This window comes from Phyllobates terribilis, unplaced genomic scaffold (assembly GCF_046119375.1).
Source record: "Phyllobates terribilis strain yellow unplaced genomic scaffold, ASM4611937v1 Scaffold_8__6_contigs__length_399053987, whole genome shotgun sequence".
Classification (NCBI taxonomy): domain Eukaryota; kingdom Metazoa; phylum Chordata; class Amphibia; order Anura; family Dendrobatidae; genus Phyllobates; species Phyllobates terribilis.
This window is the reverse complement of record NW_027362768.1, coordinates 382311224-382383312: the sequence shown is the minus strand read 5'-3', so window position 1 is coordinate 382383312 and position 72089 is coordinate 382311224.

Here is a 72089-nt window from a genome sequence, read left to right as displayed (position 1 = left end):
GATGAGATAAAAATGGAAGTTTTTGGCAAGGCACATCAGCTCTATGTTCACAGACGGAAAAATGAAGCATATCAAGAAAAGAACACTGTCCCTACAGTGAAACATGGTGGAGGCTCTGTTATGTTCTGGGGCTGCTTTGCTACATGTGGCACAGGGTGTCTTGAATCTAACCCTAAGCCTAAGGTACAATGAAATCTCAAGACTATCAAGGGATTCTAGAGAAAAATGGGCTGTCCAGTGTCAGAAAGCTTGGTCTCAGTCGCAGGTCATGGGTCTTGCAACAGGATAATGACCCAAAACACCCAGCTAAAAACACCCAAGAATGGCTAAGAGGAAAACATTGGACTATTCTGAAGTGCCTTCTATGAGCCCTGACTTAAATCCTATGGAGCATCTTTGGAAAGAGCTGAAACATGTCGTCTGGAAAAGGCAACCTTCAACCACGAGACAACTGGAGCAGTTTGCTCATGAGGAGTCGCCGAAATACCTGTCGAGAGGTGCAGAAGTCTCATTGACAGTTACAGGAATCGTGCGATTGCAGTGATCGCCTCAAAAGGTTCAACAAAATATTAAGTTAAGAAGAAGAACCATCATTTCTGTCCAGGCCGATTTCATGAGGTTAATATTTTTTTTAATTCTGTGGAAGCAGAAAAGCAATGTCTGACCTTCATTTGTTCATTTTCATTGATTTTTAATTTATTATTACTTTTGTCAGATTCAAGTTATTTCTCTGACCATTGTGGGTTTTTCTTTCATTAAACGAGGGGTACCCACAATTTTGACCACGTGCGTAGAGGTCTCTTCTTTGGGGTCTCTGTATATATAGAGGTCTGTACTTTGGGGTCTCTGTATATATAGAGGTCTTTTCTTTGGGGTCTTTGTATATAGAGGTCTCTTCTTTGGAGTCTTTGTATACATAGGTCTCTTCTTTGGGGTCTTTGTATACAGAGGTCTCTTCTTTGGGGTCTTTATATATAGAGGTCTGTAGTTTGGGGTCTCTGTATTTATAGTGGATTGTGAAAATGTATGTAATTAATCTTTTTTGTCTAAGAAATTGTAACAGTTTCCAGATTTGTAGTAAAGTTTCACGTTGATCATATCGTTACACTTCTTCTAATAACTCGATAGGATGAAGGACGAGGGTGGGTGCATTTATTAATGCAAAATTAAACCACTGCTCTCATGAAACATTAATGCGGCTTCCAGACTAAGACGAGAGTCTGTGTATCCACTCCATGTAATATTTACAGTAAGCCGGACCCCGCTGGAGATTAAGCCCTTAATGGATTGGAAAGACTCCGCACAGTCATCAGGAGGACGGAGAGAACAGGTAAAGCGCTTACATCTCCGCGTGCCACGTGTATATTATCGGGGGGCTCTGCACCCCACTGGAGTCTGATATGAGAAGTGGGGAGGGGGTGTACACCAGACAGCACAGCAAAATGATATGGCGGTTTTACAATGTAACGATTTATCCCACCCAAGAGCCGAATGTTTCGCCGTCCTCCTCTTACCCCCTGAAGGGCAGAAAATCAATGCAATCTCCCTTTTCTGAGGAGCAACGAGGCCAATTGCAAGGACAAACATGAATGTAAGTGAGGAATTCTCTGTGGATCACAATTATATGAGAGGGAGTATTTAATAGGCCATGGTATATGAAGAATGGTATGAAAAAGTATGTGCCCCCTTCCAGCGTCTGACTGGCCCGCCGGGAAACCGGATGATCTCCCGGTGGACCCCGGGTCCTCGGTGGCCAGACATATTAGGGGCCCGCGGATAGGGTCTTTCTAACCACTGGCCTATGAAATGCTCCCGGCGCATAACTGTCTGCTATGCGCTGCTCACAGATGTCGTCATGCGGTGCATAGCATTGACGTTCAAAGGAAGCCGGTCAATCACAGGCCACGCGCGTCAGCCTTCAGCCTCTGATAGACCGGGGGGCATTGAACGTCACTGCTATGCACCGGGCGGTGATGTCAGTGCGCAGCGCATAGAAGCAATGTCAAGTGGCCTCCGGCCGTCGGGCTTCAAATGTCACTACTATGCGCTGGGTGCTGATGTCAGTGCGCAGCCCCTGATGGGTCGGCGCATCTGTTGAAGACCACGCCGATATCAAGCCGCAAGAGGACACCGCTGGGAGAGCGCGGTGAAGGTGAGAAGAAAGGGGGATGGGTGATAAATAGGAGCCCAGCATGGGTAGGGGGAATACATAGGGGCCCATGATGGGGGGGGGGTGATACATAGGGACCCAAGATGGGTCGGGGGGAAGCATAGGGGCCCATGATGGGGCGGTGATACATAGGGACCCAGGATGGGTGGGGAGATACATAGTGGTCCATCATGGGGAGATGTTACATTGGGGCCCATGATGAGGGGGTGATACATAGGGGCCCATGATGGGTAGAAGGAATACATATGGGCATATGATGGGTGGTGATACACAGGGGCCTATGATGGGGGGGTGATACACAGGGCCCCATGATGGGTGAGGGGGATACATAGGGGCCCAGGATGAGTGGGGGGATACATAGGAGCCCAAGATGGGTGGAGGGAATTCATAAGGGCCTGTGATGGGGGGGTGATACATAGAGGCCCAGGATGGGTGAGGGAGATACATACAAGCCCAGGATGGGTGGGGGGATACATGGGGGCCCATGATGGGGGGGTGATACATAGGGGCCTAGGATGGGTGAGGGGGATACATAGGGGCTCAGGATGAGTGGGGGGATGATACATAGGTGCCCAGGATGGGTGAGGGGAATACATATAGGCCCAGGATGGGTGGGGGGTACATGGGAGCCTAGGATGGGGATATTATTAAATAAAGGGGATCAGGATGGGTGACAATTACTGTATGGGGGCCAGAATGAGGAACATATATTATTAGTTTATGGTGGCAAATGGGGACATTATTACTGGTGAAATATAATTTACTTTGAGGATACTGTTATCCATGGGGGGAACAAAAGGGGGGTCCTGTCACTGTGCAGGGCGGCACTATGTCGCTTTTTTTTTTCATCTGGCATAGTGTAGAAGTAGGGGAAAAAGTGGGGAATGTGATCTAGAAGTGATCAGTTATTGATAACTGTGTGTTATTTTCAGCAGAGACGAATCCTGGCTGGAAGAAGTGATGACGGTCTGTACTGGATGAAGAAGAAAAGCGAAGATGAAGGACTTCACCTAGAGAGATCACTGCTGAGTCAGTGTATTACATGTACACTTACACTTTACACTATATAGTATATAAAGAGCTCCTGTGTATAATGTCACTGGTGATCACTGTATTACCTGTACACTATACACTATATACAGAGCTCCTGTGTATAATGTCACTGGTGATCAATGTATTACCTGTACACTGACACTATATACAGAGCTCCTGTGTATAATGTCACTGGTGATCACTGTATTACCTGTACACTATATACAGAGCTCCAGTGTATAATATCACTGGTGATCACTGTATTACCTCTACACTATACAATATATACAGAGCTCCTGTGTATAATGTCACTGGTGATCCCTGTATTACCTGTACACTGACACTATATACAGAGCTCCTGAGTATAATGTCACTGGTGATCACTGTATTACCTGTACACTATACACTATATACAGAGCTCCTGTGTATAATGTCACTGTTGATCCCTGAATTACCTGTACACTATACACTATATACAGAGCTCCTGTGTATAATGTCACTGGTGATCACTGTAATACCTGTACACTATATACAGAGCTCCAATGTATAATGTCACTGGTGATTACTGTATTACCTGTACACTATATACAGAGCTCCTGTGTATAATGTCACTGGTGATCACTGTATTACCTGTACATTGACACTATATGCAGAGCTCCTGTGTATAATGTCACTGGTGATCCCTGTATTACCTGTACACTGACACTATATACAGAGCTCCTGTGTATAATGTCACTGGTGATCACTGTATTACCTGTACACTATATACAGAGCTCCTGTGGATAATGTCACTGGTGATCCCTGTATTACCTGTACACTATACACTATATACAGAGCTCCTGTGTATAATGTCACTGGTGATCACTGTATTACCTCTACATTGACACTATATACAGAGCTCCTGTATAATATCACTGGTGATCACTGTATTACCTGTACACTATACACTATAAACAGAGCTCCTGTATAATATCACTGGTGATCACTATATTACCTGTACACTATATACAGAGCTCCTGTGTATAATGTCACTGGTGATCACTGTATTACATGTACACTATATACAGAGCTCCTGTGTATAATATCACTGGTGATCACTGTATTACCTGTACATTGACACTATATACAGAGCTCCTGTGTATACTGTCACCAGTGGTAATATTTGTTTTTTTAGTATTGTGGTTTTTAGTCATGATCCTTTTTGTAGTATTATTTGGTCACTATGTAATGGTAACATGTGGTCTGGTCATGGCGCGGCGGTATTTCTCTCTTGTATGTGGTATTATAGGTTTGGTATAGTGGATTGTGTTGTGTATGGAGGTCACTTGTTCTCTCGGATATCAATAAGGGGAAGATTCTTTATTTCCAATAGAGATTAATTACGTGGATGTATAACCCCTCCCTGTCCTGTGGCTATTACACAGTAGCCAATATGCACTTACAAAGGTTCTCCAGTGAAAACAAGTAATTGCCTATCCTAAGGCCACGTTCAAACATTCAGTATTCGGTCAGGATTTTACATCAGTTATTTGTAAGCCAAAACCAGGAGTGGGTGATAAATGCAGAACTGGTGACGAGTTTATACTTACACTTTTCCTCTGATTGTTCCACTCCTGATTTTGGCTTACAAATAAGTGATGTAAAATACTGAATGTGTGAACGTGGCCTAAGGATAAGTGATAACTTATTGATTGGTGGGGGTCTAACTGCTGGGACCCAATCGGCAGAATGTGGAGTTTTTATCCCCAGTAGATTGGAGCTCATGTGCGACTCGACCACTGATCCATTCATTCCCTCAGTGGTTGCGAGCGCCGTCTCTGTTTTACAGTTGACGCTCCACTATAACAGGGGTAACGGCTAACAGGTATTTGCATATAGCTGTAGGGTGGGACACCCCAGTCGGACCCTGCCTCCTTCCATATTTTCACATGCAACTTGCTCGGATTCAGACCTTTACAAAATGCAACATTGAACCTGATCAGTCACATGGCACACTATTCTGGAAAGATACTGTAACTACCATCCATATTGTCAGTATGTAAAAGTAACTGCCCCCCTCATACTCTTCCGAAACAATGACTGACACCAAACATTGTCTCCCAATCCTCCACTGAGTTGTCTCTGGCGATGCTCCCTGGTGGCTTTTCCTGAAACCTTCAGACACTGTGCACTCAGATCTTTGGTTCAGTAATGGTGGAAATGCCTGATTGCAAATAATAAAAGTGAATGACTTTAATGAATGATAAACTATGGATATCGATTTCACCCCTGTAGAGTCAATTGGGTGCACGACATGCATAAGTATGTATCTTGGCTTTATTGTCGTCCGTGGAAGGAGTTAATTCTTTGTTTCTTTTCTTTGTATCAGTTTCTTTGGAGAATTATAACTGGAGGAAAAAAATCAGATGAAATACAAGCGAAGAGGAAAAGCAAACAAGGAGTGTAAATGAAAGCTCTCGTGTGCTCGGCGGAGTGCGAGGAAAACGCTCCAAAGTTGTTTTCTTAATCCTGGTTTGGAGGGAGAAGGAATTTCACATCTCAGGTCGCGCAGAATAAACAGCTTAGTATTTCTCCATGATAAGTGATGTCTGGTTTATACTGTCAGATAAATGGCGCTGTGTATAAATACACCTGATGCGGCACGTGTCGCGGCGAGGTGCAACATTCCAGGAAAGGTGATGCCGACTCATCATCAGATCAGCAGAACGTGCAGAGGTGGCAGGAGATGGCGGCATCTCACCTGAATCTACAGATTCCTGTACTTAAGTTACGAGAGACATAAAAGTTCTTACGTCTTTCCATTTATAAGACAATATGATCAATAGAAAAAAATCTGCTGTGATCAAGAAATGCATCTGCCGGGTCAGTTACACAACTGGTATGGACAACAAAATGGTTACTTCTGCCACCAGAGAAGAAAAATTCGGAGGGTCTCCCCTCTCTTTACACAGAACTGGTCTCATATTAATCACAGGACAGATTGTCCTCGAAAAAGAGGGTCATCCAGCACCTCTCACTTTCTCATCAGTTGGTGAGAGGCACTACTGACATCCATCGGTTGGTAAGAGGCACTACTGACGTCCATCGGTTGGTAAGAGGCACTATTGACGTCCATTGGTTAGTGAGAGGCACTACTGACGTCCATCAGTTGGTGAGAGGCACTATTGACGTCCATTGGCTAGTGAGAGGCACTACTGACGTCCATCGGTTGGTGAGAGGCACTAGTGACATCCATCGGCTGGTGAGAGACACTACTGACGTCCATCTGTTGGTGAGAGGAACTACTGACGTCCATCGGTTGGTGAGGGGCACTACTGATGTCCATTGGCTGGTGAGAGGGACTACTGACGTCCATCGGCTGGTGAGAAGCACTACTGACGTCCATCGGCTGGTGAGAAGCACTACTGACGTCCATCGGCTGGTGAGAAGCACTACTGACGTCCATCGGCTGGTGAGAGGCACTACTGATGTCCATTGGCTGGTGAGAGGCACTACTGACGTCCATCGGTTGGTGAGAGACACTACTGATGTCCATTGGCTGGTGAGAGGCACTACTGACATCCACCGGTTTGTGAGAGGCACTACTGACGTCCATCGGCTAGTGAGAAGCACTACTGACGTCCATCGGTTGGTGAGAAGCACTACTGACGTCCATCGGCTGGTGAGAAGCACTACTGATGTCCATCAGCTAGTGAGAAGCACTACTGATGTCCATCAGTTGGTGAGAGGCACTACTGATGTCCATCGGATGGTAAGAGGCATTACTGACATCCATTGGTTGGTGAGAGGCACTACTGACGTCCATCAGTTGGTGAGAGGCACTACTGACGTCCATTGGATGGTGAGAGCCATTACTGACATCCATCGGTTGGTGAGAGGCACTACTAACGTCCATCGGTTGATGAGAGGCACTACTGATGTCCATCGGTTGGTGAGAGGCACTACTGACGTTCATCGGTTGATGAGAGGCATTACTGATGTCCATCGGTTGGTGTGAGGCACTACTAACGTCTATTGGCTGGTGAGAGGCACTACTGATGTCCATTGGTTGGTCATAGGTACTACTGACGTCCATTGGTTGGTGAGAGGCACTACTGACGTCCATCACTTGGTGAGAGGCACTACTGACGTCCATTGGATGGTGAGAGGCACTACTGACGTCCATTGGATGGTGAGAGCCATTACTGACGTCCATCGGTTGGTGAGAGGCACTACTGACATCCATCGGTAGGTGAGAGGCACTACTAACGTCCATCGGTTGATGAGAGGCACTACTGATGTCCATCGGTTGGTAAGAGGCACTACTGACGTCCATCGGTTGATGAGAGGCACTGCTGATGTCCATCGGTTGGTGAGAGGCACTACTAACGTCTATTGGCTGGTGAGAGGCACTACTGATGTCCATCGGTTGGTCATAGGCACCACTGATGTCCATCGGTTGGTGAGAGGCACTACTGATGTCCATCGGTTGGTGAGAGGCACTACTGACGTCCATCGGCTGGTGAGAAGCACTACTGACATCCATCGGCTGGTGAGAAGCACTACTGACGTCCATCGGCTGGTGAGAGGCACTACTGATGTCCATTGGCTGGTGAGAGGCACTACTGACGTCCATCGGTTGGTGAGAGACACTACTGATGTCCATTGGCTGGTGAGAGGCACTACTGACATCCACCGGTTTGTGAGAGGCACTACTGACGTCCATCGGCTGGTGATAAGCACTACTGACGTCCATCGGCTGGTGAGAAGCACTACTGACGTCCATCGGCTGGTGAGAAGCACTACTGATGTCCATCAGCTGGTGAGAAGCACTACTGATGTCCATCAGTTGGTGAGAGGCACTACTGATGTCCATTGGATGGTGAGAGCCATTACTGACATCCATCGGTTGGTGAGAGGCACTACTAACGTCCATCGGTTGATGAGAGGCACTACTGATGTTCAATGGATGGTGAGAGACACTACTGACGTCCATCGGTTGATGAGAGGCACTACTGATGTCCATCGGTTGGTGTGAGGCACTACTAACGTCTATAGGCTGGTGAGAGCCACTACTGATGTCCATTGGTTGGTCATAGGCACCACTGATGTCCATCGGTTGGTGACAGGCACTACTGATGTCCATCGGTTGGTGAGAGGCACTACTGATGTCCATCGGTTGGTTAGAGGCACTACTGACGTCCATTCACTGGTGAGAGGCGCTACTGACGTCCATCAGTTGGTGAGAGGCACTACTGATGTCCATCGGTTGGTTAGAGGCACTACTGACGTCCATTCACTGGTGAGAGGCGCTACTGACGTCCATCAGTTGGTGAGAGGCACTACTGATGTCCATCAGTTGGTGAGAGGCACTACTGACGTCCATCGGCTGGTGAGAAGCACTACTGACATCCATCAGTTGGTGAGAGGCACTACTGACGTCCATTGGATGGTGAGAGCCATTACTGATGTCCATCGGTTGTTGAGAGGCACTACTGACATCCATCGGTTGGTGAGAGGCACTACTAACGTCCATCGGTTGACGAGAGGCACTATTGACGTCCATCGGTTGGTGAGAGGCACGACTGACGTCCATAGGTTGATGAGAGGCACTACTGATGTCCATCGGTTGGTGAGAGGCACTACTAACGTCTATTGGCTGGTGAGAGGCACTACTGACATCCATTGGTTGGTGATAGGCACCACTGATGTCCATCGGTTGGTGAGAGGCACTACTGATGTCCATCCGTTGGTGAGAGGCACTACTGATGTCCATCGGTTGGTGAGAGGCGCTACTGACGTCCATCAGTTGGTGAGAGGCACTACTGATGTCCATCGGTTGGTTAGAGGCACTACTGACATCCATCAGTTGGTGAGAGGCACTACTGATGTCCATTGGATGGTGAGAGCCATTACTGACGTCCATCGGTTGGTGAGAGGCACTACTGACATCCATCGGTAGGTGAGAGGCATTACTGACATCCATCGGTTGGTGAGAGGCACTACTAATGTCCATCGGTTGATGAGAGGCACTACTGATGTCCATCGGTTGGTGAGAGGCACTACTGACGTCCATCGGTTGATGAGAGGCACTACTGATGTCCATCGGTTGGTGAGAGGCACTACTAACGTCTATTGGCTGGTGAGAGGCACTACTGATGTCCATCGGTTGGTCATAGGCACCACTGATGTCCATCGGTTGGTGACAGGCACTACTGATATCCAACGGTTGGTGAGAGACACTACTGATATCCATTGGTTGGTGAGAGGCACTACTGATGTCCATTGGTTGGTTAGAGGCACTACTGACGTCCATTGACTGGTGAGAGGCGCTACTGACGTCCATCAGTTGGTGAGAGGCACTACTGATGTCCATCGACTGGTGAGAGGCACTACTGACGTCCATCGGTTGGTTAGAGGCACTACTGACGTCCATTGACTGGTGAGAGGCGCTACTGACGTCCATCAGTTGGTGAGAGGCACTACTGATGTCCATCAATTGGTGAGAGGCACTACTGATGTCCATCGGCTGGTGAGAGGCACTACTGACGTCCATCAGTTGGTGAGAGGCACTACTGATGTCCATTGGATGGTGAGAGCCATTACTGATGTCCATCGTTTGTTGAGAGGCACTACTGACATCCATCGGTAGGTGAGAGGCATTACTGACATGCATCGGTTGGTGAGAGGCACTACTAACGTCCATCGATTGACGAGAGGCACTACTGACGTCCATCGGTTGATGAGAGGCACTACTAACGTCTATTGGCTGATGAGAGGCACTACTGACATCAATTGGCTGGTGATAGGCACTACTGATGTCCATCGGATGGTGAGAGGTATTACTGACATCCATTGGTTGGTGAGAGGCACTACTGATGTCCATCGGTTGGTGAGAGGCACTAATGATGTCCATCGGCTGGTGAGAGGCACTACTGACGTCCATCAGTTGGTGAGAGGCACTACTGACGTCCATTTGATGGTGAGAGCCATTACTGATGTCCATCGGTTGGTGAGAGGCACTACTGACATCCACCGGTAGGTGAAAGGCATTACTGACATCCATCGGTTGGTGAGAGGCACTACTAAGGTCCATCGGTTGACGAGAGGCATTACTGACGTCCATTGGTTGTGGAGAGGCACTACTGACGTCCATCGGTTGGTTAGAGGCACTACTGACGTCCATTGACTGGTGAGAGGCGCTACTGACGTCCATCAGTTGGTGAGAGGCACTACTGATGTCCATCGACTGGTGAGAGGCCCTACTGACGTCCATCGGTGGGTAAGAGGCACTACTGACGTCCATCAGTTGGTGAGAGGCACTACTGATGTCAATCGGCTGGTGAGAGGCACTACTGACATCCATCAGTTGGTGAGAGGCACTACTAACATCCATCGGTTGATGAGAGGCACTGCTGATGTCCATCGGATGGTGAGAGGCACTACTGATGTCCATCGGTTGATGAGAGGCACTACTGATGTCCATCGGTTGGTGTGAGGCACTACTAACGTCTATTGGCTGGTGAGAGGCACTACTGATGTCCATCGGTTGGTGAGAGGCACTACTGATGTCCATCGGTTGGTTAGAGGCACTACTGACGTCCATTGACTGGTGAGAGGCGCTACTGACGTCCATCAGTTGGTGAGAGGCACTACTGATGTCCATCAGTTGGTGAGAGGCACTACTGACGTCCATCGGCTGGTGAGAGGCACTACTGACATCCATGAGTTGGTTAGAGGCACTACTGACGTCCATTGGATGGTGAGAGCCATTACTGATGTCCATCGGTTGTTGAGAGGCACTACTGACATCCATAGGTAGGTGAGAGGCACTACTAACGTCCATCGGTTGACGAGAGGCACTACTGACGTCCATCGGTTGGTGAGAGGCACTACTGACGTCCATCGGTTGATAAGAGGCACTACTGATGTCCATCGGTTGGTGAGAGGCACTACTAACGTCTATTGGCTGGTGAGAGGCACTACTGACATCCATTCGTTGGTGATAGGCGCCACTGATGTCCATCGGTTGGTGAGAGGCACTACTGATGTCCATCGGTTGGTGAGAGGCACTACTGATGTCCATCGGTTGGTGAGAGGCGCTACTGACGTCCATCAGTTGGTGAGAGGCACTACTGATGTCCATCGGTTGGTGAGAGGCACTACTGACGTCCATCAGTTGGTGAGAGGCACTACTGACATCCATTGGATGGTGAGAGCCATTACTGACGTCCATCGGTTGGTGAGAGCCACTACTGACATCCTTCGGTAGGTAAGAGGCATTACTGACATCCATCGGTTGGTGAGAGGCACTACTAACGTCCATCGGTTGATGAGAGGCACTACTGATGTCCATCGGTTGGTGAGAGGCGCTACTGACGTCCATCAGTTGGTGAGAGGCACTACTGATGTCCATCGGTTGGTGAGAGGCACTACTGACGTCCATCAGTTGGTGAGAGGCACTACTGACATCCATTGGATGGTGAGAGCCATTACTGACGTCCATCGGTTGGTGAGAGCCACTACTGACATCCTTCGGTAGGTAAGAGGCATTACTGACATCCATCGGTTGGTGAGAGGCACTACTAACGTCCATCGGTTGATGAGAGGCACTACTGATGTCCATCGGTTGGTGAGAGGCACTACTGACGTCCATCGGTTGATGAGAGCCACTACTGATGTCCATCGGTTGGTGAGAGCCACTACTAACGTCTATTGGCTGGTGAGAGGCACTACTGATGTCCATCGGTTGGTGAGAGGCACTACTGATGTTCATCGGTTGGTGAGAGGCACTACTGATGTCCATTGGTTGGTTAGAGTCACTACTGACGTCCATTGACTGGTGAGAGGCGCTACTAACGTCCATCAGTTGGTGAGAGGCACTACTGATGTCCATCGACTGGTGAGAGGCACTACTGACGTCCATCGGTTGCTGAGAGGCACTACTGATGTCCATTGACTGGTGAGAGGCGCTACTGACGTCCATCAGTTGGTGAGAGGCAATACTGATGTCCATCAGTTGGTGAGAGGCACTACTGATGTCCATCGGCTGGTGAGAGGCACTACTGACGTCCATCAGTTGGTGAGAGGCACTACTGATGTCCATTGGATGGTGAGAGCCATTACTGATGTCCATCGGTTGTTGAGAGGCACTACTGACGTCCTTCGGTTGATGAGAGGCACTACTGATGTCCATCGGTTGGTGAGAGGCACTACTAACGTCTATTGGCTGGTGAGAGGCACTACTGACATCAATTGGTTGATGATAGGCACCACTGATGTCCATCGGTTGGTGAGAGGCACTACTGATGTCCATCGGTTGGTGAGAGGCACTACTGACATCCATCAGTTGGTGAGAGGCACTACTGATGTCCATTGGATGGTGAGAGCCATTACTGATGTCCATCGGTTGTTGAGAGGCACTACTGACATCCATCGGTTGGTGAGAGGCACTACTAACGTCCATCGGTTGACGAGAGGCACTACTGACGTCCATCGGTTGGTGAGAGGCACTACTGACGTCCATCGGTTGATGAGAGGCACTACTAATGTCCATCGGTTGGTGAGAGGCACTACTAACGTCTATTGGATGGTGAGAGGCACTACTGACATCCATCGGTTGGTGAGAGGCGCTACTGACGTCCATCAGTTGGTGAGAGGCACTACTGATGTCCATCGGTTGGTGAGAGGCACTACTGACATCCATCAGTTGGTGAGAGGCACTACTGACATCCATTGGATGGTGAGAGCCATTACTGACGTCCATCGGTTGGTGAGAGCCACTACTGACATCCTTCGGTAGGTAAGAGGCATTACTGACATCCATCGGATGGTGAGAGGCACTACTAACGTCCATCGGTTGATGAGAGGCACTACTGATGTCCATCGGTTGGTGAGAGGCACTACTGACATCCATCAGTTGATGAGAGGCACTACTGATGTCCATTGCATGGTGAGAGCCATTACTGACGTCCATCGGTTGGTGAGAGGCACTACTGACATCCATCGGTAGGTGAGAGGCATTACTGACATCCATCGGTTGGTGAGAGGCACTACTAATGTCCATCGGTTGATGAGAGGCACTACTGATGTCCATCGGTTGGTGAGAGGCACTACTGACGTCCATCGGTTGATGAGAGGCACTACTGATGTCCATCGGTTGGTGAGAGGCACTACTAACGTCTATTGGCTGGTGAGAGGCACTACTGATGTCCATCGGTTGGTCATAGGCACCACTGATGTCCATCGGTTGGTGAGAGGCACTACTGATATCCAACGGTTGGTGAGAGGCACTACTGATATCCATTGGTTGGTGAGAGGCACTACTGATGTCCATTGGTTGGTTAGAGGCACTACTGACGTCCATTGACTGGTGAGAGGCGCTACTGACGTCCATCAGTTGGTGAGAGGCACTACTGATGTCCATCGACTGGTGAGAGGCACTACTGACGTCCATCGGTTGGTTAGAGGCACTACTGACGTCCATTGACTGGTGAGAGGCGCTACTGACGTCCATCAGTTGGTGAGAGGCACTACTGATGTCCATCAGTTGGTGAGAGGCACTACTGATGTCCATCGGCTGGTGAGAGGCACTACTGACGTCCATCAGTTGGTGAGAGGCACTACTGATGTCCATTGGATGGTGAGAGCCATTACTGATGTCCATCGGTTGTTGAGATGCACTACTGACATCCATCGGTAGGTGAGAGGCATTACTGACATGCATCGGTTGGTGAGAGGCACTACTAACGTCCATCGATTGACGAGAGGCACTACTGACGTCCATCGGTTGATGAGAGGCACTACTAACGTCTATTGGCTGATGAGAGGCACTACTGACATCAATTGGCTGGTGATAGGCACTACTGATGTCCATCGGATGGTGAGAGGTATTACTGACATCCATTGGTTGGTGAGAGGCACTACTGATGTCCATCGGTTGGTGAGAGGCACTAATGATGTCCATCGGCTGGTGAGAGGCACTACTGACGTCCATCAGTTGGTGAGAGGCACTACTGACGTCCATTTGATGGTGAGAGCCATTACTGATGTCCATCGGTTGGTGAGAGGCACTACTGACATCCACCGGTAGGTGAAAGGCATTACTGACATCCATCGGTTGGTGAGAGGCACTACTAAGGTCCATCGGTTGACGAGAGGCACTACTGACGTCCATTGGTTGTGGAGAGGCACTACTGACGTCCATCGGTTGATAAGAGGCACTACTGATGTCCATCGGTTGGTGAGAGGCACTACTAACGTCTATTGGCTGGTGAGAGGCACTACTGACATCCATTCGTTGGTGATAGGCGCCACTGATGTCCATCGGTTGGTGAGAGGCACTACTGATGTCCATCGGTTGGTGAGAGGCACTACTGATGTCCATCGGTTGGTGAGAGGCGCTACTGACGTCCATCAGTTGGTGAGAGGCACTACTGATGTCCATCGGTTGGTGAGAGGCACTACTGACGTCCATCAGTTGGTGAGAGGCACTACTGACATCCATTGGATGGTGAGAGCCATTACTGACGTCCATCGGTTGGTGAGAGCCACTACTGACATCCTTCGGTAGGTAAGAGGCATTACTGACATCCATCGGTTGGTGAGAGGCACTACTAACGTCCATCGGTTGATGAGAGGCACTACTGATGTCCATCGGTTGGTGAGAGGCGCTACTGACGTCCATCAGTTGGTGAGAGGCACTACTGATGTCCATCGGTTGGTGAGAGGCACTACTGACGTCCATCAGTTGGTGAGAGGCACTACTGACATCCATTGGATGGTGAGAGCCATTACTGACGTCCATCGGTTGGTGAGAGCCACTACTGACATCCTTCGGTAGGTAAGAGGCATTACTGACATCCATCGGTTGGTGAGAGGCACTACTAACGTCCATCGGTTGATGAGAGGCACTACTGATGTCCATCGGTTGGTGAGAGGCACTACTGACGTCCATCGGTTGATGAGAGCCACTACTGATGTCCATCGGTTGGTGAGAGCCACTACTAACGTCTATTGGCTGGTGAGAGGCACTACTGATGTCCATCGGTTGGTGAGAGGCACTACTGATGTTCATCGGTTGGTGAGAGGCACTACTGATGTCCATTGGTTGGTTAGAGTCACTACTGACGTCCATTGACTGGTGAGAGGCGCTACTAACGTCCATCAGTTGGTGAGAGGCACTACTGATGTCCATCGACTGGTGAGAGGCACTACTGACGTCCATCGGTTGCTGAGAGGCACTACTGATGTCCATTGACTGGTGAGAGGCGCTACTGACGTCCATCAGTTGGTGAGAGGCAATACTGATGTCCATCAGTTGGTGAGAGGCACTACTGATGTCCATCGGCTGGTGAGAGGCACTACTGACGTCCATCAGTTGGTGAGAGGCACTACTGATGTCCATTGGATGGTGAGAGCCATTACTGATGTCCATCGGTTGTTGAGAGGCACTACTGACGTCCATCGGTTGATGAGAGGCACTACTGATGTCCATCGGTTGGTGAGAGGCACTACTAACGTCTATTGGCTGGTGAGAGGCACTACTGACATCAATTGGTTGATGATAGGCACCACTGATGTCCATCGGTTGGTGAGAGGCACTACTGATGTCCATCGGTTGGTGAGAGGCACTACTGACATCCATCAGTTGGTGAGAGGCACTACTGATGTCCATTGGATGGTGAGAGCCATTACTGATGTCCATCGGTTGTTGAGAGGCACTACTGACATCCATCGGTTGGTGAGAGGCACTACTAACGTCCATCGGTTGACGAGAGGCACTACTGACGTCCATCGGTTGGTGAGAGGCACTACTGACGTCCATCGGTTGATGAGAGGCACTACTAATGTCCATCGGTTGGTGAGAGGCACTACTAACGTCTATTGGATGGTGAGAGGCACTACTGACATCCATCGGTTGGTGAGAGGCGCTACTGACGTCCATCAGTTGGTGAGAGGCACTACTGATGTCCATCGGTTGGTGAGAGGCACTACTGACATCCATCAGTTGGTGAGAGGCACTACTGACATCCATTGGATGGTGAGAGCCATTACTGACGTCCATCGGTTGGTGAGAGCCACTACTGACATCCTTCGGTAGGTAAGAGGCATTACTGACATCCATCGGATGGTGAGAGGCACTACTAACGTCCATCGGTTGATGAGAGGCACTACTGATGTCCATCGGTTGGTGAGAGGCACTACTGACATCCATCAGTTGGTGAGAGGCACTACTGATGTCCATTGCATGGTGAGAGCCATTACTGACGTCCATCGGTTGGTGAGAGGCACTACTGACATCCATCGGTAGGTGAGAGGCATTACTGACATCCATCGGTTGGTGAGAGGCACTACTAATGTCCATCGGTTGATGAGAGGCACTACTGATGTCCATCGGTTGGTGAGAGGCACTACTGACGTCCATCGGTTGATGAGAGGCACTACTGATGTCCATCGGTTGGTGAGAGGCACTACTAACGTCTATTGGCTGGTGAGAGGCACTACTGATGTCCATTGGTTGGTCATAGGCACCACTGATGTCCATCCGTTGGTGAGAGGCACTACTGATATCCAACGGTTGGTGAGAGGCACTACTGATATCCATTGGTTGGTGAGAGGCACTACTGATGTCCATTGGTTGGTTAGAGGCACTACTGACGTCCATTGACTGGTGAGAGGCGCTACTGACGTCCATCAGTTGGTGAGAGGCACTACTGATGTCCATCGACTGGTGAGAGGCACTACTGACGTCCATCGGTTGGTTAGAGGCACTACTGACGTCCATTGACTGGTGAGAGGCGCTACTGACGTCCATCAGTTGGTGAGAGGCACTACTGATGTCCATCAGTTGGTGAGAGGCACTACTGATGTCCATCGGCTGGTGAGAGGCACTACTGACGTCCATCAGTTGGTGAGAGGCACTACTGATGTCCATTGGATGGTGAGAGCCATTACTGATGTCCATCGGTTGTTGAGATGCACTACTGACATCCATCGGTAGGTGAGAGGCATTACTGACATGCATCGGTTGGTGAGAGGCACTACTAACGTCCATCGATTGACGAGAGGCACTACTGACGTCCATCGGTTGATGAGAGGCACTACTAACGTCTATTGGCTGATGAGAGGCACTACTGACATCAATTGGCTGGTGATAGGCACTACTGATGTCCATCGGATGGTGAGAGGTATTACTGACATCCATTGGTTGGTGAGAGGCACTACTGATGTCCATCGGTTGGTGAGAGGCACTAATGATGTCCATCGGCTGGTGAGAGGCACTACTGACGTCCATCAGTTGGTGAGAGGCACTACTGACGTCCATTTGATGGTGAGAGCCATTACTGATGTCCATCGGTTGGTGAGAGGCACTACTGACATCCACCGGTAGGTGAAAGGCATTACTGACATCCATCGGTTGGTGAGAGGCACTACTAAGGTCCATCGGTTGACGAGAGGCACTACTGACGTCCATTGGTTGTGGAGAGGCACTACTGACGTCCATCGGTTGGTTAGAGGCACTACTGACGTCCATTGACTGGTGAGAGGCGCTACTGACGTCCATCAGTTGGTGAGAGGCACTACTGATGTCCATCGACTGGTGAGAGGCCCTACTGACGTCCATCGGTGGGTAAGAGGCACTACTGACGTATATCAGTTGGTGAGAGGCACTACTGATGTCAATCGGATGGTGAGAGGCACTACTGACATCCATCAGTTGGTGAGAGGCACTACTAACATCCATCGGTTGATGAGAGGCACTGCTGATGTCCATCGGATGGTGAGAGGCACTACTGATGTCCATCGGTTGATGAGAGGCACTACTGATGTCCATCGGTTGGTTTGAGGCACTACTAACGTCTATTGGCTGGTGAGAGGCACTACTGATGTCCATCGGTTGGTGAGAGGCACTACTGATGTCCATCGGTTGGTTAGAGGCACTACTGACGTCCATTGACTGGTGAGAGGCGCTACTGACGTCCATCAGTTGGTGAGAGGCACTACTGATGTCCATCAGTTGGTGAGAGGCACTACTGACGTCCATCGGCTGGTGAGAGGCACTACTGACATTCATCAGTTGGTGAGAGGCACTACTGACGTCCATTGGATGGTGAGAGCCATTACTGATGTCCATCGGTTGTTGAGAGGCACTACTGACATCCATAGGTAGGTGAGAGGCACTACTCACGTCCATCGGTTGACGAGAGGCACTACTGATGTCCATCGGTTGGTGAGAGGCACTACTGACGTCCATCGGTTGATAAGAGGCACTACTGATGTCCATCGGTTGGTGAGAGGCACTACTAACGTCTATTGGCTGGTGAGAGGCACTACTGACATCCATTCGTTGGTGATAGGCGCCACTGATGTCCATCGGTTGGTGAGAGGCACTACTGATGTCCATCGGTTGGTGAGAGGCACTACTGATGTCCATCGGTTGGTGAGAGGCGCTACTGACGTCCATCAGTTGGTGAGAGGCACTAACGATGTCCATCGGTTGGTGAGAGGCACTACTGACGTCCATCAGTTGGTGAGAGGCACTACTGACATCCATTGGATGGTGAGAGCCATTACTGACGTCCATCGGTTGGTGAGAGCCACTACTGACATCCTTCGGTAGGTAAGAGGCATTACTGACATCCATCGGTTGGTGAGAGGCACTACTAACGTCCATCGGTTGATGAGAGGCACTACTGATGTCCATCGGTTGGTGAGAGGCACTACTGACGTCCATCGGTTGATGAGAGCCACTACTGATGTCCATCGGTTGGTGAGAGCCACTACTAACGTCTATTGGCTGGTGAGAGGCACTACTGATGTCCATTGGTTGGTGAGAGGCACTACTGATGTTCATCGGTTGGTGAGAGGCACTACTGATGTCCATTGGTTGGTTAGAGTCACTACTGACGTCCATTGACTGGTGAGAGGCGCTACTAACGTCCATCAGTTGGTGAGAGGCACTACTGATGTCCATCGACTGGTGAGAGGCACTACTGACGTCCATCGGTTGCTGAGAGGCACTACTGATGTCCATTGACTGGTGAGAGGCGCTACTGACGTCCATCAGTTGGTGAGAGGCAATACTGATGTCCATCAGTTGGTGAGAGGCACTACTGATGTCCATCGGCTGGTGAGAGGCACTACTGACGTCCATCAGTTGGTGAGAGGCACTACTGATGTCCATTGGATGGTGAGAGCCATTACTGATGTCCATCGGTTGTTGAGAGGCACTACTGACGTCCATCGGTTGATGAGAGGCACTACTGATGTCCATCGGTTGGTGATAGGCACTACTAACGTCTATTGGCTGGTGAGAGGCACTACTGACATCAATTGGTTGATGATAGGCACCACTGATGTCCATCGGTTGGTGAGAGGCACTACTGATGTCCATCGGTTGGTGAGAGGCACTACTGACATCCATCAGTTGGTGAGAGGCACTACTGATGTCCTTTGGATGGTGAGAGCCATTACTGATGTCCATCGGTTGTTGAGAGGCACTACTGACATCCATCGGTTGGTGAGAGGCACTACTAACGTCCATCGGTTGACGAGAGGCACTACTGACGTCCATCGGTTGGTGAGAGGCACTACTGACGTCCATCGGTTGATGAGAGGCACTACTGATGTCCATCGGTTGGTGAGAGGCACTACTAACGTCTATTGGATGGTGAGAGGCACTACTGACATCCATCGGTTGGTGAGAGGCGCTACTGACGTCCATCAGTTGGTGAGAGGCACTACTGATGTCCATCGGTTGGTGAGAGGCACTACTGACATCCATCAGTTGGTGAGAGGCACTACTGACATCCATTGGATGGTGAGAGCCATTACTGACGTCCATCGGTTGGTGAGAGCCACTACTGACATCCTTCGGTAGGTAAGAGGCATTACTGACATCCATCGGATGGTGAGAGGCACTACTAACGTCCATCGGTTGATGAGAGGCACTACTGATGTCCATTGGTTGTGGAGAGGCACTACTGACGTCCATCGGTTGGTTAGAGGCACTACTGACGTCCATTGACTGGTGAGAGGCGCTACTGACGTCCATCAGTTGGTGAGAGGCACTACTGATGTCCATCGACTGGTGAGAGGCCCTACTGACGTCCATCGGTGGGTAAGAGGCACTACTGACGTCCATCAGTTGGTGAGAGGCACTACTGATGTCAATCGGATGGTGAGAGGCACTACTGACATCCATCAGTTGGTGAGAGGCACTACTAACATCCATCGGTTGATGAGAGGCACTGCTGATGTCCATCGGATGGTGAGAGGCACTACTGATGTCCATCGGTTGATGAGAGGCACTACTGATGTCCATCGGTTGGTTTGAGGCACTACTAACGTCTATTGGCTGGTGAGAGGCACTACTGATGTCCATCGGTTGGTGAGAGGCACTACTGATGTCCATCGGTTGGTTAGAGGCACTACTGACGTCCATTGACTGGTGAGAGGCGCTACTGACGTCCATCAGTTGGTGAGAGGCACTACTGATGTCCATCAGTTGGTGAGAGGCACTACTGACGTCCATCGGCTGGTGAGAGGCACTACTGACATCCATCAGTTGGTGAGAGGCACTACTGACGTCCATTGGATGGTGAGAGCCATTACTGATGTCCATCGGTTGTTGAGAGGCACTACTGACATCCATAGGTAGGTGAGAGGCACTACTCACGTCCATCGGTTGACGAGAGGCACTACTGATGTCCATCGGTTGGTGAGAGGCACTACTGACGTCCATCGGTTGATAAGAGGCACTACTGATGTCCATCGGTTGGTGAGAGGCACTACTAACGTCTATTGGCTGGTGAGAGGCACTACTGACATCCATTCGTTGGTGATAGGCGCCACTGATGTCCATCGGTTGGTGAGAGGCACTACTGATGTCCATCGGTTGGTGAGAGGCACTACTGATGTCCATCGGTTGGTGAGAGGCGCTACTGACGTCCATCAGTTGGTGAGAGGCACTAACGATGTCCATCGGTTGGTGAGAGGCACTACTGACGTCCATCAGTTGGTGAGAGGCACTACTGACATCCATTGGATGGTGAGAGCAATTACTGACGTCCATCGGTTGGTGAGAGCCACTACTGACATCCTTCGGTAGGTAAGAGGCATTACTGACATCCATCGGTTGGTGAGAGGCACTACTAACGTCCATCGGTTGATGAGAGGCACTACTGATGTCCATCGGTTGGTGAGAGGCACTACTGACGTCCATCGGTTGATGAGAGCCACTACTGATGTCCATCGGTTGGTGAGAGCCACTACTAACGTCTATTGGCTGGTGAGAGGCACTACTGATGTCCATTGGTTGGTGAGAGGCACTACTGATGTTCATCGGTTGGTGAGAGGCACTACTGATGTCCATTGGTTGGTTAGAGTCACTACTGACGTCCATTGACTGGTGAGAGGCGCTACTAACGTCCATCAGTTGGTGAGAGGCACTACTGATGTCCATCGACTGGTGAGAGGCACTACTGACGTCCATCGGTTGCTGAGAGGCACTACTGATGTCCATTGACTGGTGAGAGGCGCTACTGACGTCCATCAGTTGGTGAGAGGCAATACTGATGTCCATCAGTTGGTGAGAGGCACTACTGATGTCCATCGGCTGGTGAGAGGCACTACTGACGTCCATCAGTTGGTGAGAGGCACTACTGATGTCCATTGGATGGTGAGAGCCATTACTGATGTCCATCGGTTGTTGAGAGGCACTACTGACGTCCATCGGTTGATGAGAGGCACTACTGATGTCCATCGGTTGGTGAGAGGCACTACTAACGTCTATTGGCTGGTGAGAGGCACTACTGACATCAATTGGTTGATGATAGGCACCACTGATGTCCATCAGTTGGTGAGAGGCACTACTGATGTCCATCGTTTGGTGAGAGGCACTACTGACATCCATCAGTTGGTGAGAGGCACTACTGATGTCCATTGGATGGTGAGAGCCATTACTGATGTCCATCGGTTGTTGAGAGGCACTACTGACATCCATCGGTTGGTGAGAGGCACTACTAACGTCCATCGGTTGACGAGAGGCACTACTGACGTCCATCGGTTGGTGAGAGGCACTACTGACGTCCATCGGTTGATGAGAGGCACTACTGATGTCCATCGGTTGGTGAGAGGCACTACTAACGTCTATTGGATGGTGAGAGGCACTACTGACATCCATCGGTTGGTGAGAGGCGCTACTGACGTCCATCAGTTGGTGAGAGGCACTACTGATGTCCATCGGTTGGTGAGAGGCACTACTGACATCCATCAGTTGGTGAGAGGCACTACTGACATCCATTGGATGGTGAGAGCCATTACTGACGTCCATCGGTTGGTGAGAGCCACTACTGACATCCTTCGGTAGGTAAGAGGCATTACTGACATCCATCGGATGGTGAGAGGCACTACTAACGTCCATCGGTTGATGAGAGGCACTACTGATGTCCATCGGTTGGTGAGAGGCACTACTGATGTCCATCGGTTGATGAGAGCCACTACTGATGTCCATCGGTTGGTGAGAGCCACTACTAACGTCCATCGGTTGATGAGAGGCACTACTGATGTCCATCGGTTGGTGAGAGGCACTACTAACGTCTATTGGCTGGTGAGAGGCACTGCTGACATCAATTGGTTGGTGATAGTCACCACTGATGTCCATCGGTTGGTGAGAGGCACTACTGATGTCCATCGGTTGGTGTGAGGCACTACTGATGTCCATCGGTTGGTGAGAGGCGCTACTGACGTCCATCAGTTGGTGAGAGGCACTATTGATGTCCATCGGTTGGTGAGAGGCACTACTGACGTCCATCAGTTGGTGAGAGGCACTACTGATGTCCATCGGTTGGTGAGAGGCACTACTGACATCCATCAGTTGGTGAGAGGCACTACTGACATCCATTGGATGGTGAGAGCCATTACTGACGTCCATCGGTTGGTGAGAGCCACTACTGACATCCTTCGGTAGGTAAGAGGCATTACTGACATCCATCGGATGGTGAGAGGCACTACTAACGTCCATCGGTTGATGAGAGGCACTACTGATGTCCATCGGTTGGTGAGAGGCACTACTGACGTCCATCGGTTGATGAGAGCCACTACTGATGTCCATCGGTTGGTGAGAGCCACTACTAACGTCTATTGGCTGGTGAGAGGCACTACTGATGTCCATCGGTTGGTGAGAGGCACTACTGATGTTCATCGGTTGGTGAGAGGCACTACTGATGTCCATTGGTTGGTTAGAGTCACTACTGACGTCCATTGACTGGTGAGAGGCGCTACTAACGTCCATCAGTTGGTGAGAGGCACTACTGATGTTTATCGACTGGTGAGAGGCACTACTGACGTCCATCGGTTGGTGAGAGGCACTACTGATGTCCATTGACTGGTGAGAGGCGCTACTGACGTCCATCAGTTGGTGAGAGGCAATACTGATGTCCATCAGTTGGTGAGAGGCACTACTGATGTCCATCGGCTGGTGAGAGGCACTACTGACGTCCATCAGTTGGTGAGAGGCACTACTGATGTCCATTGGATGGTGAGAGCCATTACTGATGTCCATCGGTTGTTGAGAGGCACTACTGACATCCATCGGTTGGTGAGAGGCACTACTAACGTCCATCGGTTGACGAGAGGCACTACTGACGTCCATCGGTTGGTGAGAGGCACTACTGACGTCCATCGGTTGATGAGAGGCACTACTGATGTCCATCGGTTGGTGAGAGGCACTACTATCGTCTATTGGCTGGTGAGAGGCACTACTGACATCAATTGGTTGATGATAGGCACCACTGATGTCCATCGGTTGGTGAGAGGCACTACTGATGTCCATCGGTTGGTGAGAGGCACTACTGATGTCCATCGGTTGGTGAGAGGCGCTACTGACGTCCATCAGTTGGTGAGAGGCACTACTGATGTCCATCGGTTGGTGAGAGGCACTACTGACGTCCATCAGTTGGTGAGAGGCACTACTGACGTCCGTCAGTTGGTGAGAGGCACTACTGACGTCCATTGGATGGTGAGAGCCATTACTGACGTCCATCGGTTGGTGAGAGGCACTACTGACATCCATCGGTAGGTGAGAGGCATTACTGACATCCATCGGTTGGTGAGAGGCACTACTAACGTCCATCGGTTGATGAGAGGCACTACTGATGTCCATCGGTTGATGAGAGGCACTACTGATGTCCATCGGTTGGTGAGAGGCACTACTGACGTCCATCGGTTGATGAGAGGCACTACTGATGTCCATCGGTTGGTGAGAGCCACTACTAATGTCTATTGGCTGGTGAGAGGCACTACTGATGTCCATCGGTTGGTCATAGGCACCACTGATGTCCATCAGTTGGTGAGAGGCACTACTGATGTCCATTGGTTGGTGAGAGGCACTACTGATGTCCATTGGTTGGTTAGAGGCACTACTGAGGTCCATTGACTGGTGAGAGGCGCTACTGACGTCCATCAGTTGGTGAGAGGCACTACTGATGTCCATCGACTGGTGAGAGGCACTGCTGACGTCCATCGGTTGGTTAGAGGCACTACTGACGTCCATTGACTGGTGAGAGGCGCTACTGACGTCCATCAGTTGGTGAGAGGCACTACTGATGTCCATCAGTTGGTGAGAGGCACTACTGATGTCCATCGGCTGGTGAGAGGCACTACTGACGTCCATCAGTTGGTGAGAGGCACTACTGATGTCCATTGGATGGTGAGAGCCATTACTGATGTCCATCGGTTGTTGAGAGGCACTACTGACATCCATCGGTAGGTGAGAGGCATTACTGACATCCATCGGTTGGTGAGAGGCACTACTAACGTCCATCGGTTGATGAGAGGCACTACTGACGCCCATCGGTTGGTGAGAGGCACTACTGACGTCCATCGGTTGATGAGAGGCACTACTGATGTCCATCGGTTGGTGAGAGGCACTACTAACGTCTATTGGCTGGTGAGAGGCACTGCTGACATCAATTGGTTGGTGATAGTCACCACTGATGTCCATCGGTTGGTGAGAGGCACTACTGATGTCCATCGGTTGGTGTGAGGCACTACTGATGTCCATCGGTTGGTGAGAGGCGCTACTGACGTCCATCAGTTGGTGAGAGGCACTACTGATGTCCATCGGTTGGTGAGAGGCACTACTGACGTCAATCAGTTGGTGAGAGGCACTACTGACGTCCATTGGATGGTGAGAGCCATTACTGACGTCCATCGGTTGGTGAGAGGCACTACTGACATCCATCGGTAGGTGAGAGGCATTACTGACATCCATCGGTTGGTGAGAGGCACTACTAACGTCCATCGGTTGATGAGAGGCACTACTGATGTCCATTGGTTGGTGAGAAGCACTACTGACGTCCATCGGTTGATGAGAGGCACTACTGATGTCCATCGCTTGGTGAGAGGCACCACTGATGTCCATCGGTTGGTGAGAGGCACTACTGATGTCCATCGGCTGGTGAGAGGCACTACTGACGTCCATCAGTTGGTGAGAGGCACTACTGATGTCCATTGGATGGTGAGAGCCATTACTGATGTCCATCGGTTGTTGAGAGGCACTACTGACATCCATCGGTAGGTGAGAGGCATTACTGACATCCATCGGTTGGTGAGAGGCACTACTAACGTCCTTCGTTTGATGAGAGGCACTACTGATGTCCATTGGTTGGTGAGTGGCACTACTGACGTCCATCGGTTGATGAGAGGCACTACTGATGTCCATCGGTTGGTGAGAGGCACTACTAACGTCTTGGCTGGTGAGAGGCACTACTGATGTCCATCGGTTGGTCATCGGCACCACTGATGTCCATTGGATGGTGAGAGGCACTGCTGATGTCCATCGGTTGGTGAGAGTCACTACTGATGTCCATCGGTTGGTTAGAGGCACTACTGACGTCCATTGACTGGTGAGACGCGCTACTGACGTCCATCAGTTGGTGAGAGGCACTACTGATGTCCATCGACTGGTGAGAGGCACTACTGATGTCTATCGGATGGTGAGAAGCATTACTGACATCCATTGGTTGATGAGAGGCACTACTGATGTCCATCGGTTGGTGAGAGGCACTACTGACGTCCATAGGCTGGTGAGAGGCACTACTGACGTCCATCAGTTGGTGAGAGGCACTACTGACGTCCATTGGATGGTGAGAGCCATTACTGATGTCCATCGGTTGGTGAGAGGCACTACTGACATCCATCGGTAGGTGAGAGGCATTACTGACATCCATCGGTTGGTGAGAGGCACTACTAAGGTCCATCGGTTGACGAGAGGCACTACTGACGTCCATTGGTTGTTGAGAGGCACTACTGATGTCAATCGGTTGGTTAGAGGCACTACTGACGTCCATTGACTGGTGAGAGGCACTACTGATGTCCATCGGCTGGTGAGAGGCACTACTGACGTCCATCAGTTGGTGAGAGGCACTACTGACGTCCATTTGATGGTGAAAGCCATTACTGATGTCTATCGGTTGGTGAGAGGCACTACTGACATCCATCGGTAGGTGAGAGGCATTACTGACATCCATCGGTTGGTGAGTGGCACTACTAACGTCCATCGGTTGACGAGAGGCACTACTAACATCCATCGGTTGACGAGAGGCACTACTGACGTCCATCGGTTGGTGAGAGGCACTACTGACGTCCATCGGTTGATGAGAGGCACTACTAACGTCTATTGGCTGGTGAGAGGCACTACTGACTGTAACGGGTCTGGGAGGCGGAACCTCTGAGCTACTATACAAGGGGGCGGTCCTTGTAAGGGAGCGGGTGGCGACCAGGCAGGCAGTCACAGCAGGTGACCGGGACAGTCTCTGGAAGAACGGGCAGGAGGTCACGGCCAGTGACCGGGGCAGTCTCTGGATGAACGGGCAGATGGTCACGGCAAGTGACCGGGGTAGTCTCTGGATGAACGGGCAGGAGGTCACGGCAAGTGACCGGGGCAGTCTCTGGGTAAAGGGTTGGTACGACCTGTGGCGGCTGATGGTAGACGTGAGCTCCCAGGTGAGCAGGCGAGAGTCTCTGGATAAACGGGTGGTCACAGCATGTGACGGCGGAGCCTCCAGGAAGACCAACAGACAGGCGGCAGATGAGCGCTCCCAGGTGAGCGGGCAGAAGTCTCTGGACAGGCGGGTGGTCACAGCACGTGACGGCAGAGCCTCCAGGTAGGCTAGCAGACAGGCAGCAGATGAGCGCTCCCAGGTGAGCGGGCAGGAGTCACTGGACAGGCAGGTGGTCACAGCACGTGACGGCGGAGCCTCCAGGTAGGCGAGCAGGCAGGTAGCAGATGTGCGCTCCCAGGTGAGCGGGCAAGCTGGTCCATAGACAGACTGACAGGAGTTGGAAGGCAGACCGTCGGACCTCAGGCAAGCAGGCAGGTAGCTGATGTGCGCTCCCAGGTGAGCGGGCAAGCTGGTCCTTAGACAGACTGACAGGAGTTGTAAGGCAGACCGTCGGACCTCAGGCAAGCAGGCAGGTAGCAGGAATATCAGGCAGGAAACAGACAGCAAGCTGGCAGGAATCTGGCAGGTATCTGGCAGGTAACTGGCAACGGGACCTGAGGGCTGAAACAGAGTAGTGAACAGTGCAACAACATTGCTCGGGCACCTCCATTTTGGAGGAGGTGCCTTATATATGGTGAAGTCCTCCGGCCATTGGCCGGGGACTCCTTAGGACGGCGCGCGCGGCCCCTTTAAGAGGGAGGGAGCGCGCGCGCCCTAAGCACAGTGGCCGGGAAGGAGCGCGCGCTGCCAGCAGAGCGGGAGGAGGACGCCGGGCTAGGAGCAGAGAGGTGAGGGGAACAGCGTCCCTGCCTAGCAGAGGGCAGGGACGCCGGCGCTACAGTACCCCCCCCTTTAGGCCCCCCCTTTTTTAGGCCAGACAGAAATTTAGCTAGGATGAGAGGGGCATGGATGTTCTCCCGGGGCTCCCACGTTCTCTCCTCAGGACCAAACCCCTTCCAATCTACTAGAAAAAAGGTCTTTCCTCTTACCCTTTTGGTGGCAAGAATGTTCTCTACCTCAAACTCGTCCTCAGCAGAAACCGGAGCAGGAGGCGTACCTGTAGACTTGGAAAAAGAGTTAAGTACCACAGGTTTGAGGAGAGATACATGGAAGGAGTTAGGGATCCGTAAGTTGGCCGGGAGTTTCAATTTATAGGCCACCGGGTTGATCTGACTGATGACCTCCAGAGGACCGATGAAAAGAGGCCCTAACTTGTAAGAAGGTATCTTGAGTCGGACATATTTAGATGAGAGCCAGACTTTATCTCCAGGACGAAATTGTGGAGGATCTAGGCGTTTTTTGTCAGCGTGTCTTTTCATCCGTTCGGACGACTGAAGGAGTGCGGATTGGGTACTCTCCCAAATGGAGGAAAATTTGCTAACGAGAGATTCCGCAGCCGGGTTGTCCACAGAGGTGGAGACAGGAAAAGGAATCCGAGGATGCTGACCGAAGACTACAAAAAACGGGGATTTGGAGGAGGATTCGCTCTCGTGATTGTTGTAAGAGAACTCGGCCCATGGTAGGAGATCCATCCAGTCTGAATGATGGGCATTAACGAAGTGCCGGAGGTAACTGGTCAGGTTCTCATTGATCCGCTCCACTTGACCATTGGACTGTGGGTGGTAAGCGGAAGAGAAGTCCAGGGTGACGTCTAGCAGTTTACAAGTGGCTCTCCAGAAGCGTGAGGTGAACTGTACTCCACGATCCGACACGATGTGGAGGGGCAGGCCATGAAGACGAAAGATGTGACGAATAAAGTCTTTAGCTAGCTCGGGTGCAGACGGGAGACCTGGCAGGGGAACGAAATGAGCCATCTTGGAGAAGCGGTCAGCGACCACCCAAATGACCGTACAACCGGCAGAGACTGGGAGGTCAGTTATAAAGTCCATTGCTATATGCTGCCAGGGGGCAGCAGGTACTGGGAGCGGAAGGAGGCGACCGGCTGGCAGATGTCTCGGAACCTTGTTGCGGGCGCAGGACACACAGGCAGAAACAAAGTCTATTACGTCCTTGTGCAGGGTAGGCCACCAGTAGTGCCGGGTAATAAGCTGGAGGGTCTTTTTCTGACCGGCGTGGCCAGCCAGTTTAGACGAGTGACCCCAGTGAAGGATTTTCTCCCGATCAGGTACAGATACGAACGTCTTTCCGGGAGGGAGACGATTTAGACTCACGGGAGCCACCTGCATTACTCTGGCGGGATCGATGATGTGTTTCGGATCTTCCTCGAGATCAGACACCAGAAAGGATCGAGACAAGGCGTCCGCCTTGACGTTTTTGTCAGCCGGGCGAAAATGAAGAACAAAATCAAAGCGAGCAAAAAACAAGGACCACCGGGCTTGGCGCGGGTTAAGTCTCTGGGCATGCTGGAGGTAAGCCAAGTTCTTGTGGTCAGTGTAAATTATTACCGGGTGAAGAGCCCCCTCGAGCAGGTAACGCCACTCCTCCAATGCCAGTTTGATGGCCAATAACTCTCGGTCTCCTATGGAATAATTGCGCTCTGAGGAGGAGAAGAGTTTAGAGAAGAAGCCGCAAGTTACCATCCTCCCGGAAGATGATTTTTGAGTAAGTACCACTCCAGCTCCAGAGGAGGAGGCGTCAACTTCCAGGAAGAACTGCTTGTTGCCGTCCGGGCGATGCAGCACCGGGGCGGAAGAGAAGGCCTGTTTTAAGGAAAGAAAGGCCTCCTCTGCTTCGGGCGGCCACTCTTTGGGATTAGTACCCTTACGGGTGAGCGCGGAAATTGGGGCAGTCCTGGAAGAGAAGTGTGGTATGAAGAGGCGGTAGTAGTTGGCGAAGCCCAGTAATCGCTGAATGGCCTTCAACCCCTCCGGTCGAGGCCATTTCTCGATGGCAGACAGTTTCTCTGTATCCATTCGTAGGCCGGTCTGAGAAATAATGTAGCCCAAAAACGGAAGCGAGGTCTGCTCAAAGAGGCACTTCTCGTATTTAGCGAAGAGGTGATTCTGCCTGAGCCTGAGCAGGACCTGACGAACGTCCCTCCGGTGAGTCTGAAGATCCGGAGAGAAGACCAAGATGTCGTCCAGGTACACCACTACGCAGGAGTAGAGAAGGTCCCGGAAGATGTCATTGACCAACTCTTGAAAGACGGCAGGAGCGTTACAGAGACCAAAGGGCATTACCAGATATTCATAGTGGCCGTCCCGGGTGTTGAATGCCGTCTTCCATTCATCCCCCTGACGGATACGAACCAGGTTGTACGCCCCACGGAGGTCCAGTTTGGTGAAGATTCTAGCCCCCCTCAGACGATCAAATAACTCCGGAATGAGCGGAAGGGGGTACTTATTCTTCACCGTGATCTGGTTAAGGCCTCTATAGTCTATACAGGGACGGAGAGAGCCGTCCTTCTTTTTGACGAAAAAGAAGCCTGCTCCCGCCGGGGAGGTAGATTTCCGGATGAATCCCCTGGCCAGATTCTCCTCAATATATTCGGACATCGACCGGGTCTCAGCAGCGGATAATGGATAAATACGCCCACGGGGAGGAGTAGTACCAGGTAACAGGTCGATAGGGCAGTCGTATGGTCTATGAGGGGGTAGTGTCTCTGCCTCCTTTTTATTAAAGACATCAGCATAAGGCCAATAAGGAATCGGAAGTCCAGGTAGATTAGCTGGGGTAGAAGAAGGACGGACGGGATGGACGGGAACCAGACAGGTCTTATGGCAGTCCTGTCCCCAGCGGAGGACTTCTCCGGTCTGCCAGTCGAGCACGGGTGCATGTCTCTGGAGCCAAGGTAGGCCTAGCAAGAGGGCGTGAGAGAGTCCAGGCAGAACATGAAAGGAGATACTCTCAGAATGCAGCATTCCCACCTGCAGAGTAATGGATTCGGTGATGAGTTGGATGGGATGTGGTAAGAGACCCCCATCCACGGCAGCAACAGACAAGGGTACAGCCAGAGGTTTGGTGGGGATGCGGTATTTCTCTACCAAGGACTGTGAAATAAGATTCCCGGCTGCTCCAGAGTCAAGTTGGGCTAGTTCGAAATAACGGTTCTCCCCGCAGACGATTGAGACTGACAGCAGCAGAGATGGAGAGGATTTATTCTTGTCTAGGTCGACCTCTCTGAGCGAACCTAGACACAGGCGTTTCCCGACCTCTCCGGGCAGGCACGGATCCGGTGCTCCTTACTGCCACAGTAGAAGCAGCTCCCCTCGGCACGGCGTAAGTCCTGACGGGTTTTGACCATCTTGGTCTGGTCGACCTGCATAGGCTCAGGAGAGTGTACCTGGGGAGAGACGGAGGGAGTGACGGGTTTCTGAAGAGTAGGAGCTAGACGTGGAAATCTCCTCTCATGGGTGACCTCTTTGGCACGCTCCTGGAACCGTAGGTCAATCCGGGTGGCAAGAGTTATTAGGTCATCGAGAGTGGTAGGAATGTCCCGACCGGCAAGTTCATCTTTAATACGGCCGGACAGACCCTCCCAGAAGACGGATACCAGAGCGTCGTTATCCCAGGCCAGCTCCGAGGCAAGGGTACGGAACCGTATGGCATATTGGCCCACGGTGAGACTTCCCTGACGGAGGCGTAGCAGTGATGATGCGGATGAGGTCTTCCGTCCGGGTTCGTCGAAGACTTTCCGGAAAGCCGTGAGAAAGGCAGGCAAGTCGGACACCAGGGGGTCTCCTCTCTCCCATAGAGGATTTAGCCAGGCCAGGGCCTCCCCGGTGAGATGGGACATGATGAAGGCAATTTTGGCCCGGTCGGAGTTAAACTGGTGGGACAATAGTTCAAAGTGCAGGGTGCACTGGTTTATGAAGCCCCTAGCTTGAGCGGGGTCGCCTCTGAAGCGTGGAGGTGTAGAAAGCCGGGGTCCGGGGCAGGATACCATGGTATTGGTGGGCAGCGTCGCTGCCGGGCTGCGAGTCATGACACTAGCGGTGGTTGCTGGTGGAGCAGTCAGAGTGTCCAGGAAAGAGTTGACATTCCGCAGATGACTCAGGATGGACTCCTGTTGGGACCTCTGATGGGACAGTTCATGACATAGGTCCGAGAGCGAGGGAGCTTGGGTGCCACCGGGTTCCATGGCCCGAGCAAAACTGTAACGGGTCCGGGAGGCGGAACCTCTGAGCTACTATACAAGGGGGCGGTCCTTGTAAGGGAGCGGGTGGCGACCAGGCAGGCAGTCACAGCAGGTGACCGGGACAGTCTCTGGAAGAACGGGCAGGAGGTCACGGCCAGTGACCGGGGCAGTCTCTGGATGAACGGGCAGATGGTCACGGCAAGTGACCGGGGTAGTCTCTGGATGAACGGGCAGGAGGTCATGGCAAGTGACCGGGGCAGTCTCTGGGTAAAGGGTTGGTACGACCTGTGGCGGCTGATGGTAGACGTGAGCTCCCAGGTGAGCAGGCGAGAGTCTCTGGATAAACGAGTGGTCACAGCATGTGACGGCGGAGCCTCCAGGAAGACCAACAGACAGGCGGCAGATGAGCGCTCCCAGGTGAGCGGGCAGAAGTCTCTGGACAGGCGGGTGGTCACAGCACGTGACGGCAGAGCCTCCAGGTAGGCTAGCAGACAGGCAGCAGATGAGCGCTCCCAGGTGAGCGGGCAGGAGTCACTGGACAGGCAGGTGGTCACAGCACGTGACGGCGGAGCCTCCAGGTAGGCTAGCAGGCAGGTAGCAGATGTGCGCTCCCAGGTGAGCGGGCAAGCTGGTCCATAGACAGACTGACAGGAGTTGGAAGGCAGACCGTCGGACCTCAGGCAAGCAGGCAGGTAGCTGATGTGCGCTCCCAGGTGAGCGGGCAAGCTGGTCCTTAGACAGATTGACAGGAGTTGTAAGGCAGACCGTCGGACCTCAGGCTAGCAGGCAGGTAGCAGAATATCAGGCAGGAATAAGACAGCAAGCTGGCAGGAATCTGGCAGGTATCTGGCAGGTAACTGGCAACGGGACCTGAGGGCTGAAGCAGAGTAGTGAACAGTGCAACAACATTGCTCGGGCACCTCCATTTTGGAGGAGGTGCCTTATATATGGTGAAGTCCTCCATTGGCCGGGGACTCCTTAGGACGGCGCGCGCGGCCCCTTTAAGAGGGAGGGAGCGCGCGCGCGCCCTAAGCACAGTGGCCGGGAAGGAGCGCGCGCTGCCAGCAGAGCGGGAGGAGGACGCCGGGCTAGGAGCAGAGAGGTGAGGGGAACAGCGTCCCTGCCTAGCAGAGGGCAGGGACGCCGGCGCTACACTGACGTCCTTTGGTTGGTGATAGGCACCACTGATGTCCATCGGTTGGTGAGAGGCACTACTGATGTCCATCGGTTGGTGAGAGGCACTACTGATGTCCATCGGTTGGTGAGAGGCGCTACTAACGTCCATCAGTTGGTGAGAGGCACTACTGATGTCCATCGGTTGGTGAGAGGCACTACTGACGTCCATCGGTTGGTGAGAAGCACTACTGATGTCCATCGGTTGGTGAGAGGCACTACTGACATCCATTGACTGGTGAGAGGCACTACTGACGTCCATCAGTTGGTGAGAGGCACTACTGACGTCAATCGGTTGGTGAGAGGCACTACTGACATCCATCATTAGGTGAGAGGCATTACTAACATCCATCGGTTGGTGAGAGGCACTTCTAATGTCCATCGGTTGATGAGAGGCACTACTGATGTCCATCGGTTGGTGAGAGGCACTACTGACATCCATCGGTAGGTGAGAGGCACTACTGACGTCCAAGGGTTGATGAGAGGCACTACTGATGTCCATCGGTTGGTGAGAGGCACTACTAACGTCTATTGGCTGGTGAGAGGCACTACTGACGTCCATTGGTTGGTGATAGGCACCACTGATGTCCATCGGTAGGTGAGAGGCACTACTAACGTCCATCGGTTGATGAGAGGCACTACTGATGTCCATCGGTTGGTGAGAGGCACTACTAACATCTATTGGCTGGTGAGAGGCACTACTGATGTCCATTGGTTGGTGATAGGCACCACTGATGTCCATCAGTTGATGAGAGGCACTACTGATGTCCATCGATTGGTGAGAGGCACTACTGATGTCCATTGGTTGGTGAGAGGCACTACTCACGTCCATTGACTGGTGAGAGGCACTACTGATATCCATCGGTTGGTGAGAAACACTAATGACATCCATTGACTGGTGAGAGGCACTACTGACATCCATCAGTTGATGAGAGGCACGACTGATGTCCATTGGCTGGTGAGAGGCACTACTGACGTGCCGTCCATCCTGGGCTTGGTGGTCTCCGCTCAGTAATGTCTCTCACCTTCCGATGCACAAGTGAAATCTAAACCTAATGGGCAAGAGAAGAATTAGCTGGGTAGAAAGACAAAATGCGCACAGTGCAATATAATATGGTGACTTGAATATATTAAGAGGATAAAGACTTGATGGGAGGAGGATGATGAGGAGGAGGAGGGTTTGTTTAAGAGGCGTCTGTTGAAATTGGGGTATCACTCAAATGGCATGTGCAGCTGGAAGACGTGCATGTCAGACGGGGACTGGCTTTGATTTCTGTAGTAATTTTCACCACTTTTGTTGTGTAAGTGATTATAACTTTCCCAGGCCGTGCCCTTTGCCGACCAATCTCAGCCTACATTTCAAAAAGTTGTCTCGGACAAGTAACAAAACGCCAAAAAGATGCAAAATCTAGTGAAATTTCCAGTTTTATACCAAAATTCTGGAGAAAAATGCTCAATGAACCGACCCCTCAGTCCAGCATCTTGAGGATTTTTTTTCCTGCCAAAACATCTAAAATGAAAACTGAAGCATCTATGGAAATATTTTTTCTCTAGAAAACTTCTAAAGCTGTGTGTTTACAACTCCTGTGCACAACAATGAGTCTCCATAGAAACCGGCCACCAAGAAATCCTGCAAACTCCACGGCTATTACACTTACTTTATCTGTAATTTACCAAAGACACGTGAGCGATAGAAAGGAAGGCTACCACAGGACCAGACTACAAAGGGTTTGTTTGTAGTCTGTTACCATGGAGATACATAGATCAACAAAGGAGATTTATCTACAAAATAATAAGAATTTGTAAGTAATAGGGTTTTTTATTTTATTTTGTGGCCTTAGGACAAGACAAAATACTTAGAATGGTGGAGAAGGCTTTATATGTTGGAAACAAAATATCTCTGCTCACAGTCAGTAAATGGAAACATTCCTGTAACATTAGAGTCTCTGTTTAGTTTCCTATAGGGGGTTACATTGTATCAACCAGCTGAAATAGCAGAAGTGACAGCACACATGGCTTCATTGACACATTGTAGCAGAGAGCAGCTAGACAGGACAGTCAGGACTCAGGACAGCTTTTAGATCTTTTTTCCTGTCCTCTCTGTCGCCCCCTGTATGAAATGCTTAATAAGTGCAGGGAAGAAAGGAGCAGTATTATAGTAGTTATATTCGTGTACATAGGGGGCAGTATTATAGTAGTTATATTCTTGTACATAGGGGCAGTATTATAGTAGTTATATTCTTGTACATAGGGGCAATTTTTATTAGTAAAAAACAAACAGTACATATTACAATACAATCCGATCAAAAAACAAAAGCAAAACCATAATCATTCAACAGAAACAAAAACAATAAAAATCTAATAACATAAAAATATTACAGTAGAATTAGCTCAAGTCCATTGCTCTCGAAATAGGGCGAGAGGAAAAAAAAAAAAATGAAACGATTAACCAACAAAAATTGATTTGTTATTGTATATCAACATTAATCCATGTGTACATTCCTCCATAATGTTTTGTTTTTACCATTTTTCCTGATCTCTAGACATTTTATACACCTCAATTCAGACAGGATCAGGCTCACGGCTGCGGTATGATGGAAGGGTTCACTGCTGATGGAGACGCGGGTTCTCGTATGCCAGTGATAGTATTTTATGACTGTTATTATCAGATACATGGTCCCCCGGTCAATGTTACTTACAGGAGATGGGACACCATAGATGATATCTGGGTATTTTAGGGTCAGCAATCTTGGGACTTTTATCCTACAAGATATTTCCTCCCATATTTTCCTCCCGCCCCAGCACTCCGTTATAAAATGTGCCATTGTCTCTTCTTGCTGACAGCCCAGGGGACACATTCGATCTGACACACTAAGGTACTTAAGGTTACCCCGAACATATAGTCTTCCATGTAGCGACAGCCAGGCGATGTCAAAAAACTTAGCTGGGAGTCTCGCTGCATTGAGAAACCTCAGACTTTCCAGCAAGGTGGTAGTTGTGCCATCTCTCAGTGCAGGCTGCACACAAAAGAAAGTCTGGCATATCCTGACATACAGGTCCTTCCTGGTCTTATTCTCAATTTCATACTTCTCTGCTCCCCACTTCTTCAGACACCTGAGACCATATTCCAGATACTGGGGGAGGTGGTCACCTGTCCATCTCCTCCTCTTGAGACTGCCGCCTCGCACCCAAGACTCTGCAAAAGGCAATATCCAATCCCTGATACTATTTACCCACAGGGCACTTGAGTCCAGGTTACCAAAATTAACTTTCAGAAACATGGAGTCAAAGAAGACCCTCGGATTTAGCATATCCAGCCCACCCTCTCTCCGCTGCAGGTAAGTAATCCCTCTTTTTACTGGGTTCAACCTATTCCCCCACAAGAGTTGGAAGAACAGGCTGAGGAGCCTCGACGAGAAAGATTCTGGCAAAGGAAAAATAACAGAGACGTACAAGAAGACGGGAACCAAGTAAGTCTTCAACATAGCGACCCTTTCTCTGTAGGTCAGCCTCCAGTTCTTCCATCGCTGAACCTTTGCATTTCCGGTTTCCAATTTCTGTTCCCAATTTAGCTTGCCATTATCATCCCTCCCAAATTTAACCCCTAGGATCTTAATATGGGTGGAGGCTTTGGCAAACTGTGGCAGATCAAAGCCTGGTTCAGAATCCAATGTCCACAGAGCTTGACTCTTTTCAAGATTGACCAGAGACCCAGAGGCCTCCGAGTAGCTTCTGATTGCCGCCGATAACATCCGCACCTCAGGAGGATCAGATATCACCAACGTCACATCATCCGCGTAGGCGACAACAGTCAGAGGCAAGCAGTGGGGGACCGGCACCCCCTGAAAGTCACACTCCTGTAGTGACCTCAAAAACGGGTCTATGGCAAAAACATACAGGAGCGGACTGAGCGGGCAGCCCTGTCTCACCCCTGCCTCAACTCCAAAAGTATCACCCTGCCAACCATTAATCAGAGGAAAGCTCACCGCCTCTCTATACAAAGTCTTCAGCCAATCCACGAATTGTCCCGGAACACCGTACTTTGACAAAGTGGCTCACAGATAATCGTGATCAACCCTGTCAAAGGCTTTAGCCTGGTCCAGACTGACAACATATCTCCCACACCGCAGAACTTTACATCTCTCAAACATCTCCCGTATCGAGATGACTGCTCCAGAGATATTCCGCCCTTTTACTGTGCCAAACTGAGAGCCTGCCAACAATGCCGGGGACAAACAAACTAACCTAGAAAACAGGATCTTTGCCAGAATCTTCCTGTCTACATTCAAGAGGGCAATCGGCCTCCAGTTCTTGATGTCGCTTGGCTCTTTACCTTTAGACAGGAGAATTAACGAAGACACTCTCATGGATGGAGGCATCAGGTGATTTTCTAGACAATTTTTGTAAACATCCACAAGAATTGGAGCCAGGAGGTCTCTGAATTTCTTATAGAATTCTGCTGTTAAACCATCTGGACCTGGTGCCTTCTTCAGATGTAACTTATTAATGGCCTCCTTAACTTCCTGCACCGTTAATTCTGCTGTCAAAGGAGAAAAGTCCAGATCGTTAGTGTCAGGCATTGGAGTTGCCTCCAAGAATTGAGTCATCTTGTCTTTATCCAAAACTTTCCTCTGAAACAAGTCAGTATAATAAGATCTCACGACCCCCAGGATACCCTCCCGAGATTCCTGCAATACACCCTGGGAGTTGGTGAGACCTGTGACCAATTTATTAGCCACCCGCTCCCGGCAATTCTCAAAGGGATCAGGTGCCCCCAAGGTCCCATAATCCCGCTCAAGAATCAGGGAGGTATACCTGCTGTACTGATACTGCCTTATCTCAGATTTCAGCCGGTCAATCCTCTCTTTGTCATCCCCACCCGCCGAATAGAGTGACTCCAATTCCTTACGCAGTCTTAGGTACTGGCTGTACTTGTTCCTCCCTTTATTAACTGACAGTCTCTTCAAGAGGGATCTGATATCATCCTTGACGTCCTCCCACCAGTCGGCCATGTTGTCATAGAAATCTACCCTCTGTAAATGACCCTGAAAAAGGAAGTGGACACAATTCCGAACATGCATGTCATCCAGGAGGCTGGAGTTTAGCTTCCACAACCCTCTACCGATGTCAGGACGGTTAGTGGCCCCCAGGCAGAAACACAAGGCAAGGTGATCAGAGAAAGGAACGGTTTTCTCACTGATGGCACTGACAACTTCAGTAGGACTCACAAAAGCCAAATCTATCCTACTACTTCTGTTGGAACATGAGTAAGTAAATTTTGGCGTCCGACCTCTTTGCGTAAAAGCATCAGTCAGTCCGGTCTGCAAAATTATGTTTTTTAAGACTTTGCCATCCCTGGTCACTGTCCTGCCTGAGATACTGTCACCAGATGTCATTATGGCATTAAAGTCACCCGCCATCACCACCGGGAGAGAGGTGAAGAGATATGGCTTCACATTATTGAACAGCTGGATCCTGTCAGTCACTGTCTGAGGCCCATAGATGTTAATAAGCCGGAGCCGTCTACCCTGAACAGTGGCTTCCAGGACCAGACACCTTCCCATAACCACCTCCGTCATTCTATGTAAAGTCACATTATTGGTGTTAAACAGGATAGCGACCCCGGCATAAGGCTCCACAGCCAGTGACCAGAATGACGGACCAGATCTCCATTCCCTCTCAGCCTCTCTCATAAGCCCCAGAGATGTCAATCTTGTTTCCTGTAGGAAAAAGACATCTGCATCAAGGTATCTCAGATGGTCATACACCGCATGTCTCGTCCTCCTCACCTTAATGCTGTTCACATTACTTGATGTAAATTTTAGGGAAAATCCGGCCATAAGAACACAGTATAAGGGGAGCAGAGAAGTAGAACCCGTCATCATAACTCAGAGGTGTTCTGTCCACTACTGGTCTCCATGTCTGACGCTACATTAGAGTCTATAGGTAAGGGTTTCCGCTTTGTAGGCGGAGGGTCCTCTGTTTCCCTCTCACACTCGGCCTCTATTCTTTTCAATTCCTGATCAAAATCTCCATCTGACTCAGATAGAACTTCATATCTGTTAGATACGACCATCACACCAACACCACTGCTGACTTTTTTCTTGGCTTTATGGTCAGCATCATATTGTTCCTCGGGTTTACGGGAGGACGTGTCTTTTTTTCCTCCTTTTGGTCTGCTTGCTGTTACTATTATCAGGTAGAGATGGTGATACAGATGTGCAGGCCTCTTGGGGCGGCTGGCCTTGAAGGACAACCTCCATGCTCCCCTGTGCACCCTCTTCACACTGCTGCTCTGGTGTTACATGGTCTGACCCTTGGTGGACCTCTGATCTAGTGAGTGTCTCCCCTGACATTAAGGCCTCCTCCTCCTGAGCCTCTGCTCCTACCACCAAATCCTCATCAGGAAAGTCCCTGCAGATGTTATGCCAAGCATCGGGACAGTCCTTGTGAGGGTGGCCGATCTTCCCACACAGGTTACACCTTATATTCTGGCAGTCTGCAGTTACATGGCCGACTTCCCCGCACAGACTGCACTTGACCACAGTACAGGAATTTGCCAGGTGACCCGCTTTGCCACATTTAAAACACTTACGAGGCTGCCCAGGATAGAAGCAAACACCTTTCTCCCGCCCAATGAAGAAGGAGTTGGGTAAGTGGGCAGTGACATTGTTACACTGGCGCAGCTTCACCAGGACCTTCCACCCTCCCGTCCAGATACCATCAACGTCACGATTCTTGGTGAGGTCAGAGACGAGGTCACAATGCCTCCGGAGCCACACCACAATGTCCTGCGGGGGAACAGCCTCATTCCAGAAGATGATATTTACAGTAACTGTATCTGGCCTGGAAATGGGAACAAAGATAAATTTGTTCCATCCATCCGTGTCCCTGAACTTAGGGAAATTAGCCCAGAATCTGTCCAGATCAGGCATGATTTTAAAACTGACATCATATCCCTGTCTGTCTGGAAGATTAATCACCGCCAAGATATTTAATGGCGCAAACCCCATCTGACGACACAGGAGCTCCCTGACCACAAACCTGCTGTCCGGCAGATCCTCCTTGAGACCTCTAGGCTTAAATCGCACCACGTTCCTTCTTTTGAAGGCCTGGCCGGTATAGTTGGTGCCAGAGGTGAAGGACGGAGCACCACGGCTCCAGGCATTACTGTGGGGAACCTGTGGGGTCACACTGGGCTGACTAACAGGGGGAGGGTCCGCTGCAGGGGGACCTGTCACCTCTTGTGCATTAGGTATCAAAGGGGGAAAATCACACACATTATTATCAACCACAATATCTTTATGAGGCAATGTGACATCCACCACAGACTGCGAGCCCCCTCCAGCCTCAGAGCCCCTGGGTACAGTGGGGTCATCCCCAGCCTGTGCATCAGCATTAGGGCTGTGCTGTGCACCATCAATACACACAGTCATACATGCAATGTCCTGCTCTTGTGTTGAGCATTCTGGGACTTGTGGTGCCTCTACTGGATTCTGAGGTACATGTTGCTGCTCAGGCTCAGCTACAGTCTGCTGCTGCTGCAGTATTTGTCCCTCCTGGAAACAGAAACGTGCAGCTTGTAACACAGGTCGTGTCTGCTGCTTCAGGGGTTCATCCTGTACAGTCTCTGACCCTAATCCAGCATCAGAGGTCCTGGACTCCACAACAAAGTCCTGCTTGTGAGAGGTGAACCGCTCCCGGTTTCTGTAGGTCTCTGCCAGGGGCCCCATCCTCTCCAGGATACAGTCTATGTCCCTGACCACATTCGCCAGCTCCACACCCAGTGAGTAAAGTCTCTGGTCACACATAGCATTACTGTCAGGATTAGCAGCCTTCAGTTTATAGATAACATCAATCTCCATTTGCAGCATTTGTCTTTGCTGCTGTAACTCACCCATCTTCTTTACCAGGCCAGGTATCTCCTCTGCCAGCTGCAGCTCGGGTGCACGCGCCGTCTCCATCTGAGGCTTGGACAATGGCTCTGGGTTTTTGAACACAGAGGTCTCCTTTGGTTTTACCACAGATGACTTTATGGTACCACTGCTGGCTCCGGGCTCCACAGCACTCTTACTGCTGCCACTCGCCTGTGCCCTTGTGCGTCCTGAGCGCGCCATGCCGGTCACCGTGTCTTGCTGCTGCAGGTTTTCTTGCAATGTCAGCCTCTCCAGAGATGTCCGTCTCTGCCTGTGTGGAGGAGTGAGCTGCACACCTGAGGCCGGTGATGGGAGCTGCCTCACCTGAGGCCGGTGATGGGAGCTGCCTCACCTTCTCTGCACCAGGCTGCCTCTGTTTGCTGACAGAAGATTCCTTTGGGGAATTACTTGTTTTTGGACTTTGCTGCATTTCTTTACTTACTGACAGTTTCACTTCAGGTTTCTTTGCTGTAACTGCAGCTGCTGTTCCTTCCATAACTTTACTCACATTCACTCATCTTTCTTCCTTCTTGGAAACAGTGGAGCTTTGGCTTGTTGCTTTGCATTGCTTAACGATGACTCTGGGATTTGTATTCCCATTAGAAGAAGCCTGGGAGTTGTCTCCCAGTGTAGGCCGGGAAGCCTGGGCCTTGCTTGGGGAGCTTCCCCGCCCAGGGTGGCCCCTACCCGGGCTTGCTCCAGACATCAGGAGAGCTACTCAGACACGTCCTCACAGCTAGGAGGCAGTATTATAGTAGTTATATTCTTGTACATAGGAGCAGTATTATAGTAGTTATATTCTTGTACATAGGGGGCAGTATTATAGTAGTTATATTCTTGTACATAGGAGCCGTATTATAGTAGTTATATTCTTGTACATAGGGGACAGTATTATAGTAGTTATATTCTTGCACACAGGAGCAGTATTATAGCAGTTATATTCTTGTACATAGGGGCAGTATTATAGTAGTTATATTCCTGTACATAGGAGCAGTATTATAGTAGTTCTATTCTTGTACATAGGAGCAGTATTATAGTAGTTATATTCTTGTACATAGGAGCAGTATTATAGTAGTTATATTCCTGTACATAGGAGCAGTATTATAGTAGTTATATTCTTGTACATAGGAGGCAGTATTATAGTAGTTATATTCTTGTACATAGGAGCAGTATTATAGTAGTTATATTCTTGTACATAGGGAGCAGTATTATAGTAGTTATATTCTTGTACATAGGGAGCAGTATTATAGTAGTTATATTCTTGCACACAGGAGCAGTATTATAGCAGTTATATTCTTGTACATAGGGGCAGTATTATAGTAGTTATATTCCTGTACATAGGAGCAGTATTATAGTAGTTATATTCTTGTACACATTGGGCAGTATTATAGTAGTTATATTCTTGTATATAGGGGCAGTATTATAGTAGTTATATTCTTGTACATAGGGGGCAGTATTATAGTAGTTATATTCTTGTACACAGGGGTCAGTATTATAGTAGTTATATTCTTGTACATAGGGTGCAGTATTATAGTAGTTATATTCTTGTACATAGGGGGCAGTATTATAGTAGTTATATTCTTGTACATAGGGGGCAGTATTATAGTAGTTATATTCTTGTACATTTCCACATTAGGGCTGTCACTCTTTGAGCCGCGCAATTACTGGCCTGCCTTTATTAAAGCGATATATAGGACTGAGCATTAAAAGCAAGAGGCGTGGATCAGGCGTCAGTCACACACATTATACACTTATTATTTGAGGCCTGAAATAAAATCCACAGCGAAGATCTGAGCCCCGAGCCGCGGAAGAGACGATTCACCATACATAATATTTATATGTGTACGACGTCTGCCTGCGACCCTTTAACAACTCATGTCAATATGATGGGAGTCACTTCATGTAACCAGTAAGCACCCCCCAGTGCCGGGACGCCATCTTCATCTGCTCAGGGTCTGATCCAAAAATAATGATGAATAAATATGAATGATTCCTTCACTTCTGAAGAGCGCGGGGAGAGAATCAGTATGGAGGAAACACCACTGATTACTGAATATGGAGCCGCAAGGAGAAAGGAGAATGACAAACGTCTCCACAACTAGAATATATATATATATCACTACCAGGAAAAGAAAAGGCTGCAGAAGTCTACAGACCGGACCCAGCACCACAGACAAGGCGAGACACAGTGTGACAAAACGTAACCACCTTTCAGGTAACAGGAAGAAAGTATTATAGTAGTTATATTCTTGTACATAGGAGCAGTATTATAGTAGTTATATTCTTGTACATAGGGAGCAGTATTATAGTAGTTATATTCTTGCATATAGGGGGCAGTATTATAGTAGTTATATTCTTGTAGATAGGAGCAGTATTATAGTAGTTATATTCTTGTACATAGGGTGCAGTATTATAGTAGTTATATTCTTGTACATAGGAGCAGTATTATAGTAGTTATATTCTTGTACATAGGAGCAGTATTATAGTAGTTATATTCCTGTACATAGGGGGCAGTATTATAGTAGTTATATTCTTGTACATAGGGAGCAGTATTATAGTAGTTATATTCTTGTATATCGGAGCAGTATTATAGTAGTTATATTCTTGTACATAGGAGCAGTATTATAGTAGTTATATTCTTGTACATAGGGTGCAGTATTATAGTAGTTATATTCTTGTACATAGGGTGCAGTATTATAGTAGTTATATTCTTGTACATAGGGGGCAGTATTATAGTGGTTATATTCTTGTACATAGGGGGCAGTATTATAGTAGTTATATTCTTGTACATAGGGGGCAGTATTATAGTGGTTATATTCTTGTACATAGGGGGCAGTATTATAGTAGTTATATTCTTGTACATAGGGGCAGTATTATAGTAGTTATATTCTTATACATAGGGGGCAGTATTATAGTAGTTATATTCTTGTACATAGGAGCAGTATTATAGTAGTTATATTCTTGTACATAGAGGGCAGTATTATAGTAGTTATATTCTTGTACATAGGGGCAGTATTATAGTAGTTATATTCTTGTACATAGGGGGCAGTATTATAGTAGTTATATTCTTGTACATAGGGGCAGTATTATAGTAGTTATATTCTTGTACATAGGGTGCAGTATTATAGTAGTTATATTCTTGTACATAGGGTGCAGTATTATAGTAGTTATATTCTTGTACATAGGGTGCAGTATTATAGTAGTTATATTCTTGTACATAGGAGCAGTATTATAGTAGTTATATTCTTGTACATAGGGCCAGTATTATAGTAGTTATATTCTTGTACATAGGGGACAGTATTATAGTAGTTATATTCTTGTACATAGGGGACAGTATTATAGTAGTTATATTCTTGTACATAGGGAGCAGTATTATAGTAGTTATATTCTTGTACATAGGGAGCAGTATTATAGTAGATATATTCTTGTACATAGGAGCAGTGTTATAGTAGTTATATTCTTGTACATAGGGTGCAGTATTATAGTAGTTATATTCTTGTACATAGGGTGCAGTATTATAGTAGTTATATTCTTGTACATAGGGAGCAGTATTATAGTAGTTATATTCTTGTACATAGGGAGCAGTATTATAGTAGTTATATTCTTGTACATAGGGAGCAGTATTATAGTAGTTATATTCTTGTACATAGGAGCAGTATTATAGTAGTTATATTCTTGTACATAGGGTTCAGTATTATAGTAGTTATATTCTTGTACATAGGGTGCAGTATTATAGTAGTTATATTCTTGTACATAGGGAGCAGTATTATAGTAGCTATATTCTTGTACATAGCAGCAGTATTATAGTAGTTATATTCTTGTACATAGGGTGCAGTATTATAGTAGTTATATTCTTGTATATCGGAGCACTATTATAGTAGTTACAGTATATTCTTGTACATAGGAGCAGTATTATAGTAGTTATATTCTTGTACATAGGGTGCAGTATTATAGTAGTTATATTCTTGTACATAGGGTGCAGTATTATAGTAGCTATATTCTTGTACATAGCAGCAGTATTATAGTAGTTATATTCTTGTACATAGGGTGCAGTATTATAGTAGTTATATTCTTGTACATAGGGGGCAGTATTATAGTAGTTATATTCTTGTACATAGGGTGCAGTATTATAATAGTTATATTCTTGTACATAGGAGCAGTATTATAGTAGTTATATTCTTGTACATAGGGCTAGTATTACAGTAGTTATATTCTTGTACAAAGGGTGCAGTATTATAGTAGTTATATTCTTGTACATAGGGAGCAGTATTATAGTAGTTATATTCTTGTATATCGGAGCAGTATTATAGTAGTTATATTCTTGTACATAGGAGCAGCATTATAGTAGTTATATTCTTGTACATAGGGTGCAGTAATACAGTAGTTATATTCTTGCACATAGGGTGCAGTATTATAGTAGTTATATTCTTGTACATAGGGGCAGTATTATAGTAGTTATATTCTTGTACATAGGGTGCAGTATTATAGTAGTTATATTCTTGTACATAGGAGCAGTATTATAGTAGTTATATTCTTGTACATAGGGTGCAGTATTATAGTAGTTATATTCTTTTACATAGGGAGCAGTATTATAGTAATTATATTCTTGTATATCGGAGCAGTATTATAGTAGTTACAGTATATTCTTGTACATAGGAGCAGTATTATAGTAGTTATATTCTTGTACATAGGGTGCAGTATTATAGTAGTTATATTCTTGTACATAGGGTGCAGTATTATAGTAGTTATATTCTTGTACATAGGAGCAGTATTATAGTAGTTATATTCTTGTACATAGGGTGCAGTATTATAGTAGTTATATTCTTGTACATAGGGGGCAGTATTATAGTAGTTATATTCTTGTACATAGGGTGCAGTATTATAGTAGTTATATTCTTGTACATAGGGAGCAGTATTATAGTAGTTATATTTTTGTATATCGGAGCAGTATTATAGTAGTTATATTCTTGTACATAGGAGCAGTATTATAGTAGTTATATTCTTGTACATAGGGTGCAGTATTATAGTAGTTATATTCTTGTACATAGGGTGCAGTATTATAGTAGTTATATTCTTGTACATAGGGGGCAGTATTATAGTAGTTATATTCTTGTACATAGGGGGCAGTATTATAGTAGTTATATTCTTGTACATAGGAGCAGTATTATAGTAGTTATATTCTTGTACACAGGAGCAGTATTATAGTAGTTATATTCTTGTACATAGGGGGCAGTATTATAGTAGTTATATTCTTGTACAGAGGGGGCAGTATTATAATAGTTATATTCTTGTACATAGGGGGCAGTATTATAGTAGTTATATTCTTGTACATAGGAGCAGTATTATAGTAGTTATATTCTTGTACATAGGGCCAGTATTATAGTAGTTATATTCTTGTACATAGGGGGCAGTATTATAGTAGTTATATTCTTGTACATAGGGAGCAGTATTATAGTAGTTATATTCTTGTATATCGGAGCAGTATTATAGTAGTTATATTCTTGTACATAGCAGCAGTATTATAGTAGTTATATTCTTGTACATAGGGTGCAGTATTATAGTAGTTATATTCTTGTACATAGGGGGCAGTATTATAGTAGTTATATTCTTGTACAGAGGGGGCAGTATTATAATAGTTTTATTCTTGTACATAGGGGCAGTATTATAGTAGTTATATTCTTTTACATAAAAGCAGTATTATAGTAGTTATATTCTTGTACATAGGGGCAGTATTATAGTAGATATATTCTTATACATAGGAGCAGTATTATAGTAGTTATATTCTTGTACATAAGGGCAGTATTATAGTAGTTATATTCTTTTACATAAAAGCAGTATTATAGTAGCTATATTCTTGTACATAGGGGCAGTATTATAGTAGATATATTCTTATACATAGGAGCAGTATTATAGCAGTTATATTCTTGTACATAGGAGCAGTATTATAGTAGATATATTCTTATACATAGGAGCAGTATTATAGTAGTTATATTCTTGTACATAGGAGCAGTATTATAGTAGTTATATTCTTGTACATAAGGGCAGTATTATAGTAGTTATATTCTTGTTCATAAGGGCAGTATTATAGTAGTTATATTCTTGTACATAGGGGCAGTATTATAGTAGTTATATTCTTGTACATAGGAGCAGTATTATAGTAGATATATTCTTGTACATAGGGAGGAGTATTATAGTAGTTACATTCTTGTACATAGGAGTAGTATTATAGTAGTTATATTCTTGTACATAGGGGCAGTATTATAGTAGTTATATTCTTGTACATAAGGGCAGTATTATAGTAGTTATATTACTGTACATAGGGGCAGTATTATAGTAGTTATATTCTTGTACATAGGGGCAGTATTATAGTAGTTATATTCTTGTACATAGGGAGGAGTATTATAGTAGTTATATTCTTGTACATAGGGTGCAGTATTATAGTAGTTATATTCTTGTACATAGGAGCAGTATTATAGTAGTTATATTCTTGTACATAGGGTGCAGTATTATAGTAGTTATATTCTTGTACATAGGGGGCAGTATTATAGTAGTTATATTCTTGTACATAGGGTGCAGTATTATAATAGTTATATTCTTGTACATAGGAGCAGTATTATAGTAGTTATATTCTTGTACATAGGGCTAGTATTATAGTAGTTATATTCTTGTACAAAGGGTGCAGTATTATAGTAGTTATATTCTTTTACATAGGGAGCAGTATTATAGTAGTTATATTCTTGTATATCGGAGCAGTATTATAGTAGTTATATTCTTGTACATAGGAGCAGTATTATAGTAGTTATATTCTTGTACATAGGGTGCAGTAATACAGTAGTTATATTCTTGTACATAGGGTGCAGTATTATAGTAGTTATATTCTTGTACATAGGGTCAGTATTATAGTAGCTATATTCTTGTACATAGGGTGCAGTATTATAGTAGTTATATTCTTGTACATAGGAGCAGTATTATAGTAGTTATATTCTTGTACATAGGGTGCAGTATTATAGTAGTTATATTCTTTTACATAGGGAGCAGTATTATAGTAATTATATTCTTGTATATCGGAGCAGTATTATAGTAGTTACAGTATATTCTTGTACATAGCAGCAGTATTATAGTAGTTATATTCTTGTACATAGGATGCAGTATTATAGTAGTTATATTCTTGTACATAGGGTGCAGTATTATAGTAGTTATATTCTTGTACATAGGAGCAGTATTATAGTAGTTATATTCTTGTACATAGGGTGCAGTATTATAGTAGTTATATTCTTGTACATAGGGTGCAGTATTATAGTAGTTATATTCTTGTACATAGGGGGCAGTATTATAGTAGTTATATTCTTGTACATAGGGTGCAGTATTATAGTAGTTATATTCTTGTACATAGGGAGCAGTATTATAGTAGTTATATTTTTGTATATCGGAGCAGTATTATAGTAGTTATATTCTTGTACATAGGAGCAGTATTATAGTAGTTATATTCTTGTACATAGGGTGCAGTATTATAGTAGTTATATTCTTGTACATAGGGTGCAGTATTATAGTAGTTATATTCTTGTACATAGGGGGCAGTATTATAGTAGTTATATTCTTGTACATAGGGTGCAGTATTATAGTAGTTATATTCTTGTACATAGGAGCAGTATTATAGTAGTTATATTCTTGTACACAGGAGCAGTATTATAGTAGTTATATTCTTGTACATAGGGGGCAGTATTATAGTAGCTATATTCTTGTACAGAGGGGGCAGTATTATAATAGTTATATTCTTGTACATAGGGGGCAGTATTATAGTAGTTATATTCTTGTACATAGGAGCAGTATTATAGTAGGTATATTCTTGTACATAGGGCCAGTATTATAGTAGTTATATTCTTGTACATAGGGGGCAGTATTATAGTAGTTATATTCTTGTACATAGGGAGCAGTATTATAGTAGTTATATTCTTGTATATCGGAGCAGTATTATAGTAGTTATATTCTTGTACATAGGAGCAGTATTATAGTAGTTATATTCTTGTACATAGGAGCAGTATTATAGTAGTTATATTCTTGTACATAGGGGGCAGTATTATAGTAGTTTTATTCTTGTACAGAGGGGGCAGTATTATAATAGTTTTATTCTTGTACATAGGGGCAGTATTATAGTAGTTATATTCTTTTACATAAAAGCAGTATTATAGTAGTTATATTCTTGTACATAGGGGCAGTATTATAGTAGATATATTCTTATACATAGGAGCAGTATTATAGTAGTTATATTCTTGTACATAAGGGCAGTATTATAGTAGTTATATTCTTTTACATAAAAACAGTATTATAGTAGCTATATTCTTGTACATAGGGGCAGTATTATAGTAGATATATTCTTATACATAGGAGCAGTATTATAGCAGTTATATTCTTGTACATAGGAGCAGTATTATAGTAGATATATTCTTATACATAGGAGCAGTATTATAGTAGTTATATTCTTGTACATAGGAGCAGTATTATAGTAGTTATATTCTTGTACATAAGGGCAGTATTATAGTAGTTATATTCTTGTACATAAGGGCAGTATTATAGTAGTTATATTCTTGTACATAGGGGCAGTATTATAGTAGTTATATTCTTGTACATAGGAGCAGTATTATAGTAGATATATTCTTGTACATAGGGAGGAGTATTATAGTTGTTACATTCTTGTACATAGGAGTAGTATTATAGTAGTTATATTCCTGTAGATAGGGGCAGTATTATAGTAGTTATATTCTTGTACATAGGGGCAGTATTATAGTAGTTATATTCTTGTACATAGGGGCAGTATTATAGTAGTTATATTCTTGTACATAGGGGCAGTATTATAGTAGTTATATTCTTGTACATAGGGAGGAGTATTATAGTAGTTACATTCTTGTACATAGGAGTAGTATTATAGTAGTTATATTCTTGTACATAGAGAGCAGTATTATAGTAGTTATATTCTTGTACATAGGGACAGTATTATAGTAGTTATATTCTTGTACATAGGGACAGTATTATAGTAGTTATATTCTTGTACATAGGGGTAGTATTATAGTAGTTATATTCTTGTACATAGGGACAGTATTATAGTAGTTGTATTCTTGTACATAGGGAGCAGTATTATAGTAGTTATATTCTTGTACATAGGGGCAGTATTATAGTAGTTATATTCTTGTACATAGGGGGCAGTATTATAGTAGTTATATTCTTGTACATAGGGAGCAGTATTATAGTAGTTATATTCTTGTACATAGGAGCAGTAATATAGTATTTATATTCTTGTACACAGGGGCAGTATTATAGTAGTTATATTATTGTACATAGGGACAGTATTATAGTAGGTATATTCTTGTACATAAGGGCAGTATTATAGTAGTTATATTCTTGTACATAGGGGCAGTATTATAGTAGTTATATTCTTGTACATAGGAGCAGTATTATAGTAGTTATATTCTTGTACATAGGAGCAGTATTATAGTAGGTATATTCTTGTACATAGGGCCAGTATTATAGTAGTTATATTCTTGTACATAGGGGGCAGTATTATAGTAGTTATATTCTTGTACATAGGGAGCAGTATTATAGTAGTTATATTCTTGTATATCGGAGCAGTATTATAGTAGTTATATTCTTGTACATAGGAGCAGTATTATAGTAGTTATATTCTTGTACATAGGAGCAGTATTATAGTAGTTATATTCTTGTACATAGGGGGCAGTATTATAGTAGTTTTATTCTTGTACAGAGGGGGCAGTATTATAATAGTTTTATTCTTGTACATAGGGGCAGTATTATAGTAGTTATATTCTTTTACATAAAAGCAGTATTATAGTAGTTATATTCTTGTACATAGGGGCAGTATTATAGTAGATATATTCTTATACATAGGAGCAGTATTATAGTAGTTATATTCTTGTACATAAGGGCAGTATTATAGTAGTTATATTCTTTTACATAAAAACAGTATTATAGTAGCTATATTCTTGTACATAGGGGCAGTATTATAGTAGATATATTCTTATACATAGGAGCAGTATTATAGCAGTTATATTCTTGTACATAGGAGCAGTATTATAGTAGATATATTCTTATACATAGGAGCAGTATTATAGTAGTTATATTCTTGTACATAGGAGCAGTATTATAGTAGTTATATTCTTGTACATAAGGGCAGTATTATAGTAGTTATATTCTTGTACATAAGGGCAGTATTATAGTAGTTATATTCTTGTACATAGGGGCAGTATTATAGTAGTTATATTCTTGTACATAGGAGCAGTATTATAGTAGATATATTCTTGTACATAGGGAGGAGTATTATAGTTGTTACATTCTTGTACATAGGAGTAGTATTATAGTAGTTATATTCCTGTAGATAGGGGCAGTATTATAGTAGTTATATTCTTGTACATAGGGGCAGTATTATAGTAGTTATATTCTTGTACATAGGGGCAGTATTATAGTAGTTATATTCTTGTACATAGGGGCAGTATTATAGTAGTTATATTCTTGTACATAGGGAGGAGTATTATAGTAGTTACATTCTTGTACATAGGAGTAGTATTATAGTAGTTATATTCTTGTACATAGAGAGCAGTATTATAGTAGTTATATTCTTGTACATAGGGACAGTATTATAGTAGTTATATTCTTGTACATAGGGACAGTATTATAGTAGTTATATTCTTGTACATAGGGGTAGTATTATAGTAGTTATATTCTTGTACATAGGGACAGTATTATAGTAGTTGTATTCTTGTACATAGGGAGCAGTATTATAGTAGTTATATTCTTGTACATAGGGGCAGTATTATAGTAGTTATATTCTTGTACATAGGGGGCAGTATTATAGTAGTTATATTCTTGTACATAGGGAGCAGTATTATAGTAGTTATATTCTTGTACATAGGAGCAGTAATATAGTATTTATATTCTTGTACACAGGGGCAGTATTATAGTAGTTATATTATTGTACATAGGGACAGTATTATAGTAGGTATATTCTTGTACATAAGGGCAGTATTATAGTAGTTATATTCTTGTACATAGGGGCAGTATTATAGTAGTTATATTCTTGTACATAGGAGCAGTATTATAGTAGTTATATTCTTGTACATAGGAGTAGTATTATAGTAGTTATATTCTTGTACATAGGGAGCAGTATTATAGTAGTTATATTCTTGTACATAGGGACAGTATTATAGTAGTTATATTCTTGTACATAGGGACAGTATTATAGTAGTTATATTCTTGTACATAGGGGTAGTATTATAGTAGTTATATTCTTGTACATAGGGACAGTATTATAGTAGTTATATTCTTGTACATAGGGGGCAGTATTATAGTAGTTATATTCTTGTACAAAGGGAGCAGTATTATAGTAGTTATATTCTTGTACATAGGAGCAGTAATATAGTATTTATATTCTTGTACACAGGGGCAGTATTATAGTAGTTATATTATTGTACATAGGGACAGTATTATAGTAGTTATATTCTTGTACATAGGGGCAGTATTATAGTAGTTATATTCTTGTACATAGTGAGCAGTATTATAGTAGTTATATTCTTGTACATAGGAGCAGTATTATAGTAGTTATATTATTGTACATAGGGACAGTATTATAGTAGTTATATTCATGTACATAGGGGCAGTATTATAGTAGTTATATTCTTGTACATAGGGACAGTATTATAGTAGTTATATTCTTGTACATAGGAGCAGTATTATAGTAGTTATATTCCTGTACATAGGGGGCAGTATTATAGTAGTTATATTCTTATACATAGGAGCAGTATTATAGTAGTTATATTCGTGTATATAGAGGGCAGTATTATAGTAGTTATATTCTTGTCCATAGGGGGCAGTATTATAGTAGTTATATTCTTGTACATAGGGGCAGTATTATAGTAGTTATATTCTTGTACATAGGGGGCAGTATTATAGTAGTTATATTCTTGTACATAAGGGCAGTATTATAGTAGTTATATTCTTATACATAAGGGCAGTATTATAGTAGTTATATTCTTGTACATAGGATGCAGTATTATAGTAGTTATATTCTTGTACATAGGAGCAGTATTATAGTAGTTATATTCTTGTACATAAGGGCAGTATTATAGTAGTTATATTCTTGTACATAAGAGCAGTATTATAGTAGTTATATTCTTGTAGATAGGAGCAGTATTATAGTAGTTATATTCTTGTACATAGGAGCAGTAATATAGTATTTATATTCTTGTACACAGGGGCAGTATTATAGTAGTTATATTATTGTACATAGGGACAGTATTATAGTAGTTATATTCATGTACATAGGGGCAGTATTATAGTAGTTATATTCTTGTACATAGGGACAGTATTATAGTAGTTATATTCTTGTACATAGGAGCAGTATTATAGTAGTTATATTCCTGTACATAGAGGGCAGTATTATAGTAGTTATATTCTTGTACATAGAAGCAGTATTATAGTAGTTATATTCTTGTACATAAGGGCAGTATTATAGTAGTTATATTCTTGTACATAGGAGCAGTATTATAGTAGTTATATTCTTGTACATAAGGGCAGTATTATAGTAGTTATATTCTTATACATAAGGGCAGTATTATAGTAGTTATATTCTTGTACATAAGGGCAGTATTATAGTAGTTATATTCTTATACATAAGGGCAGTATTATAGTAGTTATATTCTTGTACATAGGAGCAGTATTATAGTAGTTATATTCTTGTACATAGGAGCAGTAATATAGTATTTATATTCTTGTACACAGGGGCAGTATTATAGTAGTTATATTATTGTACATAGGGACAGTATTATAGTAGTTCTATTCTTGTACATAGGGGCAGTATTATAGTAGTTATATTCTTGTACATAGTGAACAGTATTATAGTAGTTATATTCTTGTACATAGGAGCAGTATTATAGTAGTTATATTCTTGTACATAGAGAGCAGTATTATAGTAGTTATATTCTTGTACATAGGGGCAGTATTATAGTAGTTATATTCTTGTACATAGGAGCAGTATTATAGTAGTTATATTCTTGTACATAGGGAGCAGTATTATAGTAGTTATATGCTTGTACATAGGGGCAGTATTATAGTAGTTATATTCTTGTACATAGGGGGCAGTATTATAGTAGTTATATGCTTGTACATAGGGGCAGTATTATAGTAGTTATATTCTTGTACATAGGGGACAGTATTATAGTAGATATATTCTTGTACACAGGGGGCAGTATTATAGTAGTTATATTCTTGTGCATAGTAGGCAGTATTATAGTCGTCGTATTCTTGTACATAGGAGCAGTATTATAGTAGTTATATTCTTGTACATAGGGGGCAGTATTATAGTAGTTATATTCTTGTACATAGGGGCAGTATTATAGTAGTTATATTCTTGTACATAGGAGCAGTATTATAGTAGTTACATTCTTGTACATAGGGGGCAGTATTATAGTAGTTATATTCTTGTACATAGGGGGCAGTATTATAGTAGTTATATTCTTGTATATAGGATCAGTATTATAGTAGTTATATTCTTGTATATAGGGGCAGTATTATAGTAGTTATATTCTTGTACATAGGGGCAGTATTATAATAGTTATTTTCTTGTACATAGGAGCAGTATTATAGTAGTTTCATTCTTGTACATGGGGGCAGTATTATAGTAGTTATATTCTTGTACATAGGGGGCAGTATTATAGTAGTTATATTCTTGTACATAGGAGCAGTATTATAGTAGTTATATTCTTGTACATAGGGGGCAGTATTATAGTAGTTATATTCTTGTACATAGGGGGCAGTATTATAGTAGTTATATTCTTGTACATAGGGGGCAGTATTATAGTAGTTATATTCTTGTACATAGGGGGCAGTATTATAGCACAGTATGATAGTTTTGCAGTGAGTATGTGGAATATAAGGACTGTCGGATTCCCTCACACACAGGTTATATATGGTGTAGTACATACCTTGGTTCTTTCTGGACTCTCGCCGTACTTGCAGCTCCCATTATTTATTTGTTCTTATCTCAGGATGAGTTTTATGTACCATGTGTTTGATGTCTTCTTGTGTTCTTCTTGACTCGTCTTCCAGGAGCCGCTCACCTACCTTTCATTCTGCGGCTCTGTATGGACTCATCGCCCAGATTTGCACTGAATAATGAATTCCTGCGTTCAGCATTTGCAGCAGATGCTTCCTCTGATCTGCAGACTCTTGTCAGCGCCGACTGTCCCTGATTTCCTGGAAATATTTGTCCCTAAAAATGTCCCTGGATTTAAGTATTGATTGTTTGCCAAGTCATATACCATCTACCGGCAGCAGAGATGATGCCGATAATCTGGGGACGTAGTGTAATGAAGCTCAAGATAATGAACCAGTTCTACGGCAGTCCTATGTAAAACTATGTGCAACACCTGTTATTATGTGGCGGTCCCACAGATTTCTGGTGCTTTTATTTAAGGGTATGTGCACACTGTCCGGAGCCGCCTGCCGGCCTGACACAGCGGGATGGCCGCCAGCATTTTATGCAAATGAGCGGCGCCATTTTTTTTTCACCTGAGGACTTTCCCCCTAGAGCTTAGGTCTATGGGGAAAGCCCTCATGCGGACCCTCCGGAGGAATTGACATACTGCGGTCTGGAATGTCAGTTTCTGCAGGTGAGCCGCAGACGCGTAGTGGACATGGGATTTCTAGAAATAACATCCACCATGCTGTAACATCTGGACGATGCATAACACGCAGCTTCAATCCCCCAGCGTCTCCTGACCGTGTACACGGACCCTAAAAGTGCCAATTCTGTGCCAACTCCCAGAATACATCAATCACAATGGACTCCCTGACACCCCCATGTTAGGCATATTGCCCATTCACCCGGATCACCATCAGCCAGTCAAGCCCAGTGATCCTGCATTTTACTCCAGTTTGTTGGTTGCTGACTTCAGCCATGAGGGGTACCTGACTCATAGTAGTGCCCAGAGTGTCAGCCTCAATAGTGGTGCCTGGACTCAAAGCAGTGCCCTGTTCTAGCCTTATAGTAAATTACATAGTACCTGACTCATAGCAGTGCCCTATGTGCCCTGTGTTAGCCTTATAGCAGTGCCCTGTGTTAGCCTTATAGCAGTGCCCTGTGCTAGCCTTATAGTAAATTATATAGTACCTGACTCATAGCAGTGCCCTCTATTAGCCTTATAGCAGTGCCCTGTGTTAGCCTTATAGCAGTGCCCTGTTAGCCTTATAGCAGTGCCCTGTGTTAGCCTTATAGCAGTGCCCTGTGCTAGCCTTATAGCAGTGCCCTGTGTTAGCCTTATAGCAGTGCCCTGTGTTAGCCTTATAGCAGTGCCGTGTTAGCCTTATAGCAGTGCCCTGTGTTAGCCTTATAGCAGTGCCCTGTGCTAGCCTTATAGCAGTGCCCTGTGTTAGCCTTATAGCAGTGCCGTGTTAGCCTTATAGCAGTGCCCTGTGTTAGCCTTATAGCAGTGCCTTGTACTAGCCTTAAAGCAGTGCCCTGTACTAGCCTTATAGCAGTGCCCTGTGTTAGCCTTATAGCAGTGCCCTGTGCTAGCCTTATAGCAGTGCCCTGTGTTAGCCTTATAGCAGTGCCCTGTGCTAGCCTTATAGTAAATTATATAGTACCTGACTCATAGCAGTGCCCTCTATTAGCCTTATAGCAGTGCCTTGTACTAGCCTTATAGCAGTGCCCTGTCTTAGCCTTATAGCAGTGCCCTGTGTTAGCCTTATAGCAGTGCCTGTGTTAGCCTTATAGCAGTGCCGTGTTAGCCTTATAGCAGTGCCCTGTGTTAGCCTTATAGCAGTGCCTTGTACTAGCCTTAAAGCAGTGCCCTGTGCTAGCCTTATAGCAGTGCCCTGTGCTAGCCTTATAGCAGTGCCCTGTGTTAGCCTTATAGCAGTGCCCTGTGTTAGCCTTATAGCAGTGCACTGTACTAGCCTTATAGCAGTGCCCTGTGTTAGCCTTATAGCAGTGCCCTGTGCTAGCCTTATAGGAGTGCCCTGTGTTAGCCTTATAGCAGTGCCCTGTGCTAGCCTTATAGCAGTGCCCTGTGCTAGCCTTATAGCGGTGCCCTGTGCTAGCCTTATAGCAGTGCCGTGTGCTAGCCTTATAGCTGTGCCCTGTGCTAGCCTTATAGGAGTGCCCTGTGTTAGCCTTATAGCAGTGCCCTGTGTTAGCCTTATAGCAGTGCCTTGTACTAGCCTTATAGCAGTGCCCTGTGTTAGCCTTATAGCAGTGCCTTGTACTAGCCTTATAGCAGTGCACTGTACTAGCCTTATAGCAGTGCCCTGTACTAGCCTTATAGCAGTGCCCTGTACTAGCCTTATAGCAGTGCCCTGTGTTAGCCTTATAGCAGTGCACTGTACTAGTCTTATAGCAGTGCCCTGTACTAGCCTTATAGCAGTGCCCTGTACTAGCCTTATAGCAGTGCCCTGTGCTAGCCTTATAGCAGTGCCCTGTGTTAGCCTTATAGCAGTGCACTGTACTAGCCTTATAGCAGTGCCCTGTACTAGCCTTATAGCAGTGCCCTGTACTAGCCTTATAGCAGTGCCTTGTACTAGCCTTATAGCAGTGCCCTGTGTTAGCCTTATAGCAGTGCACTGTACTAGTCTTATAGCAGTGCCCTGTACTAGCCTTATAGCAGTGCCCTGTACTAGCCTTATAGAAGTGCACTGTACTAGCCTTATAGCAGTTCCCTGTACTAGCCTTATAGCAGTGCCCTGTGCTAGTCTTATAGCTGATTACATAGCACAAGACTCAGAACACTGCCCTGTGCTAGCCTTATAGCAGATTACATAACACCAGACTCAAAGCGGTGCCTAGTACTAGCCTTATAGCAGATTACATAGCACCAGACTCAGAGCAGTGCCCAGTACTAGCCTTATAGCAGATTACATAGCACCAGACTCAGAGCAGTGCCCAGTACTAATCTTATAGCAGATTACATAGCACCAGAGCAGCGCCCATAATTGCAGACTCACAGTAAACAGGACCCTCAGAGTCACAGAGGAGCACCTTCTATACAGACGTCAGGGTCTGCTCCTGCGTTTGTGCCCCTGGCGGCTGCAGGATTGAGCTCATTCATTCCTATTTCCCAGTTGATTGGTGTTAACTAGCAGCAGAGCCGCAAATCTATTACATCTGTCACTTTCCTACATAGACCTGTGGAATTTCAGCATTCTCATTTATATCTATGAATTCCTGCTCGCCATTAACCTCTCTCCCTTTGTTCAGTAATTACATGGCCTGTCATTCCTCTAGGTAGGCTGGATATTAATGAATTCCCTCTCCTTGTCTTTGTAGGGCACGGAGCGAGGTGATGTCGTCTCTGCGGGATTAGACCCTTCACGTTTTAAAAAATTTTTTTTTTTTTACATTGCCAGCTAAATTTTAGGCAGAGCGGAGTTAACCCCTTAACCATCAGGGCCGAAGACTCAAGGATACTGCGTCCCGTTGCCCATCAGCCACTAACAGGTTAAAGTCGTTTGTAAGACAGGATCCTCGCTCAGGATCAATATCCGAGGCTCGCTGAAGGGAATTTCTGCTCATAAAGATAATGAAATAAGAAAAACCTGAGAGTGACAGGTAGCTGCCGTGTCCTGGGGAGAGGAGGATGTAGGACAGAGATAGATGGCTCTAGTTTTAATTAACCGACAGCTCTTTACCCTAATCCTTACAGAGAGTGGCGACTGCGGAGGTGAAGTGTGCGGCGGCGAGCCACGTATGGCGGTCATTGCTGACCATTGTGCCGATAGTGTCACAGTCGGGAAACGAATCGCCTAAGATCCTTCAGGCGAGAAGAAAAATAATGACCCCGAGATTGGAAACATTCATCCATTACTGGAGGCGTCATCCGTTGCTCAATGACGAAGGTTTTGCATGAAGCTTCTTACGTGAGACATTATATCTAATGGGGATTCCAGGAGTTACTGGGACTTTTTCCAGTTGGATTTTTCCATTGGGCGCTCAGTGATCAGTTCCAGGTCTGGTTCATTGTATATTGTAATGATACATTGTATCGTTATTCTCATCCTCCCTATACTCACTGAGCGCCATTGGCCATGTATAGGATCTAGAGCCAGTCCCAGAAATCCGTCATCCTTGGCTCCATTAACTGAACTCGTTTCTTCTTTCACAAATATGATCCTTTCCTTTGCTCCTCCTATTGGGATCCATTCACACTTTCCATTACTCCAATATATAAAGACCCCATCTGCCACGTATCTGTGGGGTCTCTGGGCCTCCTCAAGTACCAGGTCCAGGCTGCAGCCCTATAGCAATGGTCCTGGAGAGAACTGAGCTCAAATATTAGCGGAGCTCGGCTTAATATAACCTCATTACTATAACAGGAGAATATTGGGGAATTGTCTCAGCGTAAACATTCATAAAGGGTAAATAGAGGGGAGTATCACCAGTGATAGGATGTCCCAGCAGAAGCCTTAAGGTTTTAAATGGGATTTGATTACTGGGGTATCAGGACACAACCTCTGAAAGCCATAAATAGGAAACATCACTGCAAACAGTTGCCTAAAGTTTACAGAGAGGTACAGTTTTTGGTCCACTAAGTGCACACTCTCTTCACCAAAAGTCATGATGAAATCGGCCTGGACAGAAATGATGGTTCTTCTTCTTAACTTAATATTTTGTTGAACAACCTTTTGAGGCAATCACTGCAATCAAACGATTCCTGTAACTGTCAATGAGACTTCTGCACCTCTCGACAGGTATTTTGGAGACTCCTCATGAGCAAACTGCTCCAGTTGTCTCGTGGTTGAAGGTTGCCTTTTCCAGATGGCATGTTTCAGCTCTTTCCAAAGATCCTCAATAGGATTTAGGTCAGGGCTCATAGAAGGCCACTTCAGAATAGTCCAATGTTTTCCTCTTAGCCATTCTTGGGTGTTTTTAGCTGGGTGTTTTGGGTCATTATCCTGTTGCAAGACCCATGACCTGCGACTGAGACCAAGCTTTCTGACACTGGGCAGCACATTTCTCTCTAGAATCCCTTGATAGTCTTGAGATTTCATTGTACCCTGCACAGATTCAAGACACCCTGTGCCAGATGCAGCAAAGCAGCCCAGAACATAACAGAGCCTCCACCATGTTTCACAGTAGGGACAGTGTTCTTTTCTTGATATGCTTCATTTTTCCATCTGTGAACATAGAGCTGATGTGCCTTGCAAAAAACTTTCCATTTTTGGCTCATCTGTCCATAGGACATTCTCCCAGAAGCTTTGTGGCTTGTCAACATGTAGTTTGGAAAATTCCAGTCTGGCTTTTTTATGATTTTTTTTCAACAATGGTTTTCTCCTTGGTCGTCTCCCATGAAGTCCACTTTGGATCAAACAACGACGGATGGTGCGATCTGACACTGATGTTCCTTGAGCTTGAAGTTCACCTTTAATCTCTTTAGAAGTTATCCTGGGCTCTTTTGTTGCCATTCGTATTATGCGTCATATCCGTCATATTATCCATTTTGTCATATTATTTTCAGGCGTACCATCATTTCTGTCCAGGCCTATTTCATGAGTTTCATTTTTTTTTTTAATTCTGTGGAACCAGGGTTGAAAAGCAATGTCTGACTTTCATTTGTTCATTTTCATAGATTTTTAATTTATTACTTTTGTCAGATTCAAGTTATTTCTCTGACCATTGTGGGTTTTTCTTTCATTTAAAGAGGAGTACCAACAATATTGACCAGGTGTGTACAAGAAAATGTACAAAATAAAAAAGTTACAAAAAAAAGCTTCAAAACTGTAATATACAAAACTGTATAAATCTATACAAACATATGTAGATATACCGCACTGTGCAAATCTTTAGGCAGATGTGAAAATGCTATCTAGTAAAAAGCTTTGTAGTTAGAAGGGTTAATAAGTTACAGTATTTGTATCAAATAACAAAATACAAAGTGACTGAAGAAAAGAGAAATGAAAATCCCATCACTATCAGGTGGCCTCCCGTCGCCTCCATCATCAGTATCTGGTGGCGTCCCGTTTTCTCCATCATCAGTATCTGGTGGCGTCCCGTTTTCTCCATCATCAGTATCTGGTGGCCTCCCGTCTTCTACATCATCAGTATCTTGTGACCCCCCGTCTTCTCCATCATCAGTATCTGGTGACCGCCCATCGCCTCCATCATCAGTATCTGGTGGCCTCCCGTCTTCTCCATCATCAGTATCTGGTGACCGCCCGTCACCTCCATCATCAGTATCTGGTGACCTCCCGTCGCCTCCATCATCATATATAATCATATATCATATATCATATAATGGTAGAGTTGGAAGGGACCTCCTGGGTCATCTGGTCCAACCCCCTGCTCAAAGCAGGATTCACTAGATCATCTCAGATAGATGTCTGTCCAGCCTCTGTTTGAAGACGTCCATTGAAGGGGAACTCACCACCTCTCGTGGCAGCCTGTTCCACTCATTGATCACCCTAACTGTCAAAAAGTTTTTTCTAATATCTAATCTGTGTCTCCTCCCATTTAGTTTCATCCCATTGCTTCTAGTCTTTCCTTGTGCAAATGAGAATAAAGATGATCCTTCTACAATGTGACAGCCCTTGACATATTTGTAGACAGCTATTAAGTCTCCTCTCAGTCTTCTTTTTTGCAAGCTAAACAATCCCAAATCCTGCAACCGTTCCTCATAGGACATGGTTTGCAGACCAGTCACCATTCTGGTTGCTCTTCTCTGAACTTGCTCCAGTTTGTCTATGTCTTTTTTAAAATGTGGTGCCCAAAACTGTACACAGTATTCCAGATGAGGTCTGACCAAAGAGGAGTAAAGACCGATAATGACTTCACGTGATCTAGACTGTATGCTTCTGTTAATACATCCCAGAATTGTATTTGCCTTTTTTGCTGCTGCATCACACTGTTGACTCATGTTCAGTCTATGATCTATTAGTATACCTAAGTCTTTTTCACATGTACTGTTGCTTAGCTCTATTCCTCCCATTCTGTATATGCTTTTTTCATTTTTATTGCCCAGATGTAGTACTTTGCATTTTTCCCTGTTAAAAACCATTCTGTTGGTTGCTGCCCACTGCTCCAGTTTATTTAGGTCTTTTTGAATCCTCTCTCTCTCTTCTCTAGTATTAGCTATCCCTCCTAGCTTTGTGTCATCAGCAAATTTAATCAGTTTACCCTCAATTCCTTCATCTAAATCATTGATAAAGATGTTGAACAATACAGGTCCCAGGACGGAGCCCTGTGGTACCCCACTTGAGACATTCATCCAGCTGGAAGTGAAGCCATTTACAACCACCCTTTGAGTCCGATCACTAAGCCAGTTATGAATCCACCTAACAGTTGCCTGGTCCATTGCATACTTGGTCATTTTTTCAATAAGGATGGTGTGAGATACTTTGTCAAATGCTTTGCTGAAGTCAAGATATACTATATCTACAGCATTTCCCTGATCCACCCAGTCAGTGATTCTGTCATAGAAGGAAATTAAGTTAGTCTGACATGACTTGTTAGTTACAAACCCATGCTGACTCTGGTTAATCACTTCATTCTTATCCATGTACTTACATATATGAGTATCTAGTGACCACCCGTCACCTCCATCATCAGTCTCTGGTGACCGCCTGTCACCTCCATCATCAGTATCTGGTGACCTCCCGCCGCCTCCATCATCAGTATCTGGTGGCGTCCCGTTTTCTCCATCATCAGTATCTGGTGGCCTCCCGTCTTCTCCATCATCAGTATCTTGTGACTGCCCGTCTTCTCCATCATCAGTATCTGGTGACCGCCCATCGCCTCCATCAGGATGAAAATGGAGAAATGGTAAGAGAGGATGTTGAGAAGGCCGAACTTTTTAATTCCTATTTTGCATCTGTTTTCTCTCAGAAAGAAAATGTAACATCAACTGATCTTCACTGTCCTTTTAAAGGAATAGAGGAATCCAAGTTATCTGTAAACAGAAAGATTGTGAGGGAATATTTAGCTAACATAAATGAGTTCAAGTCTCCAGGTCCAGATGAATTACACCGCAGAGTACTGAAGGAGATCGTAGAAGAAATTTTAGAACCACTCTCCATAATCTTTGAAAATTCTTGGAGAACAGGAGAAGTCCCAGAAGACTGGAGAAGAGCAAATGTTGTTCCTATCTTCAAAAAGGGGAAGAAGGTGGACCCAGGGAACTATAGGCCGGTGAGTCTGACTTCTATACCAGGAAAGATATTTGAACAAATTATTAAACAACATGTATGTAAGTACATGGATAAGAATTAAGTGATTAACCAGAGTCAGCATGGGTTTGTAACTAACAAGTCATGTCAGACTAACTTAATTTCCTTCTATGACAGAATCACTGACTGGGTGGATCAGGGAAATGCTGTAGATATAGTATATCTTGACTTCAGCAAAGCATTTGACAAAGTATCTTACACCATCCTTATTGAAAAAATGACCAAGTATGCAATGGACCAGGCAACTGTTAGGTGGATTCATAACTGGCTTAGTGATCGGACTCAAAGGGTGGTTGTAAATGGCTTCACATCCAGCTGGATGAATGTCTCAAGTGGGGTACCACAGGGCTCCGTCCTGGGACCTGTATTGTTCAACATCTTTATCAATGATTTAGATGAAGGAATTGAGGGTAAACTGATTAAATTTGCTGATGACACAAAGCTAGGAGGGATAGCTAATACTAGAGAAGAGAGAGAGAGGATTCAAAAAGACCTAAATAAACTGGAGCAGTGGGCAGCAACCAACAGAATGGTTTTTAACAGGGAAAAATGCAAAGTACTACATCTGGGCAATAAAAATGAAAAAAGCATATACAGAATGGGAGGAATAGAGCTAAGCAACAGTACATGTGAAAAAGACTTAGGTATACTAATAGATCATAGACTGAACATGAGTCAACAGTGTGATGCAGCAGCAAAAAAGGCAAATACAATTCTGGGATGTATTAACAGAAGCATACAGTCTAGATCACGTGAAGTCATTATCGGTCTTTACTCCTCTTTGGTCAGACCTCATCTGGAGTACTGTGTAGAGTTTTGGGCACCACATTTTAAAAAAGACATAGACAAACTGGAGCAAGTTCAGAGAAGAGCGACCAGAATGGTGACTGGTCTGCAAACCATGTCCTATGAGGAACGGTTGCAGGATTTGGGAATGTTTAGCTTGCAAAAAAGAAGACTGAGAGGAGACTTAATAGCTGTCTACAAATATGTCAAGGGCTGTCACATTGTAGAAGGATCATCTTTATTCTCATTTGCACAAGGAAAGACTAGAAGCAATGGGATGAAACTAAATGGGAGGAGACACAGATTAGATATTAGAAAAAACTTTTTGACAGTTAGGGTGATTAATGAGTGGAACAGGCTGCCACGAGAGGTGGTGAGTTCCCCTTCAATTGACGTCTTCAAACAGAGGCTGGACAGACATCTGTCTGAGATGATCTAGTGAATCCTGCTTTGAGCAGGGGGTTGGACCAGATGACCCAGGAGGTCCCTTCCAACTCTACCATTCTATGATTCTATGATCAGTATCTGGTGGCCTCCCGTCTTCTCCATCATCAGTATCTGGTGACCGCCCGTCACCTCCATCATCAGTATCTAGTGACCTCCCGTCGCCTCCATCATCAGTATCTAGTGACCACCCATCACCTCCATCATCAGTCTCTGGTGACCGCCCGTCACCTCCATCATCAGTCTCTGGTGACCACCCGTCACCTCCATCATCAGTCTCTGGTGACCACCCGTCACCTCCATCATTAGTATCTGGTGACCGCCTGTCGCCTCCATCATCAGTATCTGGTGACCGCCCGTCACCTCCATCATCAGTCTCTGGTGATCTCCCGTCACCTCTATCATCAGTGTCTAGTTACCACCCATCACCTCCATCATCAGTATCTGGTGACCACCCGTCACCTCCATCATCAGTCTCTGGTGATCTCCCGTCACCTCTATCATCAGTGTCTAGTTACCACCCGTCACCTCCATCATCAGTATCTGGTGACCGCCTGTCGCTTTCATCATCAGTATCTAGTGACCGCCTGTTGTCTCCATCATCAGTGTCAGTATTCTCCTGTGTATTCTCCTCTTTATCCTCACTTCTCCTCTTTTGTGAATTCCTCTGTATCCTCACCTCTCCTCCTGTATTCTCTTCTGTATCCTCACCTCTCCTCCTGTATTCTCATCTGTATCCTCACCTCTCCTCCCTTATTCTCCTCTGTATCCTCACCTCTCCTCCTGTGCCCTCCTCTGTATCCTCACCTCTCCTCCTGTATTCTCCTCTGTATCCTCACCTCTCCTCCTTTGCCCTCCTCTGTATCCTCACCTCTCTTCCTGTGCCCTCCTCTGTATCCTCACCTCTCCTCCTCTGCTCTCCTCTGTACCCTCACCTCTCCTCCTGTGCCCTCCTCTCTATCCTCACCTCTGCTCCTCCATCCTCTGTATCCTCACCTCTCCTCCTCCATCCTCTGTATCATCACGTTACCTCCTTTGCCCTCTTCTGTATCCTCACCTCTCCTCCTGTGCCCTCCTCTGTATCCTCACCTCTCCTCCTGTGCCCTCCTTTGTATCCTCACCTCTCCTCCTGTGTTCTCTCTTCTGTATCCTCACCTCTCCTCCTGTGCCCTCCTCTGTATCCTCACCTCTCCTCCTGTGCCCTCCTCTGTATCCTCACCTCTACTCTTCCATCCTCTGTATCCTCATCTTTCCCACTCCATCCTCTGTATCCTCAACTCCCCTCCTGTGCCCTCCTCTGTATCCTCACCTCTCCTCCTCCATCCTCTGTATCCTCACCTCTCCCCCTGTGCCCTCCTCTATATCCTCACCTCTCCTCCTGTGCCCTCCTCTGTATCCTCACCTGTCCTCCTGTGCCCTCCTCTATACCCTCACCTCTTCTGCTGTGTCCTCCTCTATATCCACACCTCTCCTCCTGTGCCCTCCTCTGTATCCTCACCTCTCTTCCTGTGCCCTCCTCTGTATCCTCACATCTCCTCCTCTGTACCCTCACCTCTCCTCCTCTGCTCTCCTCTGTACCCTCACCTCTCCTCCTGTGCCCTCGTCTCTATCCTCACCTCTACTCCTCCATCCTCTGTATCCTCACCTCTCCTCCACCATCCTCTGTATCATCACGTCTCCTCCTTTGCCCTCCTCTGTATCCTCACCTCTCCTAATGTGCCCTCCTCAGTATCCTCACCTCTCCTCTTGTGCCCTCCTTTGTATCCTCACCTCTCCTCCTGTGTTCTCTCCTCTGTATCCTCACCTCTCCTCCTGTGCCCTCCTCTGTATCCTCACCTCCTCCTGTGCCCTCATCTGTATGCTCACCTCTTCTCCTACAACCTTATCTCTCCCACTCCATCCTCTGTATCTTCAACTCCCCTCCTGTGCCCTCCTCTGTATCCTCACCTCTCCTCCTCCATCCTCTGTATCCTCACCTCTCCACCTGTGCATCCCTCTGTATCCTCACCTCTCCACCTGTTCCCTCTTCAGTATCCTCACCTCTCCATCTGTGCCCTTCTCTGCATCCTCACCTCTACTCTTGTGCCCTCCTCTGTGTATCTTCACCTGTCCTCCTGCCCTCCTCTGTACCCTCACCTCTTCTGCTGTGATCTCCTCTATATAGTCATCTCTCCTCCTGTGCCCTCCTGTGTATCCATACCTCTCTTCCTGTGCCCTCCTCTGTATCCTCACCTCTCCTCCTCTGCTCTCCTCTGTACCCTCACCTCTCCTCCTCCATCCTCAATATCATCATGTCTCCTCCTTTGCCCTCCTCTCTATCCTCACCTCTCCTACTGTGCCCTCCTCTGTATCCTCACCTCTCCTCCTGTGTTCTCTCCTCTGTATCCTCACCTCTACTCCTGTGCCCTCCTCTGTATCCTCACCTCTACTCCTGTGCCATTCTCTGTATCCTCACCTCTCCACCTCCATCCTCTGTATCCTCATCTCTCCAACTCCATCCTCTGTATCCTCAACTCCCCTCCTGTGCCCTCCTCTGTATCCTCACCTCCCCTCCTCCATCCTCTGTATCCTCACCTCTCCGCCTGTGCCTTCCTCTGTATTCTCACGTCTCCACCTGTTCCCTCTTCTGTATCCTCACCTCTCCTCCTGTGCCCTTCTCTGCGTCCTCACCTCTCCTCTTGTGCCCTCCTCTGTGTATCCTCACCTCTCCTCCTGTGCCCTCCTCTATATCCTCACCTCTCCTTCTGTGCCCTCCTCTGTATCCTCACCTGTCCTCCTGTGCCCTCCTCTGTATCCTCACCTCTTCTCCTGTGCCCTCCTTTGTATGCTCATCTCTCCTCCTGTGCCCTCCTCTGTATCCTCACCTCCTCTTCTGTGCCGTCCTCTGTATCCTCACCTCTGCTACTGTGCCCTCCTCTGTATCCTCACCTCTCCTCATCTGTCCTACTCTGTATCCTCACATCTCCTCCTGTGCCCTCCTCTGTATCCTCACCTCTCCTCCTGTGCCCTCCTCTGTATCCTCACCTGTCCTCCTGTGCCCTCCTCTGTATCCTCACCTCTTCTCCTGTGCCCTCCTCTGTATCCTCACCTCTCCTCATGTGCCCTCTTCTGTATCCTCACCTCCTCTTCTGTGTCGTCCTCTGTATCCTCACCTCTGCTACTGTGCCCTCCTCTGTATCCTCACCTGTCCTCCTGTGCCCTCCTCTGTATCCTCACCTCTTCTCCTGTGCCCTCCTCTGTATCCTCACCTGTCCTCCTGTGCCCTCCTCTGTCTCCTCACCTCTTCTCCTGTGCCCTCCTCTGTATCCTCACCTGTCCTCCTGTGCCCTCCTCTGTATCCTCACCTCTTCTCCTGTGCCCTCCTCTGTATCCTCACCTCTCCTCCTGTGCCCTCCTCTGTATCCTCACCTCCTCTTCTGTGTCATCCTCTGTATCCTCACCTCTGCTACTGTGCCCTCCTCTGTATCCTCACCTCTCCTCATCTGTCCTACTCTATATCCTCACCTCTCCTCCTGTGCCCTCCTCTGTATCCTCACCTCTCCTACTGTGCCCTCTTCTGTATCCTCACCTGTCCTATTGTGTCCTCCTCTATATCCTCAACTCTTCTCCTGTGCCCTCCTCTGTATCCTCACATCTCCTCCTGTGCCCTTCTCTCTTTCCTCACCTCCTCCTGTGCCCTACTCTGTATCCTTACCTCCTCCTGTGCCCTACTCTGTATCCTCACCTTTCCTCCTGTGTACTCTCCTCTGTATCCTCACATCTGCTCCTGTTCCCTCCTCTGTATCCTTACCCCTCCTCCTGTGCCCTCCTCTGTGTCCTCACCTTTCCTCCTGTGTACTCTCCTCTGTATCCTCACATCTCCTTCTGTGCCCTCCTCTGTATCCTCACCTCTCCTCCTGTGCCCTCCTCTGTATCCTCACCTTTTCTGCTCTGCCCTCCTCTATATCCTCACCTCTCGTCTTCCATCCCCTGTATCCTCACCTCTCCTCCATTGCCCTCCTCTTTATCCTTACCTCTCCTTCTGTGCCCTCCTCTGTAGTCTCACCTCTTCTGCTGTGCCCTCCTCTATATCCTCACCTCTCCTCCTGTGTACTCTCCTCTGTATTCTCACATCTTCTTTGCCCTTCTCTGTATCCTCACATCCTCCTGTGCCCTCCACTATATCTTCATCGCCTCCTGTGCCCTCCTCTGTATCCTCACCTCTCCTCCTGTGTACTCTCCTCTGTATCCTCACCTCTCCTCATGTGCCCTCCTCTGTATCCTCACCTCTCCTCCTGTGCCCTCCTCTGTATACTCTCCTCCTCCTGTGCCCTCCTCTGTATCCTCACCTCTCCTCCTGTGCTATCCTCACCTCTCCTCCTGTGTACTCTCCTCTGTATCCTCACCTCTCCTCCTGTGCCCTCCTCGGTATCCTCACCTTTCCTCCGGGGCCTTCTCTATATCCTCACCTCTCCTCCTGTGCTCTCCTCTGTATCCTCACCTCTCCTCCTGTGCCCTCCTCTGTATCCTCACCTCTCCTCCTGTGCCCTCCTCTGTACCCTCACCTCTCTAGCTGTTCCCTCTTCTGTATCCTTACCTCTCCTCTTGTGCCCTTCTCGGCATACTCACCTCTTCTTCTGTGCCCTCCTCTATATCCTCACCTCTTCTCCTGTGCCATCCTCTGTATCCTCACCTGTCTTCCTGCCCTCCTCTATATCCTCACCTCTCCTCCTGTGCCCTCCTCTGTATCCTCACCGATCTTCCTGTGTCCTCCTCTTTATCCTCACCTCTTCTCCTGTGCCTACCTCTGTATCCTCACCTGTTTTCCTGTTCCCTCCTCTATATCCTCACCTCTCCTTCTGTGCCCTCCTCTGTATCCTCACCTCTCCTCCTGTGCCCTCCTCTGTACCCTCACCTCTCCAGCTGTTCCCTCTTCTGTATCCTCACCTCTCTTCTTAGGCCCTTCTCAGCATCCTCACCTCTTCTCCTGTGCCCTCCTCTATATCCTCACCTCTTCTCCTGTGCCATCCTCTGTATCCTCACCTGTCTTCCTGCCCTCCTCTATATCCTCACCTCTCCTCCGGTGCCCTCCTCTGCATCCTCACCTCTCCTCCTGTGCCCTCCTCTGTATCCTCACCTTTCCTCCTGTGCCCTCCTCTGTATCCTCACCTCTTCTGCTGTGCCCTCTTCTCTATCCTCACCTCTCTTCCTGTGCCATCCTCTGTATTCTCACCTCTCCACCTGTTCCCTCTTGTGTATCCTCACCTGTCCTCCTGTGCCCTTCTCTGCATCCTCACCTCTCCTCCTGTTCCCTACTCTATATCCTCACCTCTTCTCCTGTGCCCTGCTCTGTATCCTCACCTCTCCTCCTGTGCCCTCCTCTATATCCTCATGTCTTCTCCTGTGCCCTCCTCTGTATCCTCACCTGTCTTCCTGTGAATTCCTCTATATCCTCACCTCTTCACCTGTGTCCTCCTCTGTATCCTCACCTGTATTCCTGTGCCCTCCCCTATATCCTCACCACTCCTCCTTTACCCTCCTCTGTATCCTCACCTGTTTTACTGTGCCCTCCTGTATATCCTCACCTCTCCTCCTGTGCCCTCCTCTGTTTCCTCATCTCTTCTCCTTTGCCTTCCTCTGTATCCTCACCTCTCCTCCTGTGCCGTCCTCTGTATCCTCACCTCTTCTCCTGTGCCCTCCTCTGTATCCTCACCTCTTCTGCTGTGCCCTCCTCTCTATCCTCACCTCTCCTCCGGTGCCGTCCTCTATATCCTCACCTCTCCTCTGGTGCCCTCCTCTCTATCGTCATCTCTCCTCCGGTGCCCTCCTCTGCATCCTCACCTCTCCTCCTGTGCCCTCCTCTGTATCCTCACCTCTTCTCCTGTGCCCTCCTCTGTATCCTCACCTCTCCTCCTGTGCCCTCCTCTGTATCCTCACCTCTCCTCCTGTGCCCTCCTCTGTATCCTCACCTCTCCTCCTGTGCCCTCCTCTGTATCCTCACCTCTCCTCCTGTTCCCTACTCTATATCCTCACCTCTTCTCCTGTGCCCTCCTCTGTATCCTCACCTCTCCTCCTGTGCCCTCCTCTATATCCTCATGTCTTCTCCTGTGCCCTCCTCTGTATCTTCACCTGTCTTCCTGTGCCCTCCTCTATATCCTCACCTCTCCTCCTGTGCCCACCTCTGTATCCTCACCTTTCTTCCTGTGAATTCCTCTATATCCTCACCTCTTCTCCTGTGCCCTCCTCTGTATCCTCACCTGTCTTCCTGTGCCCTCCTCTGTATCCTCACCTCTCCTCCTGTACCCTCCTCTGTATCCTCACCTGTTTTCCTGTGCCCTCCTGAATATCCTCACCTCTCCTCCTGTGCCCTCCTCTGTATCCTCACCTGTCTTCCTGTGCCCTCCTCTATATCCTCGCCTCTCCTCCTGTGCCCTCCTCTGTTTCCTCATTTCTCCTCCTTTGCCCTCCTCTGTATCCTCACCTCTCCTCCTGTGTTGTCCTCAGTATCCTCACCTCTCCTCCTGTGCCCTCCTCTGTATCCACACCTCTTCTCCTGTGCCCTCCTTTGTATCCTCACCTCTTCTGCTGTGCCCTCCTCTGTACCGTCACCTCTCCTCCTGTGCCCTCCTCTGTATCCTCACCTCTCCTCCTGTGTACTCTCCTCTGTATCCTCACCTCTCCTCCTGTGTACTCTCCTCTGTATCCTTACCTCGCCTCCTGTGCCCTCCTCTGTATCCTCAGCTCTTCTGCTGTGCCCTCCTCTGTACCCTCACCTCTCCTCCTTTGCCCTCCTTAGTATCCTTAACTCTCCTCCTGTGCCTTCCTCTGTATTCTCACCTCTCCTCCAGTGCCTTCCTCTGTATCCTCACCTCTCCTCCTGTACCCTCCTCTGTATCCTCATCTGTTTTCCTGTGCCCTCCTTTATATCCTCACCTCTCCTCCTGTGCCCTCCTCTGTATCCTCACCTGTCTTCCTGTGCCCTCCTCTATATCCTCACCTCTGCTCCTTTGCCCTCCTTAGTATCCCTACCTCTCCTCCTGTGCCTTCCTCTGTATCCTCACGTCTCCTCCTTTGCCCTCCTTTGTATCCTCACCTCTCCTCCTGTGCCCTCCTCTGCATCCTCACCTCTCCTCCTGTGCCTTCCTCTGTATTCTCACCTCTCCCACTTTGACCTCCTCTGTGTCCTTACCTCCTCCTGTGCCCTCCTCTGTATCCTCACCTCTTCTGCTTTGCCCTCCTCTGTATCCTCACCTCTCCTCCGGTGCCCTCCTCTATAAACTCACCTCTCCTCCGGTGCCCTCCTCTTTATCCTCATCTCTCCTCCTGTGCCCTCCTCTGTATCC